Source organism: Spermophilus citellus (genome assembly GCF_964194105.1).
Source record: "Spermophilus citellus genome assembly, chromosome: 4".
Classification (NCBI taxonomy): domain Eukaryota; kingdom Metazoa; phylum Chordata; class Mammalia; order Rodentia; family Sciuridae; genus Spermophilus; species Spermophilus citellus.
The window spans coordinates 1824516-1888866 of record NC_138185.1 but is presented as its reverse complement, the minus strand read 5'-3'; the positions used below and the strand labels follow the sequence as shown (position 1 = coordinate 1888866).

The following is a 64351-nucleotide window of genomic DNA, read 5'->3' as shown; positions in this document are numbered from 1 at the left end:
CTATGTACTGTGCCCTGCACGGCCACCTACTCAGCCCAAGACTGGAAAGCAGTTCACACCACCAGAGGCTGAGCAGGAACGTCCACCCATGGAGACGGGAAGCCTGGAACGAGCGTCAGTCTGAGCTCCCTTGACCAGGCTTTCCCTGTGGTCCCAACAGACGGCACACCCAGTCACCTTGGTGGTGGCCGTCCCCTGGTGGGCTCTCCCTTCTTCCCTGCCTCACACCACCCATTCTTCAGTTGACACTCCCAAAGGAATCCTGTGGCTCAGGCTCTTTTTCTGGGGAGCCCAGGCCAGAGGTCGGGTGAGGACGAGTGGTGAAGACTAACCTGCGGACTGGAGGGCAGTGGGAAGGGCTCAGACGCTCCTCCGGCATCTGGAGTTTCGGGGTCCTTCAGACAAACAGACCAGCAGGAGACGCTGACCATCCAGCGCCACTACACAAGAGGGTGCCTTCTGAGAAACGCATCCCTGGGAATTTCACCCCGAGAACATCACAAACCTGGGTGGTCCGGTCAGCTCACACCAGACCTGCTCACAGACCACTGCAATCCACTTGTGGACAGTCCCAGTAGCCTGCATCACACCAGCAGGTACGTGGCCTCCCTGACAGCCACACACATGGTGCTGTCCACTGGGTAATGGCAGCAGCTGAGCTCCCTTCATCCACTTCCAAGGGTCTCCTGGAGCCCCCAGGCTTTCTTCACCCCCTTCCCCTAGGGCTCTGGGCTCCCCCTTGGCCCCTTCTCCACGCCCTCCCTTCAGGCCCCCCAGCCTCACACAGCCTGTGTGGGGCCAGCCCCTCGTCCTTCCCAGAACCCAGTCCCGCCCTCCCGTGCTGGGGGAGCCTGTGTCTGCACCCTGCACAAGCAGCTCCTTCCCCTGAATACACACCTAACCCTGGCCGGCTGTGAAAACCCTGTGGGCCACTCCCAGGTCAGTTAAACCAGAGCCCTGAGTTGGCCTGGAAACTCCCAGGTGAGTCCAAGGTACAGCAAGGGAGAGAACCTGAGTCCCCGAGCAAGGAGGAGACCCGTGCCCAGGCTTCCCAGCCCCAGCCTGACGCTCTGGAGGCACCAGCTGGTGGCCTGGTGATGATGGGTTCACCCACCACCTCCCTGCCAGGCCACTTTGGACACTCCATCCCACAGTCCTGGGGTCTCCTGAGCCGTCAAGGAAGGTCCCGCGGAGCACCTCAGGCCCATCAGTGAACCAATGCACGGCTCCGTGACTCCAGAGGCCAGGGCATGGACCAGTTGTGTGGCCTCTCTTGGGTCTGTCCTCATGGCCCTCTTGCTGTCTGGGGAGCCCACCCTTTCTAGATGCCTGGACCCACCTCTTATTGCCATCAGCACGCCTCCTCTCCGAGACCCAGAAACAGACTGGCACTTGTATCAAAGTCAGTGGTCCCTCCTCCTGCCAACGCCCCCATTCACCCAGGGTCCCTGCACCTGCAAAGGTGGAGAAGCCTGTACCCCCTGAGCTGTTCTTGGGCCGATTTCCCACATGCTGGCTCCGCCATCCCGGCATCTCCCAGGGCCTCTGGAAAGCATGTCCTGGGCCACCTTCCTACTGGGAGAGGATACCCGCAGGCCCATCCTCCGTGGGGCCTCTTGTGGCTACCTGGCTCTGGCTCCCACCTGGACAGCTGCTAGTCTCAGGCTCTGGGCTCCCTCTCAGGGGCTTCTCCTGACTTCCCTCCCTGCTGCCTGCACATCCTCTGCCTGCCTCGGGACGAGGACCTGCCTGAGGAGCAGCCTCCCTCAGAGGTTGGAGGGCCAGGCTGCTGGCACCGCAGGCTGTGGCCCACTCTGCCAGAGCACCAGTCTGCTCTCTGTGAGAGCTCAGAGTCAGCCTCGTGCCCCCTGCTTCTGGAAACTTCACAATACTGCACCTGAGTTGGGTCTTCATCCCTGGCAGATCGTCTGCTTCGTGATGCCTCACCCTCCTTGGATGCCACACCCTCCGTGATGCCACACCCTCCGTGATGCCACACCCTCCGTGATGCCACACCCTCCGTGATGCCATACCTCCATGATGCTATACTCTCCATGATGCCACACCCTCCATGATGCCACACCCTCCGTGATGCCATACCTCCATGATGCTATACTCTCCATGATGCCACACTCTCTGTGGATGCCACACCCTCCATGATGCCACACCCTCTGTGATGCCATACCTCCATGATGCTATACTCTCCATGGATGCCACACCCTCCATGGATGCCACACTCTCCATGATGCCACACTCTCTGTGGATGCCACACCCTCCATGATGCCACACCCTCTGTGATGCCATACCTCCATGATGCTATACTCTCCATGGATGCCACACCCTCCATGGATGCCACACTCTCCATGATGCCACACTCTCTGTGGATGCCACACCCTCCATGATGCCACACCCTCTGTGATGCCATACCTCCATGATGCTATACTCTCCATGGATGCCACACCCTCCATGGATGCCACACTCTCCATGATGCCACACTCTCTGTGGATGCCACACCCTCCATGATGCCACACCCTCTGTGATGCCATACCTCCATGATGCTATACTCTCCATGGATGCCACACCCTCCATGGATGCCACACTCTCCGTGATGCCACACTCTCTGTGATGCCACACTCTCTGTGGATGCCACACCCTCCATTGATGCCACACCCTCTGTGATGCCACACCCTCAGTGATGCCACACCCTCAGTGATGCCACACCCTCCGTGATGTACACATACTCCATTCTTGCTGAAACTTGTTTTTCATTACTGAGGATTGAACCCAAGGGCACTTTGCCTCTGAGCTATGTCCCCAGCCCCATTTCTTTCTTTCTTTTTTATTTTATTGTATTTTTTGAGACAGGGTCTCGCTAAGTTGCCTGGAACTTGCGATCCTTCTGCTTCAGTGGCTGAATTCTCCCGGTGGCTGGGATTAGGCTTAGCCACCACCCAGCTCTTGGAACTCTCACTGGTCTAACTGACCAGGTCAATGGACTGTGGTCTGATGATGTTTTCTCTCCAATTTTGTATTTAATTGTTTCTACTTCAAAAGGCACTTTTTAATTTATTTCCAAGAGTGCTTTCTTATTCTCTGTTCCTTTGCACAACTTCCTGTTCTGAAGCCACGGAGGTGATGTTTCTCTCTCATCTCCCCCAGGGCATCGGCAGTAGGGCTGTTACCATGCACAGACCACGGCCTCCTCCGCCCCTTCCTGGCAGGCACAGAGCCTCCTTCACATGGGATGTTTTGCTCCTCAAGAGCCTGGTGATCCTGAGGCCCAAGCATCTTCGTGAGAGGCTCCAAGTGCTGATGGGAAGCAATGTGGGTGGGCAGCTGAGCATGGCACTGACCACTGGTGGCCCTGTAATGAGCCACTGGGTGTGAAGGCTGTGGCAGGGTTCTTGGGAGGCCAGTATCCCCCAGGCTCCCACCTGGGAAGTACACCTGGACAGCAGCCTTATGGAGATGGAGCAGGACCAATACTGAAGTCACCTTTTGCTTGTGGCCTCTTTCCAAATCTCCCTCCACAGTGGCCCACTCTGCACCAGGCTGTGCCTGGGCCGCCTGAGCCCAGAGCCTCCAGGCCCTGACGCCCAAGAGCAGACTTTGGGCCTCCAGCCTGCTGCCCGCTCAGGGTCTGGGCCTAGCAGAGCTTTTCTGGGATCCTAGGGATTTTACACCCCAGGTGCTTAGGATCCAGCTCTCCCTGGTCTGAGCAGTCAGTGCCACCTGACCATCTGCTTTCCAGCTGAGAAGGAGAAGAATTGCCCACAGGTGAAAGATGTCTGCAGTGTCCCTTTGTGGTCCTTCCAGTGGACACTGGGAGGGGCATGTGTTCCCCACACCATGTGGAAGTCACCCCCTCAATTTGGGGGTCAGTCCTAGGAGCATTTTTAGAGGGAAACCCCAGCCCTTGCCTTTGTAAGGTGCAGTAGCCCTCACAACTGGGCCTGCCATGGGCACAAGCCGTGGCCAGGAGGGGGGCTCCTGCAATACCAGGGCTTGTTACCTGCTTGTTACCTGAGAAGGAGCAACTAGGCACACCTGGGCACACCCAGGGTCTCACACGTGCTAGACTGGGGATAGGGGCCACTATCCAAGGGCAGCCCACCCACCCCCACCTTGGGGAGAATCCCAACCCAGTGTTGGAGACAGCTGCATGAGTGAGTCGTCAAAAATCCAAGCCAGGACCGGGCCGGTTTGCACGCCTGTAATCCCAGTGGCTCAGGAGGCTGAGGCAGGAGGATCACCAATTCAAAGTCACCCTCAGCAAAAGGCGAGGTGCTAAGCAACTCAGTGAGATCTTGGCTCTAAATAAAATACAAAATAGGGCTGGGGATGTGGCTCAGGGGTCCAGTTCCCCTGACTTTCACTCTCCAGAACCCCCCCCCAAAAAAAGGGAACTTCTCATAAACTTCTGACTTCCAGCTTATTTTTAAAATATTTTTAGGGCTGGGGATGTGGCTCAAGCGGTAGCGCTCTCGCCTGGCATGCGTGTGGCCCGGGTTCGATCCTCAGCACCACATACCAACAAAGATGTTGTGTCCGCCGAAAACTAAAAAATAAATATTAAAAAAAATTCTCTCTCTCTCCTCTCTCACTCTCTCTTAAAAAAAATAAATAAAAAAATTAAAAAAATATATTTTTAGTTGTAGATGGACACAATACATTTATTTATCTTTTTTAAATTTATTTTTTAGTTGTAATTGGACAGAGTACCTTTAGTTCACTTATTTGTTTTTATGTGCTGCTGAGAATCGAACCCACGGTCTCGCACGTGCGAGGTGAGCACTCTACTGATGAGCCAAAACCCCAGACCATATCTTTTTTTCTTTTTTAATGTGGTGCTGATTGAACCCAGTGCCTCACACATGCTCACCACTCAGCCACAGCCCCAGCCCACTTCCAGCTTCTCTTAAAATCCAGCTCTGCTGGGCACAGTGGCACACACCTGTAATCCCAGCAGCTCAGGAGGCTGAGGCAGGAGGATGGTGAGTTCAAAGCCAGCCTCAGCAATGGCGAGGCACTGAGCAACTCAGTGAGACCCTGTCTCTAAATAAAATATCAAATAGGGCTGGGGGTATGGCTCAGGGGTGGAATGCCCCTGAGTTCAATCCCCAGTACCAGCAAAATAACACCCAGCTTTGCCCAATTCCCACCAGGGAGTGCTGCCCAGGCCATGAACTGAGTGTTCTTGATAAGCAGCTTAATTCTCTGTCTGTGTTTTAATCTGTAAAATTAAAAATTCACTTTAATTTCCTGCTCTCCCAACCTGGCATCTCTTCTCTCTGCCGTCCTCTAGGGGTTGCTGATGCCTGGGCCTAGAGAATCAGGACTGCACGGGGCCGGCCCCAGGCCCCTCCTGCTCCCTGCACACGCAGGTGACATGCAGGGTGGCTTTCTCAGCAGGCCTGGCCCAGCGATGGAAGCTGGGAGGAGAGCAGGCTGGGTGGGGGCAGAGTATGACATGGCAGACTGGCACAGTGAGTACATAAGGAGGGTCCTGGGGAGGGCCAAGGGCAGAAGGGAGGCCAGGTCAGAGTCTCAGCTGTGACACAAGCCAAGGTGGGGCTTGGGCCAGGTGGCTGCCCACAGGTCTGTGCCATGTGACTCTGGATATATGTTGGAAGTGGGGACTACAGGATTTCTTGGCTGCAGTGTAGAGGGCAGGTGTGGAGACCTGTCAGGACCCTGTGGTCCACAGCTCCCCGTAGCCCAGCCACAGGCCAGTGGGGAGCCAGCAGCCTGCATTATGAGACCCCCTGGTCAGAGTGAGACCCCCTGGCCAGGGTGGACCAAGAGGATCTAGACATAGGGCAGTGAAGCAAGGTGACCAGGGAGGTCCACGTACTGCCGGCTCTCTCCTAGAGGATGGCTCACTGCTTACAGGCTTAACCTCCTGGAGGCCCCTGGCCACTTTGCCATAGCCATTTGGGTAGACGCCTGCTGGCCAAATGGTGACAGACCAGCAGTGGGGGACGAGAGCGCAAACACCCTCAAGGAGGGCCGCACCAAGGAGCAGAGCGGAGGGTCAGGGCCAGGAGCGGCAGTGGGGCTAGAGCAGGCAGGGTGGCAGGCATGGGGGCCGGGCGCTGGGGAGGGGGCGGGGCGCTGGGGAGAGCAGCAGTCAGCAGGCGGGAAGCAGGAGCCAAGGGGAGTGGCAGGCCTGAAGCAAGAGTTGGGCCCCTGCCAGGTGCACAGTTAGCCGAGGGAACCACGTACAGCACCCAGGCCCATCTGGCCTCTCTCTCTTTGTCTTTTTTTTGGGTGAGGGTTGCCAGGGATTGAACTTGGGCACTCGACCACTGAGCCACATCTCAGCCCTATTTGGTATTTTATTGAGAGACAGGTTCTCACTGAGTTGCTCAGCGCCTCACTTTTGCTGAGGCTGGTTTTGAACTTGCGATCCTCCTGTCTCAGCCTCCCAAGCTGCTGGGATTACAGGCGTGCACCACTGCACCTGACTGTCTTTCATTTTTGCAGTGCTGGGGATTGAAACCGGGCCTTGCCGATGCTAGGCAAATGCTGGACTGAGATTCACTCCCAGCCCCCAGGCTCAATCCTCTCCAACCTGACTGGAGCCAAACAACTCTGGAACAAGACCAAAAGACAGAGCCCTGTGACGTCACCCAGTGCAGGGGAGGGAAAGTATCGCTGCCTTCACCCAAGGGTCAAAGCTCTCAGAGCTTCCAAGAACAGGCCACCACAGGTGCCAGTCAGGGAAGGCTTCCAGGGAGCGGCAGGAGCCGGCACACATCAGCCAGGGAGAGGGAGGGACTGACTTTCCAGGTAGGTCCATGGGCCAAGGAGGGTGAGGAGTGGACAGGCCAGTGAGAGGGACGGCCCGGCTCTGCAGGGGGGAGCCGAGCTAAGGTGGACACAGAGCCTCTCCTCAGGCCTGGAACGCAAAGTCACTGCACACTCAGGAGGAAAGAGGGACATCTGGTGACTCCCCCCCCCCATGAGTTAAGGTGGCCGGATGAATGGTCCCCTCACCAAAGATGACCTGCTGCTCCCTGCAGAGCACCCCAGCTGAGTACTGGGCCCAGGTCCAGGGTTATGAGTGATCACCCCCAAACCCAACGGCATGAAAAGTCCACTCATCTAGCTCAGGTCCTGGGGCCAGAAGTCCCGGGCAGGGTGAGCCCAGCTCCTGTCCTCTGCTCCTGCTGGCTGTGGGCCTCAGCACTTCCCCAAACAGTGTCTCTGAGCAGGCGCGCTGGGCTTCCCCATGGCATGGTGCGGGTTCCCAGGGAGTGTCCCCAGGAGGGAGCCCAGCCACCCCGCTCCCTGCTCGGAAGGCCTTTTCCCCTTTCCAGGGAGCAGCGCCTCGGCCTCCTTCCACCCTCGCTGCTGGTGGCTTCTTCCCTTCAAGTGACCACGGCTCTCAAGTGGATGCTGTGTGTGCTTGGGGTAGGTACTGCTTGTCTCGGCGCCAGTGGCGCAGGCCACATGTGCTTGACTCACTGTTGGTCCCCAGCACCCAGCACAGTGCCTGGTCCACGGTGGGCAAGCAGTGGGCACACAAAGGAAGGGTGCGAGTGGACATACGGTCCATGGGTGGTGAGTGGCGGGATGGTGACTGCAGATGGAAACGGGTGCACAGAAGGAGAGGCAGGTGGACAGACAGGTGGACAGGCAGGTGGACAGGTGGGTGGACAGGCAGGTGGACAGGCAGGTGGACAGGTGGGTGGAGGACAAAGAGCGCAGGGACACATACACGTCCCCTGAGCCTTACATTCCCGGGCCCAGGTTGTCTCCCCGATTCCAGTAGAACCCATCCTCCTCTCACACCCCTTCCCTCTTTCTCTGCTCTCTGGGAGTCCTGCCTTTGACCTTGATTTTAGGACATAATCACAAACAAGCTTTTTTTTTTTTTTTTGTACCTGGAATTGAACCCAGGGCCCCTAACCACTGAGCACACCCCCAGCCCTTTTTTACATTTTATCTTGAGACAGGGTCTTGCTAAGTTACTTAAGATCTCAGACAAGTTGCTGAGGCTGGCTTTGAACTTGCACCCACTAATTACAAATAATGATACATTGTCCTTGGAATATCCATATCTAGGGGCTGGGGCTGCAGCTCAGTGGTAAAGCGCTTGCTTGCATATGTGAGGCTCTGGGTTCGATCCTCAGCACCACATAAAAATAAATAAAGATATTGTGTGTTTATCTACAACTAAATAAATATTTTTGTAAAAAGAAAAGAAAACTAAATATCCACACCTAAGCACTGGGCCTGCCAACACCTCAGGCTCACCGACGGGGTGACCAGAGCTCTGGGGCTCCCCGACCGCCTGGTCACAAGGGCAGCAGTGCGTAGGTCTTCTCCAGTGCTGGTGCACATCTGTATCCACTGTCCCCACCTGGTCTTCAGACATCGTGGCCTGACTTGAGACCCTCTCAAGCTCTCCAGCACCCTTGGCCACCTCTGCCCAGGTCACCTGTGCAGTTGCTCCCTCCCCCCACTTCTCCAGCCTTACCTCACACTGCTCCCTGCTCCTTCCTGCCACACGGGTCACTTAGTCCTCTTTTGGGTTTCCCAGGGGGACCCTCTCCCTTCTGCCGCAGGGCCTTTGCATGTCAACTCCTTGTCTACCTGGTTAATGTCCACACCTCTGTCAGCTTGAGGCTCACCTGACAACTTTTCAGGGCCACGCCCATCAGGCCAGCCCAGGCCTTCTCTCCTGCTCCCTTTGCTCTTGCTGGCCCTCTGGAGTCAGTCACCTTGGTGATTATCCGGTTCCCTTCTCCTTCCTTCGACCTGGATACTCTAGGAGGGCAGCCCTAGCCTAGCTTCCCTCATCATCTACCTCCCAGGGTGAGAGGGGGTCTGTGGAGCCCCCAGAAAAGGGGTTCCCGGGAGGGCAGAGAGAATTCCTGGCGGGACTCCGCTGCCGCTTTTCTTGGGGGAGAGTACATCAGGCTACCCCATGCAGATGCTGACCTCTGCCCGCCTGGGGCTGGGGCCACATTCTGATCCTACCTTGGCTTCCAGAGGACACAGTGCACAGGCCCAGGCCCAGACAAACCCACACTCCAGAGACTCACAGCCTCTCAGGGGCATTCTGCTGCGTCCTCAGTCGCTGAGGCCCCAGCTTGCCGGCCTGCTCCAGTGGTCCTCAGGGAGAGAGGGGACCCTGCAGGCCCTCCTGGAAGTCCCCGAACTCCCTAGGTCTTCCCTGGGTCTTCCCTGTTCCCATAGCCAACCCAGACCTTGGTCTTGTGGACATGCCAAGACCAGGATGACAGGGAGGGGCCTGGGAGTGAGAGGTGACAACCCCGGGTGGGATACGAAGGGCCAGGCAGGCAGCAGTTGGCTCCACTGGACAGCACTTCAGTCCCAGCTGCTGGTTCCCAACTGTGAAACCTGCAAGATCACTTTTCTTCTCTGAGCCCCACCTGTAAAAAGACAAGGAGTTGGGGATCAGGCACGAAGACAAAATAAAAGCTATCCACATTGTAAAGGAAGTAAAACTACCTCTCTTTGCAGATGACATAATAGTGTCCACTGAAAATCCTAAGGAAGCCACTAAGAAACTGTTAGAGCTAACAAGGTCAGCAAGTGTCACGTCACCAACACAACCAGTCAGGGTCTTCCAAGTGAATGTAAGCTAAATAAAGACAGACACAGAAGTACTTTTCTTTGGGTCCAGTGACCGCTCCTCAGCCTCGGCTACCCAGAAGAGGGCAAGCAGGCAAAAAGAGGGTGAGGAGCAGGTGCTGGACCTGTTTATTGGGGAGAAGCTATTCAAATGAGGCAAGGGAATAGGTGAGTGTAACCCCACTGCTCTGGGTGCCGCCTACTCCTAGGGCCACACCTTGTTATCCGAGCGAGGGAAGAGTCACAAGTCATGGCACTACCGCACCAGACTAAGTGGTCTTTCAGATCCCAGTGGTGCCCCGGATGTAAAGGTGCATGCATTTGGAGTGGCTCCCCACAAGCAAGGTTGCAAGATACAAGATAAATATACAAAGTTCGATTGCACATCTATACGATTCGATGAACAGATCAAAACTGAAATTAAGAAAATAATTCCACAAAATACTTAGGAACACATTTTAAAAAGTGCCAAACATGTTCCTTTTTTAAAAAAATTTTTAGTTATTGATGGATCTTTAATTCATTTATTTATTTATAGGTGGCACTGAGAATCAAACCCACTGCCTCACACATGCTAGACAAGCACTCCACCACTGAACCACAACCCCGGCCCACAAAATATCTTCTTAAAACTATGACATATTGTTGAAAGATGAAGAAAGATTTAAATAAGTGGAACGGCATCCCATGTTCATGGATTGGAAGAGTGACTATTGTTAAGGTGGCAACACTCCCCATTTATTTTCATTTGCCTTCCCCTGATGCTATTTACGTGTCAGATTCAACACAATCACCACCAAACTCTCAGATGGCTTTTTTGCAGAAATTGAGAAATCGATTCTTAAATATATATGGAATGTCAAGGAACTCAGAATAGCCAAAACAATCTTAAAGAAGAACAAATTTGGAGGATTCGGACTTCCTGGTATCCAAACCACTACAGCTGGGGCTGGCGTTGTGGCTGGGTGGTAGAGCACTTGCCTAGCACATGTGAAACGCTGGGTTCAATCCCCAGCACCACCTAAAAATCAAAACCAATAAAATAAAGGTTAAAAAAAAAACTACTACAGCTGGATGCAGTGGGGCATGCTTATAATCCTAGCAACTTGGGAGCCTAAGGCGGGAGGATCTCAGATTCTAGGCCAGCCTGGGCAACTTAGCAAGACCCTGTCTCAAAAAAAAAAAAAAAAAAAAAGAGCCAAAAAGTCAGGGTACGTGACTCAGTGGTAAAGCACTCAGGTTCAATCTTCAGTGTCACCAAAAACATACAAACAGTGTGGTCCTTGGATAAAGATAGACTTCCACATTTATGAGATCCCAGAGAGAAATCCTTTAAAGGGTTGTGGCCGACCCATTTTTGACAAGCGTGCCAACACAATCACCATCAAACATGTTTTTAATATTCAATGGAAAAAAGACAGTCTTTCAACAAAGGTGCTGAGACAATTGGATATCCATGTGCACAAGAGTGAAGCTGGACCCCATCTCTCATGACGCAGAGAACTCGCTCAGAACTGATCACACTCTAAATGTAAAAGCAGAGCCTGGGAAACTGTGAGAAGAAAAATGGCACAGGCTTTTGAGGAGATGTGAGTTTTTGACATGACACCAAAATCAGAAGCAATAAAAAATAAACTAGACAGATTGCAGATCAGCTAAACTAAAAACTTCCATGCTTTAGGAAACATCAAGAAAGTGAAAGGTCATCCAGGTTGGGGGACTTATCTGTAAATCCTGCACCTGATGAGACTGCTATGTAGGGTCTACAAGGAGCTCCAACTACTCAAAATACAACGACCCAATGTGAACAGGGGCAAAAGATGAGGAATAGATATTTCTCCAAAAATAAGTGCAAATGAACAATAAGGATATGGAAAGATGCTCCATATCATTAGCCATTAGGGAAATGCACATGGAAGCCACCCTGAGAGAGCACGTCACACCCACTGGGGTGGCATTGGTGAGGGTGTGACATCTGCAGCCCTCATACACTGCTGGCACAAGGGAGAGACAGTGCAGCCACCTTTGAAAGCAGGCAGGTAGCTCATCACCAGGTTAAACCATTGCCATATTGCCCAGCAACTTGGCTCCTAGGTACACATCTAAAAGAAATGAAAATAAGTCCACTCGATTTCTAGTACACTGAGTTCACAGCAACATTGGCCTTCATAGCCGAAAAATTAAAATAAGCCCACATGTCCATCACTTGGCAAATGAACAAATAAGATACAGCATGTGCACAGGATGGAATACTATGCAGCAATAAAAAGGAATTAATTTGGGAGGGCTGGGGATATAGCTCAGTTGGTAGAGTGCTTGCCTACCATGCACAAGGTCCTGGGCTCAATCCCCAGCACCACCAAAAATTTAAAAAAAAAAAAAATAGGGCTGGGGATATGGCTCAAGCGGTAGCGCGCTCGCCTGGCATTCGTGCGGCCCGGGTTCGATCCTCAGCACCACATACCAACAAAGATGTTGTGTCCACCGAGAACTAAAAATAAATATTAAAAAATTCTCTCTCTCTCTCTCTCTCCTCTCTCACTCTTTCTTTAAAAAATAAATAAATAAATAAATAAATAAAAAAGGAATGAATTTTTAGCACAAGGTGGAATAAGCTGTAAAACATTAGGCTGAATCAAAGAAGCCAGGCATAGTGGTGTCCATCTGGGGTCCCAGCTTTTCAGGGGGCTGAAGCAGGAAGGTTGGAAGTTTGAGGCCAGCCAGGGCAACTTAAAACCCCGTCTCAAAATGAACCGCATGGCTGGAGATGTGGCTCAGTGACAGAGTGCTTGCCCAGCATGTGCAAGGGCCTGGGCTCCATCTCCGCAGCAAGAAAAAGAAAAATCACCACAAAACAGGAACGGCAACCGGCTGGACCACATCTTGGATGATCCCACACTGTGAAACGCCCAGAGGAAACAGACCCATGGAGAAGAATAGTAGACTGGTGGTTGCCTAGACCTGGGGAGGCAGGGAGGCGAGAGAGGCAGTGATGGGCTGGGTGTCTTAGGGAGGTAAAAATGTTCTGAAATTGCCTGGGCAACGGCCGCACAACTCTGCAGACACGAAGTCATTGAACTGTGTACTTTAAGTGGGTGAACTGTAATGCATTGGAATCAGATGCCAATTGTTTTTAAAACAGAAAAGGGTGGCACAGGTCTTTGAAGGGGTGCTGGTTACCTATGGGCAAAGATGCTGGTACCGGGTCCCTCTTCTCAGGCTCCAGAATGGGCCACGTGTGACCTGCCTACCATGTCCCTGCAGCCAGCAGATCACCTTCCAGGCTTGGGCAGACTCCCGTCAGGGCTGGGCGAGACAGGTGTGATGGGAGGGGTAAATTCCCGGTCCTGGCAGAGCTCCAGGCTGGAGGCAACCTGGGTTTGAGGTGGCGGAGGGGCTTGGAGAGGTGTGTGCCTGCCCCACGGGCAGGGCAGGGTCCTGGGGTAAGCCAGGGCTCCGACTGAGCAGGCTGCTGGGGATGTCCCTGAGCCTCTTGAGCATGTAGCATGTAGCAGAATCCAACTGGCTCTTGTAGGTAGAATGTGACAAAGGCATGGCTGGATTGGGCAGCCTGACTCTCTCTGGAGGGCTGCTTGGTGGCCGCTTGGTGGCCTCTCTCCAGCAGGCCCTCCCTCCCCAAGGCAGCCAGCCCAGCATCACCAGTCAAAGTGACTCAGGTGCTGGGAATGTGTGGCAGAAGGGTAATGGCGCTGGAGGCCCTCAGTAAGCTGCACTGACCCGAGCTGGACAGTGGCAGCTGAGGGTATCAGCAGACAGTAGGTGAGAGTCCACAGGAGTGCTGGCAGGAGGAGGGGAAAGCTCCAGATGAAGCCCACATGATAGCCAGAGTCGCTGGGCTTCAAGGGGGCTGAGGCCCACTGAGGGGTGGCTCTTGGGCTAAAGTCAGCCCCCGCCCCCGAGGAGGAGGGCAGGAGGGAGGGGGCAGATGTGTCCTGAGGAGTGTGTCCCTGGACCCCTCAGGTGACCCTGAACAGCCCATCACGCTGCCCGGCTCCCTGCTGGAGAGGGTGCAGAGCCCTCTCCCAGGAAGCACAGGAACTGTCACGCATCCTCTCCCGTAACCAGACTTGTCCCAGCGAATGACATGCCCCAGAGTGGCAAGGCTCAGTCAGCATAGTCTGCCAAACCGGGAGGGGGTGCCTATGGGATCAGATTTGGAGGGTACTCCGTCCGCTGCCTGGTGAATGGACAGGTGCAGCTGAGAGAAACAGAGTCCAGGGCTCAGACTCACAGTCATGAAGTAAGCCCCAAGTGCAGCAGAGGCCGGGGCTCAGACAGAGCGTGGAGGAAGTGGGTGGGCGGTAGGGGATGCACTCCAGGTGAGGCTTGAGGTCCTCCCTCCGGAGCCCGCCCCAGGAAGTGGGCTGGGGAGCCATGGGGGAGCTGCAGGGGGAGACCCTAAGGCAGGAGAGGTGCTGCCAGACGAAGGTGCAGCTCAATGGTAGAGCATTTGCCTACCGTGCCAAGGCCCCAGGTCCACACCCACACCACTCACTGACTGCTCCGGAGGGGACTCCGTGGACCACCCTCGCCTGGGAGAGCCTCAGGCCCTGCCTCCCTTTTTGCTGAGGCACCCCATCCACAGAGGCCCCTCTGCCAGGACCAGGCCGGTTCTGCTCAGCTGGGGGGCTCCCCAGTGGCGCTGCAGAGGCCTGGGGACAGCTCCAGCCCAACCTGCTTCCTCCACTTGTCACAGGCCTCACCCTCCCAACTAACACAGTGCCCTGAACCCCATCTTTCATCTGTCTCCTGGGGAATTCAGCTTGCAGTCTTCTCCTGAAGACTGTGTGGCGACAGGCAGGAAGGTCAGAGAGGGCTTATTTATTCACTCGTCGAATATTTGGGGAGGATGGGTAACATCATGTCTGCCTCCCAGTCATGCAGGGATGGTGGCATTGGTGCCCCAGTCCTCAGCTTCGTGTCTCTAAAACCTGCTCCAGAGTGGTGCTTTGGAGATCCTGTGTGTGAACTGCTCAGCTTCCACTTGTGAACTCCATCGCCATTTTCCCTTTGAGCACTCCAAGGTTTTTGGCCCATGAGCTTATATTTCTATTTAGAAATTAGAATACCTGGGCTGATGATACCAGGGTAGGGAGGCATCGGGAAGACTGAAGATTTGGAATGGCAAGAACTGAGGATGGTAGGATGAGTGGCTGCTGCTCCTGGGTATCCATGACTGGCTCCGGGGAAGGGCAGGCTCCTTGTGCAGTGACCGCTGGGCAGCTCTTCCCAGGAGGGGGCTGTCTGACCTAGCCTGTCACAAAAGAAGCCTCTTCCTATCTTGCAGCTGGAGTCAGGCAAAGTGGACACTTGGCTCTGAGGTGCTCTGCTGAGCAGAGACGAGACTCCATCCCCAAATGGAGGAATATCCCCACTGAGATGTAAACACCCTGTCCTCAGCCACACCGGTACTGAGAAAAGTAAAGGCTCCACCCCACACAGAGCTGGCGGGAACATGAAGGGGTGCGGCGGCCTGGCACAGCACACAGTGCTAAACAGAATCACCGCAGACCAGCAGCTATTCTCTCAGTTAGGTATCCAGGATCAAGGTAAATATATGTCCACACAAAAGCATGCACTGATGTTCACAGCAGCAATGCTCACAATAGCTAAGAAGTGGAAACAACCCAAGTGTCCCTCAGCTGGTGAACAGGTCAGCCACACCCTAGAATGGTATATCATCCAACTATAAAAAGGAATGAAGCTCTGATACATGCTATAAGACAAGGACCTACCAACAAAGATGTTGTGTCCGCCGAGAACTAAAAAATAAATATTAAAAAAAAAAAAAAAAAAAAAGACAAGGACCCTTGAAAACACTCCGGCAGGTGCTGGGTGCAGGAAGTCAGTTCCCAAAGGCCATCTATGGTAGGAGTCCACTTACATGAAATGTTCATATAGGCAAATCCATGGAGACAGCCACAATTCGCTCAGTAGAAGAGGAGCGAGGGAGGGACAGGGAGAGACTGCTAATGGCTCTGAGGTTTGCAGAGGTAATAAAAAGTTTCAGAACTAGTGGTGGTGATGGAGTCACAATTCTGGTATTATGTGAAACATCGCTGGGTTGTATACTTTATTTTATCTATTTTTTTTTTAGAGAGAGAATTTTTTTTTAAATATTTATTTCTTTTTTAGTTCTCGGCAAACCCGACATCTTTGTATGTGGTGCTAAGGATCGAACCCAGGCCGCACGCATGCCAGGCGAGCGCGCTACCGCTTGAGCTACATCCTCAGCCCCATGGGTTGTATACTTTAAATGAGTGAATATTATAGACTGTCACTCCTCAATAAATGTGTTAAATGAATAGGGAATGAGGTCAGCTTCAGCCCAGCATGGAGAGTCTAGACACCATGCTGGCCACAGCTCCCTGTTGCTGGTGAGTGCCACTTGAAAGAGTGCTGTGACCCAGCAGAATTCCCAAGGCAAGGGGGCTTGTGTTTTGGTGTGTGGGAAAGACCAACATGTCAGCGACTGCCTGCTTAGCCAAACAAGCCCCAAGGAATGTGGCGGAGGAGCCGCCTCCCCATCTGGCCCCAGGCACAGCTGAGACAGTGTGGAGAAGCCCCGGGCTTGGGAACTTCCTCTAGGGCCAGCTGCTTCTCCCCCTGCCCAACTGCACGCTGCATCACAGCCAGTGTTTGTCCCCATGTGCACCTTCAGCTCCTGGTGCAAAACAGTCCTTGCCACCCAGAGCCTAATCCAGACTCCTTCTCAGGTTGGTCAAAGTAGAAACAAGATTATGGTATTAACAAGTCAGACCTGCACATAAGTAAAAATAGTGCTTCCAGGTGAGCGCAGGCTTTGGGAGGTCTGACCCATCTCCCTGTTGGCAGGACCTTGTTCTTGGGGCAGTGGCTTTGCCCAGCAGACACTCACGTACCTTTAGGCAGGCACAAAGAGAAGTGCCCAGCCTGGCTGGGATGCTCCTAGGTAGTCTTCTGGGTTGCCATGGCAACTTCCTAGGATACATCCTTCATCCCTCCCATCCAGTCATGAGAGGATGAAATGCCAGAGAAGACACCTTTAGGTTAGTAACTGCTTCCTTCCCCCACTGCCCTGTTCCCGCCTCAGGGCACCCACAGAGCATGAGCATCTGCAGTGCAGAAATCACCTCTGGTCTCTGTGCCTTAGGGCTGATCGCAGAGGACCATAAGGCAGGATACATGGAGGCAGAGAATCAGGGGTCAGCTGTTGGAACTCTGAGGTCATAGTCCTGTCACAACTGGCTGTGTGACCCTGGCTAGTTACCTGGCCCAGACTGGGCGCCTGGCTTCCTCATCTCTAAAGGTGCAATGTCAAACTACCCAGGGCTTGGGGAGGAGGTGGTAGGGCGTTGTAAACATCGGCCTTCTTGTGGGGGCACTTAGGAAGTGTGTGATGAATTGGCTCAGAATGAGTCTTTTATTGTATCTTTTTTTTTTAAACTGGAGATTTAATCCAGAGGCACTCTACCACTGAGCCACATCCCCAGCCCTTTTAATTTTTTACTTTGGGACAGGGTCTTGCTAAGCTGTTTAGGGCCTCACTAAGTTGCTGAGACTGGCCTTGAACTCGCCACTCTCCTGCCTCAGCCTCCTAGTCACTGGAATTATAGGCATGCACCTCCATGCCCTGCTTATTGTTTACCTTCTATCCAAGTAGAACAGAGACCCTTGGCAACCTGCCCCACCCCAAGTTGTTCCTGAGCTTGGTTCTGTTTCCAAACATCTGCCTCTGTATTGTTGAGGTGGCAGCTCCAGGGCTAGACCTCTTAGAACCTGACATCTAGGAATGCAATGTTCCCTCAGCTCTGGTGGTGGGCCCAGAGCTGCACCTGGAGAGGCAGAAGGGCTTTAATTGGGTGCAGAGTTCAAAGAACTTCTTTTCAACTTCTCACCCTTCTTGCACCAGACGGCTTGTAGTCAGCTGGGGCTGAGGGTGAAGAAATCAATAAAGAGAAGGGAAAAAAGAGGAAAGGAGGTAGGAGAGGAGGCAGGGAAGAGGAGGAGCAGGCAGCAGGAAGAGGGAAAGAAGGCAAGAGAAAAAGGAGGGGAGGGGGCTCACATTGGGAAAGCAGCCTGTCAATCCCTGTGCAGGAGAAAATGGGTTTCAGCTGGACACTCAGAATAGGTGAGGCCCAAGGAAGAATTTAAAGTTGCAAGGCCCACTCTGCCTTCCCATCCAGCCACATTCAGGTCATGATGCCTTGAACACTGACTGTCACCCTGGGCCTTCCAGCCTCTTTCCCTGCCCACTACAAAGCCAGCAAGGAGTCTCAGGCCCAGCCTACCTGTGCTTCCTTCTGCTCCCTGTGGCTATGGTGGGAAGGCTGGTCCAGGTGGGGTGAACATCTGAAGATGCTCCCTCAGCTCCACTCCGTGCCAATTCCTGAAAGACACGAGGGTACAGGCAAGGTCCCCCTCCCTGGCACGTTCCTACACTTTAGACCACTGACTCAATTTCTGTTTTACCTGTGGACTATCTGTCTATTCTCATTTTTCTCTGAATCAGCTGGTGTCCGTCCCACTGGTAACAACACTCGTGAGATGAATGGTGTGCTGGTTGCTCTTTTTCAAATGCAGGTTTGAGTCACAGAATGGCTTTTTGTAGCAGTGTGCCCTTATCTGTTGCAAGACACTGGCCTGTGTCATCCCAGCAAGACTGGCAACACAATGGGGGGAAGGGACCTGTCTCTATGTCTTCTACTTGTTAACATTACACAACTTCCCCGGACCCAAGAATTGATTCTGGAATTAGGGACTTCTTCACTCTCCTCTATACACATGGTAGGTGCTGAGGAAGTGGTGGATTGTGGTTGCAGTAGAGATCTCTGAGACTGCCCCTGTGGTCCTCTGCACAGCCTGTCCCCCACATGTTGACCCCTGTCCCTCAAAGCCTTTCACAGTCATTTTCAGGTTGACTAGAGTACAACTGTGAGATGCACAGGGCACCTATAATCTCCTTTTGCCAAATGGAGAAACCAAGGCTGGAAATCTGCCTGACCAGGGGTTGTAGAACCCTAGCTCCTGTCTGTACATCCCTCAGCTCATAGGTCTGAGGCTTGGTGATGACCAAGTAGGTGGGCTCTCCAGACCTGCACACATGTGAAGAGCTGGCCTCATGAGGTGCTGATGGAAATAAACCATACCAATGGTCCAGCACAACCGTTCCCCTTCATTGGCCTTTCCCAAGCACCCTCCAATCCTGGTGTTGGGCAGGACACATTCCTGGACCATTGCACAGTATGTATTTTTAGCTTCTGCTCTGAGGGCATGTCACTGTGGCCAGTGTCCTCAGGGAACCACCCAGCTGCATATCTAGTAGTCTGGTGGGCACTCAGAGATCTCAGGGAACAGCACCTCCACACCCCCACCTTGTGTCCTGGGACTTAGGATTCAGCTTTTTCTAAGACAGAACTAGCTCCTGTTAGTGAAGAATGCACCCCACCCTCAACACAGAGGTTTGTGGCTCAGAAACTGGGAGGCATGGAGTCATGGCAGGGGTCCCTCAGCCCCACAGCAGGATAACCAGCCAGGTGGCCGAGGTGCTCACAGACCTACTCCAGCAAGTGCAGCCTTCTGTGACCAAGTGGGTGTGCCACGCTGAGGGAGGCCAAGTCCAGACTTCCCAGGACTCTTCACCAGGCAGGGCCAAGTCTTAACTGGCTGTCTCAGTTCTCTTGAATACAACTTCCCCGGACCTAAGTTGATTTTGGAATACACAGCTAAATCATAGCATTTGAGACTGGAAGACCTTTCTACCTTGTGCTTTCTCTGTTCTCCTTTCACCAGTCTTGACGCAGTGGGTTTCACAAAAGGCAGAAAATGGTGTGGGGTTTCAGATGGGTGATACCAGACCAAAAGCCCACCAAGCACTCTCAGGCCTACTTGCAACTTACTTACACATTGGGCCTGTCTCCTCCTCACTTAACTAGGTAGTCACCACTCCTATCTGGCATGCTGTAAATTGTTCTCAACTTAGCAAAAGAGACATTTTATGTCTGACCAAGCCCACAGGCAATGAGAATGCAATGCTTTGCAAAATAGCACTTATTTTCATTATGCAGTACGCTCTATTTTTTCTCTCATTCTATTTCATTTTTATTAAACGCTGATCACTACCCACTAAATTTTTCCCCAGACCCAATATTGGACCCTAATCTCATGATATTCACAGTAAAGACAAAAGACCAAGTACGAATGCGGTGCACACACGTGTACAATCACTAATCAGGCTAAGGGCGATGCGAGGAGAGGACAGAGGATGGGGAGGCTGTCTACTTCATAGTTGGGGGGCTCAGCACGGGCTCTGGGCAGACGGCCCAGACCGCGGGGCCTCGGAGGCGGGGTGTGTGTGGGGGGCGCGAGTCAGGGTTTATTTTAAGGGCCAGACCGCGCCGCAGGTTGGGCAGGAGGGGCGGCTTCCCGTGGCGCGCACCGCGAGTTCGAATTAAGGGCGAACGGACCCAAGGGCCGCCAGGCCCGACTGCGCCTTCCTCCCCTCTCGCCGTCGTCGGAAAGAGGGTCGGGGCTCACGCAGCCCAGCGCAAGGGCGCCTGCGAGCCTAGATTCTGCAGGAAGAGAAGCCGAGGGCGGGGAACTAAGCCCCGCCGCCCGCCCAGCCCGTGCCCCGGGGCGGGCCCTGGAGAAGCCAAGCTCCGCCCGCCGCGCGGGCGGGACCGTCCTCCGTCCGCAGCAAACAGCTGCCGGCCGTCCTCGCCGCGCACGCGCATACTACCCAGCCCGCTGTGTACTGTGGCCCCAGTTGCGCGCGGGGTCCGCGGGAGCCGGCTGCCGGGGGCGTGGGCTGCAGGAGAGGCCCGCCCCCGGCCGGCGGCACCCTGCTGCGCAGGCGCCGCGCGCGAGCCCGCCCCCACCGTGGCCGGCGGCGCGGCCATATTTAAAGGGCGGCGGGCGCGGCGAACCAATGGGCGGCCAGCGTGCGCGGGCGGCGCGTGGCGGCGCGGGGCCCCGGATGTGGCTGCGGCGTCGCTCCTCCCCCGCTTGCCTCAGAGCCTGGAGGCGCGCCCCGCTCCGCTAGCTCGCTAGCTCGCGGCCCGCAAGCCCCTTGGGCGCAGCGGAAAGCGCCCCGGCGGCGCGGAGCAGCGCAGGAGCGGGCGGCGCGGCGACCGCGCGGGGCGGAGCGGGCGGGGCCCAGCGCTCGTCCCCCGCGCCCGGCGGCCGCCGCCATGAGCGGCTCCTCGGGCACCCCGTATCTGGGCAGCAAGATCAGCCTCATTTCCAAGGCGCAGATCCGCTACGAGGGCATTCTCTACACCATCGACACCGACAACTCCACCGTGGCGCTCGCCAAAGGTAGCGGCCCGCCCCGCGCGCCCAACCGCCGCCAACAGCCCCGGGCCGGTCCCGCGCCCAGACCCCGGCCCCCACCGCGGGACGCTCCCCTTGCCGGGACCCCGGGCTCCCCGGCTCCCCGCCCCCACTCTGGAACGCCGCCCCCACCCGGTCTCCACCCCGGGACGCTCCCCGCGCCCCGCCCCCACTATGGGACACCCCCCCAGCCCGGGTTCCACGCCGTGTCGCTCCTCGGGCCTGGACCCCCAGCTCCACCCGGGACGCTCCCCGGGCCCCGCCCCCACCCTGGGGCGTCCCCCATTCCCCGGCCCGGAGCCCGGTCTCCACTCTGGGATGGCCCCCGCGCTCACCGGGGACGCCCCTTCCTCCCGGGACGCTCCCGAGCCCCTCCCCCACCCTGAACGCCCCGCGCCCGGAACCCCGTCTCCGCCCTGGGACGCCCCTCCAGGCCTCGCCAGGTTCCCGCCCCCGCACAATGGTTTTCGTGGCGCCGCCCTCTCCCTGCAGCCCGTCCTGCAGGTGTTGCGGGATGGGCGGCTCCGATAGCTGTGGTTCTTCTTCACCTGTGTGTGGGGACTGTTCCAGCAGGGACCAGGTGCCGTGTCTCCCAGGCCTCCCCAGAAGGCAGGGTGGGGGCGGGGGTGAAAAGATGCGAACCCGCGCGCGTTCTCCTGGAACGCTTTATCCAGCTGGGCCCACCGGGTCCTGTGGAGCATCCGTTGGCAAAGGGTGCCTGAACCGACTGATTTTACTGTGGGCCCAACTGAGCTGTCCTTTTGTGACAGCTGTCTGTAGGTGCTGGCTGACTTGAGGGTGCTTGTTGTGACTAGAGAGGTCCAGAACCCACATGCCAGTGCTGGCAATGCGGGCCCAGAGCCTCTTTGTCTTCATCCTCTAGAGGACGGGAGCGGGTTCCCCTGCCTCCTGGAGGAAAGCCAGCACGGCCAGCTCTGCAGCAGCCCGCGGTGTGCTGTGCCTGGTGTTAGGCCCTCGGGTCCTGGTGCCAAGTGCTGAGACCTGTCTGAAGCTGGCCTGGGTCAGAGGGAGCCCCATGACTCAGGGTGCAATTGTCCCAAATCCTAGACATGTTTCTTTTTGAACCCTGATGTGCAAACTTGGGCACACAGGGTAACACTGCAGGAAACAGCAGGGTGTTCCAAGTCTTTTTGTTCGTTTGAGCTCTTGGTATGGTACTTATTTTGACACAAGATCCCAGTTATAGAAACTGAGGTAAGAGTAGGCCCTCCAGTAGGAGTTGCCCTCCCTATTAGATAGAGCCTGCTGCCAAGCCCAGTCTGGCCCTGGAGCCGTACAGAGTTAGAAGTGTGATAGGGTTCTTAGACCCTGTTGGGGGTTCATGAAGCTATTGTTAGGGATCCCAGTTTTAGGTCTTTTTTCTCCTCCTTTTTATGATGTTCCCTTAGACTGGATGTATGCAGACGGGTGAGGGTGACACTCTCCTGGGTCCTCACCTAAGAAAACTGCCTTTGCAGCTGCAGAGTGTGGTGAGACCTTGAGCACAAAACAGCTGATGGTTTCATCTGCAAAGGCAGATGTGAACCAGGGAGGTTTTGCAAAGCAGAGAGTTCTGTGTATCGATGTGTTTACACTGGAGCATATGAATCTTTGTGAGACTTTGTTTTGAAATTCTTTTTGTCAGTTACGAACGACTGTCTTTTTGGACTTTCATTGATGGGACCCTCTTAAAGGGATTAAGTAGCTGTTGAATTATAAATTTGGGTATTGTGTTGGGGTGGTGCTCAGGGCAGAGGCCCTTGTCTTCTGGCAGGCCCAGGAACTATATAGAGCTGTAGTGACAGAGGATTGATGAAATGGACTTGGCAAAGGGTGACAACCCTTCCTTTTTTTCATCCTTAAGTGAGATCCTTTGGTACTGAAGATCGTCCTACAGATAGGCCTGCTCCCCCAAGAGAGGAAATTTACGAGTACATCATTTTCCGGGGAAGTGACATCAAAGATATCACTGTGTGTGAACCTCCGAAAGCTCAGCACACTCTCCCTCAGGATCCTGCCATCGTTCAGGTATGTGTGTCACTGTATTTCCACATGATACCATTTCTAAGGGAGCTGGCTTCTCCTGGAATTTAGTATATGTTTGACTAGAGTGCTCAAATTGAGAAATGACTCTTTAGTAAAAAGTAGTCTCATTTTCATCTAGTGCTTGATGTTCCTATGAAAAGCATTAATTCACGCACCATATAGTAGGTAGTGTGTTCTGTGTGGCATGACCCCTTGGGGAGGAGGCCTGTGACTCACTGTGTGTGTGTGTGTGTGTGTGTGTGTGTGATGTGAAGGGGTGCTACTTTTGGGGTTTTGCCTGGACATAGTGTAATCAAGCCCTGAGTGGCATGGGATGCTTGTCGGGAAAACAGTGGAACCCCAAATTTGTAAGTCTTAAGCCACATTCCAGCCTTTTAGGTTGTGGCTCAGGATTACCAGGGGGCCCAGATAAATATTTACTTGTAAGTTTAAACATTTGTTGGCTCCTTTGGGATTCAGGATGCACTGGGTTCTGAGTCAAGGGTGCACCTGGAAGGTAGGAGAAGGCAGGGTGGGCTTTGGAGGAGCTCTTCAGGCCAGGCTTCTGAAGTTTGGACGGAGGGTCCTCACGGACTTGGAAAGAAGAATGTATGTTTGAGCCAGGCCCAAGGGGCAAAGAGGAAATAGCCAGGTGAAGGGCATGGGAAAAGGTCAGTTCTCAGACTAGCAGCAGTCCTCTCTGAGGCTTGGGGTTCAGAGCAAAGACAGATGTTGGGAAATGGAAGCACCTCTGCAGGGATATGTCTGGAATTGAGTGTGGTACTTTCTCTTGTTAGAGAGGCTAGATTCCACCAGTGACAGAGGGGAGTTGTCAGGGTTTTAATTAAGTTAGGAGAAATTCATGATAGTGTTACGTGGACAGGTGCAACTGGTTGGAAAAAGGCAGCTTTGACCATACTGAAAACTCCCCCAGGACCACTCAGCATGTCAGCAGTACAGGTGACAGAACTGGCGCTTCCCTTCTGAGCAGGTGCTCTGAGCAGACTTGCAGGGTATCAGGATGGCCTTGTACCTCTCTTACCGGTGTGTCTCGTTGTTCAGTCTTCTCTGGGCTCTGCCTCCGCCTCGCCCTTCCAGCCGCATGTGCCTTACAGCCCCTTCAGAGGGATGCCGCCCTACGGCCAGCTGGCAGCCAGCTCCCTGCTCAGCCAGCAGTATGCTGCGTCCTTAGGTCTAGGTGAGTAACAGTTTCTGCCTCCTGAACTACCCTGCTTATGATCACCAGGAAGTACAGTGACAGGTCTAAGGGTGGGGCATGTCCTCTTGTCATGTTCAGTTCCTAGACTACTTATTGTAGCACATGCTGGATGAGTCTCCCCTGTGCAGCTTCCGCTCTCCATTATCTGGTAGCTGTCCAGCTGAGTGAGAGTGGGCATTGTGAGTCTTGGACTCAATGGACCAGGTCAGAATTGATCTGGAACATCAGCCTGGGTCTGCGTGGAAGTCCTGGTACACCTGCCTGGAAGGAGGAGTGCTGACACGTGTACTCATGTAGGACTTCTAGATGTTTGCACATCTGTGAGCCTGTAAATATAATATCCTATTTTCCTGTTAAATCTTTTTGTTATTCTACCATAAGGGTCCTGCTCAAAATGGTTTTAACCAAGGTTGACTAGTCCCAGAGTAGTCTGTTTTCCATGTTGAGAGTGAGCGTGGTCTTGTCCTTGGCCTTGGCCTGGCTCTAGTTCTGCAGCTGTGTTCAGAACATGGCACTGGCAGTCTTTGCTTGGACCCCAGTGTGAGGCAGGGAGCATTAATTAGACCCAGATCAATTCTGTGGGTTACTTGTTTGTCTTGATTGCTGTTCCTCGTGTGACAGGTGATTTCTCAGCCCAGCTTACTGTTTCTAAAATGTGTGTGTATGAGCAAAGTGTCCTATGAGAGTCTGCTTGGCTCTTCCCAAGTTTGCTAGACACGAGATAAGTATGTCCTGACTTATTTGTGTGCTTTCTCTTTGCTCTTTTCTCCTTTCTCTTCCTTTAGAGAAGTTGGTAAGCCCTCCAGCCTCAGCCGCTGCTTCCAGCCCTAGTTCTTCTCCATCTCCACAGCCTGTTTCAGAGCTTGACATGTCCTCAGAGCCACCTCAGCTCACTTCCAAGGGTAACAGCAGTTTGGAGAACTAACTGCATGCTGTCTTGCAGACCATTCTGAGTGCAAGGGGGTAAAATGAGAGCCAGAATGACAGGAGCCGTAGATCGTTCGCTAGGCCTAGGGAGCAGTGATACTGCTTCTGTTTTGTTCAGCCCAAAATGTGGTTCATAACTACCAGTTTTATAGCTTTTTTTTTTTTCTTTTGGTGATGGGAATTGAACCAGAGGCACACCACTGAGCCACCTCCCCAGCCCTTTTTATTTTTTATTTTTAGATAAGGAGCCCTTGGTTCACACTGCCTGGGTCTAGAGTTTGTTTTGACCTGCCCCAAACATCATGCTTGGGAAACTTCCTTTGAATACAAAGCTGTTTCCCTGTGGGTTTGCTGGGACCTAATCATGTTCTAGACCGCTGCAGCGGAGTTCCCTAGCCACTTCACAAACACAAGTCATCCTTCAGCGTGTTCAGGATAGGAGCTCAGTGATGATCAGCTCTATGGCCAGCTGCTGGGTATTGTCCTGAAGGCCACCTTGTCAATCTAGTGTCCACCTGTCTGCTAAGACAGCAATGCTATGGTATTTTTAGAGTTTCCTGATGTTCTCACTTACCTCAAGTTCTGAACTTCACTTTCACTGTTTTCTTACACATCTGTTTTACCTATGCTTCATGTGCATTGTCACAGGCTCAAGCCTTTACCATCATCCATACTTGGTCCAAGAAACTGTCTATGCTCTTGTTTGGCCACACAAGCAATGTCAGTCTGTTAGATATGTTGCTTTTAAGTTCTGCATATGTCTGAGAGCAGTCATATTTTTTCCACTTAAACACTTTGTACTCTGATTTTTCTCAGGAATATTTACATAAAACTACCCAAAGGGCAGATAGATTGTTTTAACTGGTTCGATTTTCTAAAAGGCAAATATGCCCAAAGTTCTTGCCCTATCCATTCCTGTGTGATAAGCCAGTGAAAGTGGTCCAGATTAGTTCTTGTCAGAGAGGACCTTTCCGATGCCTGCCCTGTGCGGGCTACTCTTGATTTGGTTACAAGAACTTTTCTACACTGATTTCCATAACATCAGTCCAGTATACAAAGTTAGGGTATATCCCTTCTTCATCTGTGTTGGGCTGCCCCCCTGACAGTGGTTACCCTGTGGTTAGGACTTATTTTTCTGTCTCATCTTTGACCACTTCCACTCAGTCCCCAGGTGCTTTCTTTAACACTTCCCACAGATCCTGGAACCTGGGAGAGGAGTAGGAAGAGGCAGTCTGGGCAGGTGGCCTTTTGCACACCCTCTACCAGGTTCAGATGACATCCCCTGCATCAGGACCACCACTGAGGCTTGGTTTTGAGATGCATCTCAGGCAGTACTCTAAGAATAACCCTTACTGAGGCCACCAGGGAGCCCTTCTTGTTTTATGAGGAGCCTATACTCTCGTGAAGCTGCAGGCTGACAACTGTGGTCAGCTCTTCCCTCTTCATCCTATTTTTTTATTATCTTGTAAGCAAAAATGATAGTATTCTAGAATTTAACTTTGAAGTTTGACCACTGCACTTGCTAGAAGACCCCAGCTGGTTCTACTCGGGTGTGGACTGGAATGAAACAGATTGTTGAATCCTGAAATTCATCATCTCAGGGCTATTTGAGCCCCTTTGGGGTTAGAGTTTGTGTGGTTCTAGAAAGCTGTTCCTTAGGGAGTGGCCCAGTCTGGGGAAGCTTGGCCTGGGCTTGGACCCTCTCTGGGCAGTTGCCCTCTCCTGCCTGATTGTCAGCCAGAAAAGAAGTGACTGGAGGTGTAAGGCTTTTCTTCTCTGTTTGTAAACCCTCTTCCTCTCCTCAATTCAGGAGCTGGCTTTCCTTCTGCCCCTGTTGGCAAGAGCCCCATGGTGGAACAGGCTGTCCAGACTGGCTCTGTCGATAACCTGAATGCCAAGAAGCTGTTACCTGGCAAGGGCACCACAGGGACGCAACTCAACAGTCGCCAGGCCCAGCCAAGCAGCAAGACCACTGGCGGTACTTGAGTTCTTCCTCCCCTGCAGTTTGCTGTGTTCACAGTGGCACACTATTTTCTGGGTTATTTTTTAAAGCATTAAACTCCTCTCCTATCCTAAGCCCCACATGCTTTTGGACAGGCCCATATGGCAGACTTCCTTCCATGGGGCCCCAGGCAGTGGTGGTGCCCTGCTTTGGTGGCTGGGTTCTGGCTTCTGCTGGAGCTTTGCCTTATTCTTCCCTTTGCGCCTCAGATGTAGTCCCACCGGCAGCTGTGCACACTCAAGGGCAGGTGAATGACGAGAACCGAAGACCTCAAAGGAGGCGGTCAGGTAACACCTGTGGCCACCCAAGTTTGGGAGCCATGAGCAACAGGCCATGTTTTGCTTGTCCTCGTGGATGCTGCTCCTCTTGTCTGCTTGTGCTTGGAAGCTGCGTTTGAAGTCCTGCTGGAAACATTGGGTGGTGGTTTACTTCAGCCATTGCTGTCCTTCTTCCTTGTAGGCAACCGGCGAACAAGAAATCGCTCTAGGGGGCAAAACCGTCCAACTAATGTCAAAGAGAACACGATCAAGTTTGAAGGTGACTTCGATTTCGAGAGTGCAAATGCTCAGTTCAACCGAGAGGAGCTTGATAAAGAATTCAAGAAGAAGCTGAATTTTAAAGGTCTGATTTGCATAAAAGTTACTACTCCCTGGACGTATCCCTAGAGTGTGCTATGAAAAGATTGAGGTGATCTGGGAAGCCAGCTGGGGTGCTGACCAGTCTGGAAACTGGAATTAACAAAGAATTAATGAGATAAGGAAGTGTTTGGGGGTGGGAGAGGGAGACAGTTGTTCTGACTGTTGGTATAAAGAGGTCTCTGCTTAGTATGACAGACACATGGTGTGGGCTGCTGAATGGACCCCTGGAGAGAGACCTCCTTGGAGGGGGGTTGGGGTGTTTGCTTCTGCACCTTTGTGTGCTCTACTTCTCTTTGTAGAGGACAAAGCTGAGAAGGGGGAAGAGAAGGACCCAGCTGTGGTGACTCAGAGTGATGAAACTCCTGCTGAAGAAGACCTCCTGGGGCCCAACTGCTACTACGATAAATCCAAGTCATTCTTTGACAATATCTCCTCTGAACTCAAGACCAGGTGAGGCCTCCGTGGACTGGTAGAGAAGGTCATCACTGCATGCATGTCTCAGAAGCACAGACTCGGCAGTCTCCACCTGAAGACCTAACCTACAGCCTTGAATTCGGGGCACATGCCCTAGGAGCTTGCATTTCTGTGTAATAGATGCTAGAGTCCCCAGTAGTCTCTCTCAGCCATCCAGGATGTGGTGCAAGAAATTCTGGCAATCATCCAGCCACAGGGGAACTCACTGAGGTCAGGCCCCTGGTCACTAGGTTTCCTGTCCACATTCAGTGTTCTTGCTGGGCTGCTTGCTGGTCTCAGTGGCCTGGCTAGTGTTCTGACCGTGATGTTCTTTCCCTTGGTGTTGGCCACCAGTGACCATGTTTCACATGTGTGATCGTCTTTAGTACCTTGGGTGAATGTTCTGGACTATGCGGGCAATCTGTAGAGTAAGCATGGTGTGGAAACCCAGATCCATGTGTCCTGCAGGTTGAGCACCAGGAATGCTCCCAGGCATTCAAGAGTGGCAGCAGGCAAAATTGAGTGACCCTGGCACATGCTCACACTCCACTGGGGGAGCATGCAAGTGGAGATGCACAAAACATGAACAGAGGACACGTAGGAGCCCAGCAGTGGAGGGTGGGCAGGGCTGGGTCGGAGGGTAGCCACAGGGGTGAGTGAAGGTCTATGTGTGTCTGTGGGGCTGGGTTGGAGGGTGTTGTAGGAGTTCAGGTAGGGTGTTGTAGGTCACAGTAATGATGTTGGCTTTGTTATGATCCTGTGGGCAACCTTCCAGTAGTGACATGCGACAATATAGCATGTTGATGAGAGTGGCCCAGAGTGGGCCACCATGAGGCTGGGTGGACAAGGTGGCTGGCTCAGCAGGAGTGCAGGTTCTTGGAATACTGGGCTGTATGTGGTGGGAAGGCTGGACACAGTGTGTTTTGAGGATGGCACTTACAGGGCGTGGGGAGTCCAGAATGACTCCCACATGTCTTGGCTTGGGTACGTGAAGAACAGTGTCATTTTCAACCAAGAAACCTGTGGATGCAGCAGGCTTCTAGATTGAAGGGCAGGAACTGGCTAGCTGTCTGCCAACATTTTGGCTGCACTGGGCACATGGTTGTACATGGGAGTTATGCTCCCAAATGTTTGGGCAGCATGATGTGTGAGAGCTGTGATGCCATCTGCTATCATCCCCAGAAGCACATGCACCATTCTTGCTCCATCCAGCCCTGCCCCTCTCCACCCATATCCTTCTAGTAGAAACCTGAGTCTGGAGGAGTCTGTATCCTGTTCTGGTCTGAGGTCTGCATGGGGCCTGGGCGCCCAAGCTTCTCTCCCTGCCCAGCAATCGGTGGAGAGAAGGCTTCCTTTGTCACCCACTGGTGGCAACCTGCTTAGCCTTGTTGATGAAAGGTAGGTCTTGAGCAGTCTAGTGCTCAGGAAGATGGCTGCAGTGGTCTTCATCTCCAGGCCTAACCTGTTCCCTCCACCTCTGTAATGGCTCCAGCAACAGCTTGTGGTTCTTCCCTGGGCTGTTACGAGGATGGAGCTTGAGTCATCAGGATTCCACACACTTTATCTCTGGTCCAGTTCCAGGCGTACAACATGGGCTGAAGAGAGGAAGCTCAACACGGAGACCTTTGGCGTGTCAGGGAGGTTCCTCCGCGGTCGTAGTTCCCGTGGTGGGTTCCGTGGAGGAAGGGGCAATGGGACAACCCGGCGCAACCCGACTTCCCACAGAGCTGGGACTGGCAGGGTGTGAAGATGCAGCCTGAGTGAGTGTGGGAACCTTCTGGATCCTTGGGTGGGAGGCACTGGGACGGGTGTACCTAGCCAGAGCAGAGGTGCTGGAGAGTAGGTGGGCTTTCTGTCTTCCCACAAGAAGAGCATCCTGAAGGTGTCAGGCCCAACTGACGGCCTCAGCCCTCAGAGTCACCCAGGGTCTCCTAGAAACAGCGAGAGTCAGGTCTGACCCAGGTCTGCCAAACCTGGGCCTCGGGTAGGACCCAAGTTGCTGCCCACTTCATCCAGCTGAGATCATGGGTGTGGGAGGGCAAGGACCATGGTGGAGTCTAGTGAGGGCTCTGTGCTTGCCGCTGGGCTCCGGCATGATGCCCTAGTCCAGCCTAGCCCTGCACCGAGTCAGAACCTGTTAGCGAGGCCCCAGGGATGGTGTGCACTCCTGGGTCTGGGCAGTGTCCCTGTATGGTGACTGGTACTGACCCACCCCAACCAGGTGGCATTTGGAGGAACCAGGGCTTCCTGCCACTCACTGTCTCCCAGTCTTCAGTGTGCTACTTGGAGGGGGCCCTGATAGGACAGTGGGCGGTCCCAGGGAGGGAATAGGGGTTGAGTGGCCCCTGTTACTGGTCAGGCAGCAGTCCCTGCTGATACTGAGTAGCTGTGTAATAAATAGTTGGTGTGGATATGCTCATTTTCTGTCCTCTTTTGCAGGCTCCTGCTGAAGAGCACAGAAGTGACGTCAAGGACACCACAGAAATGCTCTGCACTGAACAGGGAAGGAGTGGGTCCCATTTACTGAGTTGGAAAATTCCCATACTGCTACTTACGTTTTGGACTTAACTGAACTTAGACGTGGTCTGAGTTAAAACCACTTGTTTTTTGGGAAGTATTCATGGGTAACCTCTTTGAGGTATCTTGACCTACGTTTCCTTTTTGGTTGCGCACAGCCTAATTCTAAGGTTTTGGCATTTTCTATAGCGAAGGTTTGATCTTCACTTTGTGATTTTTCTTTTTTTATGACAGCTTTGACTTTTAAAGTGGAACCAAATCTCATTTGGCACATGCGGCCAAGTGCATTTCTGTAACCCATCTGGCCCCTGGTGCTGCTGGCCTGGCACCCCCCCCCCACCACCACCGTCATTGGTAGGGCCTCAGGAGCCTGGCAGGGCCAGCACAGGGTGGGCCGGACATGTGCGTGGGTGGGGCAAAGGCAGGGAAAGGGATATCCCATGGATCATGTTGTGTAACAAACCGGAGTGATGTTGTTAGGGTTGGGGGCTGGCAGAGGGTGGTGGACTTGGTGGTACTGGGAAGGGACCCTGAACGTTACCTATGCAGAGCCTGGCTTCCACAGGCACTGAGGCCAAGGGTTGAAGCCCTGAGCCACTCCATACAATGTTCCCCTGGCTCTCTTGTCCTGTCCTTACCAGCCTCTGACCCAGGTCAGTGTTGGACTCTTGTCCTCATCCACTTGGAAATGAGCCAGTCTTTTTTTGCAAGGTCAGTTGACCTTTTTTCCTCTGGATTGTAAATAGTTCTTGTGTGTTTGTTTTAAAGGTGGGTGGAGGGAGGGTGGGGAATATAAATTTGTTGCATGAGTAAGATGTGTCAGACCTCCAGTGTAAGCATGCATCCTTCTGATTGACAGGGCATTTTGTTGAAAATAAGCACCTTGGTAACTAAACCCCTTTAAATAGCTATGAAGGCTTTAGTTCTGTATTAAGTCATTATAAATGCTTGGGTTTATTTTTGTAGGACTTCATGGCTAAGAAGTAGAACATAGCATTGGCACTGCTTTGTTTGGGAAATGTAAATTGTAATTATAAATAAATATGCAAACCCTTAAAACTTTTTTCTGTGCTGCCTAACAACCTCTGCAGCATATCCAGGGCCCACCCAGAGGCAGGTGCTATTCAGCCCTAGAGTACACTTGGGGTGGTAGGATTTGGGGGAATTGGTTCCATATAGTACCCGAGGAAGGAGAGACCCTGCTGAAGTGCAGTGAGATAGGCCTGGATCCTCTTGTTGGCGGCCTTTCTGGGATGAGTGGCCCTGCTGTCTAGAATCTGCATACACACTAGTTTAGGCTAAAAGCAGTCTATTTACTTCAGTAAATAGTTTCCAGGTGACTTTAAAAGCAGTGCTCAGAGGACCAGAAGGGACAGCTGGATTTGGCTTTCCCTTATGGTACCTGCCTATGCTCTACTTAGGCTCTAGAGCAGGAACTGGCAGCAGGCAGCCTTCTGTTTTGCTGGTGGCAGTGGAGGGAAGTAACCCAGTGCCCAATGACCAGTTCTTTTCAGTGTGTATGGTAGGTACCAGGGGCCACAGCCCTCATTCTGACCTGTGCAGCTCAGCAGCTGGACTGTGCTGCTGGTGGATGTAAAGGCTGCTTACCACCTGAAGTAGCCTTGCTGTTAATTCAGTTGACAGTCATTTTGACAATTAACACATTTTTATGCTGAGCTTAAAAGTGATCTCCTGAGTCTGTGTTTTAGAGGATAGCATATACTGCAAGCCAGAGAGGGCAGCTGGGGGCTGAGGGAGGCAGCAGCATGTGCCTGGAACAGCCCAGGACCCAAAGGCCAAGAGGGGTTCTTTCTGGCTAAAATGTGAGAGAGGGGAACAGCTAGGTAGAAAACAGGAGACAGACAAATCCATTAAAAGCCGAAAGAAAAAACTAATTTTGAATATAGCAACTCATTGCCTGGAAGGAAATGGAAAACTGTATTGAACCCCCAGAGGCGAACCCTGGCTTGTTAGGAGCCCGGCAACAAGGGACAGAAAAGAAAGTGCGTAAAAAGCAAGTACACAGATTCCCAAAACAAGGGGGGAAAGACCCCATCTTCTTAAAGAGCTAGTATGATCACACCTAAAAAGACCCATGCTCTCTTCACAAGCAAAGGCTAAAAAATACGGAAGTTTATTGGGTACTCTTGACATCCCAGACAGGTGGATGAATGGAAACGCCCACAGAGACTCATCAGTGACCAAGTTTAAAAGCTGTTCTAAGCAAGAGAGATTTCTTCATCACGATGCTTTCTTTTGTTTCTTCTTTTCATTTTCTTCTTTTTCTTTTTCAATTTCAGCAACGTATTTCTCAATTTCTTCAGGATTGAGAATCTACAACATAGGATTTTTTAAAACTTCAGAAACATGTTTAACCCCCAGGTTGCACAAGGTACAAAAAACACTAGCTCCTTTGGGCAGTGCAGCCTGGTTTGTGCTGCAGCCATTCCACAGCCCCTTTGGAGAAGGGCTTCAAGGAACTAGGGTGACATTTGCCTGAGGTGTTAAAAACAAAGTTGCACTTGGCAGCCTCAATACAACAAGAGAACACATGAACACCATTGGGAACCATGGAAGCAAGTGGAAAAGTGTTCAGACTGCGTGGAGCCTTGGACATTGGAGCAGCTGAAGCCACAACATGATGGCCTCAGGAGGAAGTGACCCTCCAGAAGGAAACACCATGGGGTCTTTCTATGATTTTACACAGGAGAGGGTCTGAACTGAATCTGCTCTCCAGATTCCAGCTCAGACCACATGATCAAATCAAGATGACGACTTGAGGATTACCTTAAGGGGCTGATCTCTCCTCATGACAGCAAGTTCAATGTTTTTGCCACCTGATTGGACCACCTTGAAGGGAAAGACAGGAATGTTAAGACACTTCTGCCCTCAAGAACATAGTGGCAATCCTGGCAGCCCTCCTTGGACAGGCAGCAGTGGCCACTGGGAAGCGCAATGCCTGTTTGTACTTCAAAGTCTTGCTAGAGCCTGTGAGTTCTTGATAGATCCCTAGCCCCTACTCTGGATCTCTTAATTTCCCAACTTAGCAACCCAAGCCTCTGGGAGGCCAAGTGACATCTGTAGTATAGAGTCCACAGCCCGATGACTGGGCTTCTGTCTTCCTGCTTCTCATGCTCTTTGTTCCTGGGTGAGCCATGACTACCCCTGCTCTATGAAGAAGCAGATGATGGCACTTTCTTTCCCAGGGCTCCTGTGGTGCATGGCAGCTGGACAACTCCCAACCATCCAGCACTGCCATGGGCTGTTGTCACACATGCTCCTTCTCCATCTTGCCCAGACACACTTACTTCTAGGAGGGCCTTGATCACCAGCTTGATGGTCAGATCATCCGTCTCGATGGCCTCATCGGTATAGTTCTTCTCCAGGAACTCACGCACTGACTTGGCACCCCGGCCTATGGCATTGGCCTGAAACAGACAAGTGTGGGCTCACAAGGCACAACCAGAGCCACCCCTGTCTTCTGCTCCAGCTGTGCTATTTGCTCTGTAGCAGTGCATGAGGTGACAGCCCTAGATTTGGGGCCTCCCTAATAGCTGTGTGTGCACATGCACACACACACAGGATTTAGAATTGGTGCTAATTTTTAAAAAAATATTTGTTTTAAGTTATAGTTCGACACAATACCTTTGTTTTATTTTTATGTGGGACTGAGGATTGAACCCAGCCCCCGACACGTGATAGGTGAGCGCTCTATTGCTGAGCCACAACCCTGGATTGGTGCTAATTCTTATTACAATAAGGGATTATACTTTTAATTATTAAGAGACACTGGTAATGTTATGAATGGAATTATATTCCATTTTATTATTGAGACACTGGGAAGTTTAAATTTATGCCACACATCCTTGAATCTTGGTGTCCTTTGCTATTGAGTGAACTTTTTACTTTCATTCACATCAGTAACATTTCATGAAACAGATTGTTCACTTAGGACTAAGGTAACTTACACTGCTGCTTGTTCACTGGCAAGAGGCCCAGTACCTCCCCAAGGACTTTAGTCCCTCCCTTTACTTTGTCCTGGACTCACCTTCCAGGCATGGTATGTGCCTGATGGGTCAGTCTGATAGAGTCTGGGGGTGCCATCAAAGTCGAAACCCACAATGAGGGCGGAGATGCCGAACGGCCTGCGCCCATTGCTCTGTGTATAACGCTGGCAGGGAAAGAAGGCAGTGCCGTCAACCATGAGAAAATTCATGTGACATCCAAAACAACTGTGCTTAGTGTAAGGATTAAATGTTCATCTTAAGCCCACCTCCAGGTTATCTGCCATTCAACTAATAAACGAAATTAGCTAATAGCTTTCAACATCTCTCCTTTCTGCAATTTCATTCTTAGACTCACCCAGGACTGGAACTACATTATGGAATAAAACTGAGGCTGCTGGAAATTATCTCGAGGGGCAGACTTGCACTCTTGCCACATGCTAGTTTTCAGATGAATGGCATCTGAGAACCAGAGTTGGTGAGCTTCCAGCCCCCTTCCAACTGCTTGGTAACTGGTGGTTCAAAAGGGCAAGATGAAAACAATTATTTCTCTCCAGAAACATGAATCCAGACTGCCTCCAGCAGAAAGGGACAACAGAACAGTGCCGCCCAATGAGAGAGGCCTTAAGTCACACACACACACACACACACACACACACACACACAGAGGAGGCCAGGAACCGAAGGAGATGTCCGCGTGAGGTAACACCACACAGGACGCTCCAGGACAGTGCCTGCTGCATCACAAGGAGGGCAGCACTCACCTGCTTCAGGCTGGCGATGTAGCGGGTGATGTACTCCACGGTGACAGGGTCCTCCACAGTCAGCCGGTGGCTCTGGCACTCCACCCGGGCCCTGTTGATGACTATCCGTGCATCGGCAGTGAGGCCTGCAATGGAGGCAGAGGAGCTTCTACTGCAGTGGCCACTCACTGTTCCACCCAGGTAAGTTCCAAAACCTGCCCTCTGAAACCCAGCACAGCATTTCTGAGTGATGGACAGCGGAACTAATCAGCCCTCAGAAACTTCTGAGAAAGTGGAACACATGAGAAGTTGTGTGGGCTGGCCACGGTGGCGCACACCTACGATCCCAGCAGCTTGGGAAGCTGAGGCAGGAAGATCTCAAGTTCAAAGTCAGCTCAGCAACTTAGAGAAATCTTATCTCAAAAAATATAAAACGGGCTGAGAATGTTACCAGTGGTTAAGCACTCCTGGATTTGATCCCCTGGTATACCCTTCCACCAGAAAAAAAAAAAAAAAAAAAATAGTGTGCATCAGATCCTATTTAAACATACTAGCGCTGGGGATGTAGCTCGGTGAGAGCACTTGTCTAGCATGCTCAAAGCCCAGGGCTCACGCCTCAGTACTGAAAAACAAAAAACAGATCTTCCTAGATTGGATCTTCTAAGGGAGGGCAGGATCAAGGCCATGGCAATGTACTGCTGGTGTTCCACAAATGCCACCCATTGGTTGCTGGTGATGGCAAAGCACTGTCCTCTGTGCCACAGGTACAGGGTGATAACACCCTGATCACTGACCAAGGAAGGTAACTGGAGGTGAAGCAGCACAGCAGCCCTACCTGGGCAGTGTCTGCATTCATTTGGCCATTTGTGCCCACCCCAGCAAAGAGTCCCAAGAAACCTGGTTTACATGTCTCCCAACTGCCCCTCTCCCCAACTAGTCCCCAAAGCTCTGCTGCACACCGTGACTCCAAAGAAGGCCCTGGCAGGGCTCATACCTGCAAAGGCCATGCAGACATTGTCGTCCAAAGCACAGATCTTGCGCACTGTTCTTTCATCTTGTAGTTTGGCCACTGATTTCTTTTCCACACCAAGAACAACAATGTCCCTTCCTCGAACACCAACCTTTAATAAAAATCCACAAGCCACATGAGAATCCTACTGGGCACAGAACATGAGAGCTCATATTAATGTGGGCCCTGGAAAGACTGGGGGCAACAGCCCCACAGGAAGGTGTGTGTCCACACCTCTTTCTCTGTCACAGGGCACCTGGCCCTGAAAACTAGGGGTTAATGACCCACTCCTGGTGGAGCTAGTGCAGGTTCCAGGATCCAGGTGTGCAACCTGGGCCTTTTAGATACTGATGTGGTGTTCTAGGCATAGTGTAGCTAGCCAGTAATATGTGAATACTTCATTTCAGTCCAAGGATTAGTCCTTCCAAACCTCAAAGCCAGGGACTGACTTTTACTTAAGCCAGGGGCAAACTCCTGGTTTGCAACAACTACCCACTGAAAAGTCAACATCACCCTGTGTTTGGCAGGCACAGCAGAGAGGAGGATGTGGATTACAAAGGGGAAATCACCTGAAGTTGACCCTTGAATCTAGACAAGTGTAGGAACATTGGGACCAACAAAGCCTGCCTGCTATAGAGGGCCCTGCAGCAGGTGGGATTGTACAGTGCTGTGGCCAGTGGAGTAGCATCCCTGACCTCGGCTTCCAGATGCTAGGGGCACCTCAGCAAGGTCTTGGCCAGTCCATCAGGCCCCCAGCCTGGAGTGTGTTTCAGTTTGCCCTGTGATTCCTCAAATGTCCTTTAGCGTCAAGCAGCGAACAAGAGAAGCTTGCAAGCTGCAGCTGGCCACGCAGAGCAGGCACTGGGAGTCCCTGGTGGGCATTAGCCTGTTCCTCTGCCACAGCCCTTTGGACTGTTAGGTCACCAGACATACCTGAAGCTTTAATTTCAAAATGGTTAAAGACTGGGGAGATGGAAACACTTAAAATTCAGAACCGTGTGTCCGCTCAACCTCTGAAAGACCAGGGAACACAAGAAAAATCGTCCTACGGTTTGCCAGTAACATTGGCAGGTGTCCCAAAGAGTCACGATTTGACGTTTCCTATAGTGACGAACAGTTGAGTCCCTGAACAAGAACACGGGCGAGGCGAGAGCGCCACGCTGGGACCAGAACTCGGCGTGACAGAGTGCGCCTTCCGCGGCGCAGCTGGACCCGGAAGCGGCCTGGACCCAGCGCAGGCCGCCGAGCCTCCTTTTGTTCTGGACGCCCACCTGGGTCTCGCCGGGGCGGTCCCCGCCACTGCTGGCTGCGAGAACGCCGCCAGCCCTCCTGCCGCCTGCGCACCTGGGGCCTCAGCTCCCGGCGCCCCAAGATGGCCCCAGCCCGGCGCGCGGCCCGGAAGCCCGCGTTGCGGCGCCCGGCGGAGGCCACCGCAGAGGCTACAGAACGGCCCAAAGCGCGGCCGCCGCCCAAGCGTCGCCAGCTCTCCACGGCATGGGCGCGTGCCCGCGGCTCTGCTCCACTCCTGGTCGCCAGCCTCGCCGCCCGTGCCCTGTCTGCAGGCCCGCCGCCCCAGACGCGCTGCTGCCCGCCTCCAAGCAGGCGCTCGGCCCGCCGCGCCCCGGCCCCGTACTCACCGCAGTCGAGCCCTTCTTGACGGCCTCCTGCGCGTATTCCACTTGGAAGAGGTGGCCGTCGGGCGAGAAGACGGTGATGGCGCGGTCGTAGCTCATGCCGGCGGGGCGCGGAGCTCTCGCCGCCGCTCAAAAGCGCACACTCACGGACGCCCGCCGCAGCCCCGCCCGCCACGCTGCCGGCGTCGCCGCGTCGCCGCGCCAGGCGGACGTGCGAGGCGGGCGGGGCGCGGCGGGCGGAACCACCGGCGCGGGGCGCGGGGGGCGGCGCGGCGGCAGCGAGCGGGCGCGGGGCGCTGGGCGGGCTCCGGGGGGCCTTGCGCGGAGCGCGGCCTGCGGCGGCGGCGGCGCTCGGAGCGGTAGCGCGGCGGGCTCCGGCGATCGGCGGCAGCGGCGGGGCGGGCGAGCCCACGGCGCGGCGCCCCCCGCCCCGCCCGCGCTGCGGAGAATGGGCACCTCGGGCTGCCGGGCGCCACAGGAGGATAGACCCCGGTGATCACCGGCTCTGCCCGCGCCACCACCATGTCCGTGGCCTTCGCGTCCGCGCGGCCGAGAGGCAAAGGAGAGGTCACGCAGCAAACCATTCAAAAGGTGGGCGGCGCAGGTCTGCGGGGTGTGGGCGGCGGGCGCGGGGCTGGGCGCGGGGCGCGAACAAAGCCGGGGCGCAGCCGGGTGGCCGCGAGACCCGACGGCGGCCCGGCGCCCCGCGGTCCGCAGTGTCGCGCCTGGGAGCTGAGGGCCGACGGGGGCGCTCCCCGGAGAGCCCGCGCTGACTTTGCGGGGGCGCGCGTTCCCTTGGCTGGGGCGCGGGGCGGCAGGGCCGGGTGGCCGCCGGGGTGCTGGCCCCGAGCGCGCTGCCGAGTCCGCAGAGCGCGTCTCCGGAGCTGTCTCGACCGACTGGGGCTCCACGCGCTCTGCTCGTAGCCCGGCGGCCGCTCCGCCCATAGCGCGCAACTTGGCGAGTGGAGAAGGGGCGCGCGGCGACGGCGAGGCAGCCGCTTTAGTAAGGTGCAGAGCGCCAGGCACAAAGGGACGGATCGGAGGTGTGAGTGCAGGTCCCGCGGCCCGCAGCCCTGAGCAGAGCGCGCGGCAGACCTGCGGGCCGGCGCGTCCCCGCCCTCTTTCCTGGTCAGTCCGCTTTCAGCGTCCTCGCCCAACCGAAACGGCAGATTTGCCCTACCGCCTTCTCGCCCGTTGGGGCCAAAGCTTTCTAGAGAAAGCCTTCTTACGAGCGGGGGCCACTTCCCTAAAAGCCGTTAGAAGATGTGGAGAAGAAAATGAGTATTCAGGCATTCCTGTCGGAGCTTGTCCGCGTCTTCTGTAGCTGCGTCGGTTCCTCTTTTGGACTCTGGTTCCATCTACAGCAGGATTCCTGGGTTCCTGTAAGCCTCTTCGGCCCGGTGCGCTCGCCTTGCTGCCCTGCTCTCTTGGCGGAAGTGCCCTTGCTGTTGCTGTCTTTAGAAATGTAGTGGTTAAGTAACAAGTGGGGAGCCTGGCCCGCTCCAAGCAGAGGAGAAAACGTTTGCCAAGAGCCGAAATGCACGGTTGCAAGCGTGGCTTTTTTATTAGCAAACACTGCTGTAGCGCCATTGCATTCTAGGCACTGTTGGAAGATCTTTACATATCTTAACTAATTTAATTCTTCATGGAAGTCATTATCGTCCCCATTTTATAGTGGAGCAAATTGAGACATACCAAGATTCAGGGGCTTCAGGGGGCTGCTGTTGCTGTGGCATCTGGCCAGGACTTTTGCCTGCCGGGAGGGTGGACCCCAGACTTGGAGGCACACATCAGCATCCCACAGGTCTCCTGGAGCCATGGCCTTCTGGAACTTAACAGTCTGTTCCTGGCTTCAATATTTATTCAGAAATTTGTACTTCACACTCCAGTCCCCATTTAGGCATCTCAGATTCTTCAGGCAACAGATTTTCCCAGCCAGGAAGTGGTGGAAACCAGAACAGCCCTGCCCCAGTGTATCTGTGCCCAGGTGTGGGATATAAGGGACATAGGTGAGAGGTGACAATCTGGGTAGGGATGTGTGCCTAGGTTTGGATGATGATGGGAGAGGGCTTGGGAGCTGGGTCAGCAGTTGGTCTTCTGTGCTGTCCTCCGACTTGGAACTGCTATCACAGAGAACACAGGTGATCCAGTTGAAAAGGTGTGTCTTCCTCTGTGAAGAGAGCTGCCCCCACAACTATGAGTGGCCTGGGCACTTGAGCCTGCCATTAACATGGTGAGGTGTGCTGGGCACAGTGGTGCACACCTATAATCCCAGCAGCTCAGGAGGCTGAAGCAGGAGGTTTGCCAGTTCAAAGCCAGTCTCAGCAACTCAGCAAGCCCCTAAGCAACTCAGCAAGACCCTGTCTCTAAATAATTTAAAAAAAATTTAAATAGGGACTCTGGGTATGTAGCTCAGTGGCTAAGTGCCCCTGGGTTCAAGCCCTGGTTTCAAAAGAAAAGGAAAAAAAAATGGCAAAGTAGTGACTTCTAGGAGTGACAGCACTTCTTTCACTGTGATTAGACACCTCTCCTCTCCTCCACCCACCACTGAAGGGGAGCCCAGGAGCCTGTCTTTCCATCTCCAGGATGGGGTGCTCTGTCTGGGGTCCACCGTGGGGAGGGATCCAGGAGCCACTGGGGAACTGGCCTTTTGGCCTCTTTGTGTCTCCTCTTGGCACAGCCTTTGAACCTGAGTAGTGCACCGTGCACGTGGGGTGAAGCAGGGAAGGGTGTTGTTCTCTGGGTGGGGACAGTCACAGCCAGGCCTCATCCCCTTGACCCAGTGCAGTGGGGCTGTGAGCCCTCTGGCTGGGTACTCCAAGGTGTCTGCTGGCCCACTGCCAGGGCCTCGGGAGCTCCTCCGCCCAGTGAGAGGGTGCATTTGGAGACAGACAGCACCGCCCACCTCCCTGTGCTTATTTCCTTTCTAAGGCTGGTGGGTGTCCTGGTTGTGGGGAGCTGGGGCAGAAGGAGAGGGCAGCTTCTGGTCATGGCTGGTGAGGCTCACTCCCTGGTGGTCCCCTAGGAGCCCTCCTCAGGACTCTGGCCCTCTGCCCTGAGCCTGTTTCTAGGCCAGTGGGTCAGTGGCAGGCCGCTTGGCGTCACAGGGAAGCTTCATTGGAACCTCTAATCAGCAGGCTGCAGAAATGCCTACTGCCCCTGGCAGTGCAGGAATAAAGGGTATCTACCCTTTAGTGACTTAGAGGCATGAATGTCCTATAAACCCTGTGCAGCTGGAAAGAGACAGAGCCCGGCTTTGGTGCCTGATCTGTGACGTGAAGGGAAGAGAAGGCAGAGGGTTGGAAAGGCCTGTTGTCCCACAGGTGGAAGGAAGGCTTCTGCCAAGCAGGCCCGGATGTGGACACAGGTGGAAATGAGGAGGGCGGCGGGCCAGCGTCCTGGGTTCACTTTCCTGTTGCACTGAGACCGTCCACACATGGGCTTTCTAGGCCTGGGTTTTCTCGTTTTGAAAACGAATCCAAAGTGACCTAGTGAGCTGTGTTTGTGGCTAAAGTGTCATCGTTACTGCCTTCACCCTTTTCACGGAGCTCTGGATGCGTAGAGGAGGGGCCAGAATGCAGCAGTGGCACTTGGCGAGAGAGCTGAGGACTCCGTTCCTCGTGATAGGCCCCAGGCAGGAGGCACTGCCTGTGGACCCTGCGTGTGTAAGTGTGAGCTGTTTGGAACTCTCACGCCTAACTCCCGTCTCTGCGGTGGGTAAATGTGGACGGTGTCGGGTTCCTTCAGTGGTCTGCGGTGCTCTTACAGGAGTCCCCCGGGCTAGGTCTCGTCCTCAGGGTTCCATGATCCTGCCTTGAAAATTCTTGTCCATTAGGTCATGCTCCTCCATCACCCCTCTGGAGTCCCTCAGCTAGATCGGTGACTCTGTGGAACCCTCCGTCAGGGCCAGGTCATCAGCCCTCCAAAAGGCACCTCGGGCTGGGTCATCACGCCCACAGGGTTCTCCTCTGGGGGTTCACTGCCCTCCTGGGGTCTCCTCTGCAATGCCATCGCCCTGCCAGAAGTCTCCCCCTCAGGTCTCCACCCCTCTGCAGTCTCCAGTTGGGTCGTCCCTCTCAGGAGCCCCACCGTCCCTGTCATCGCATTGCTTTTCCATCAGTCTGCTTTCTTTCCTAGGGGTCCTTTCATTCTGAAGACACGTCCTTCAACTCATAAGACACCTGGACTTTTTGTTTGTCTGTTTTAGTCGTAGTCGGACACAATACCTTGATTTATTTCTATGTGCTGCTGAGGATCGGACCCAGGGCCTCACACATGCGAGGCAGACGCTCTACCACTGAGCTCCAGCCCAGCCCCTTGAATGGTTTTTTATTCCCAGGAGTTCTTTGGCCCTTGGTGCTGTTTTAAACAGGTTTCCATTCCCTCTCCTGGTGATGACTGCTCTTTATCCATCATTTGCCGGACGTCGTGGTTCTGGTCTGCCAAGCATTAGCCATGGCTTCTAACTCCTGCAGGCTGCTGCCTCTCAGCCTCCAAATAGGCCTCATTCCTTCTGGGGGAGCAGGTGTGGTGGGGCTCAACTGTACTCCAGCCAGGCGTGTGCTGGGGGCTCTGCTGGGAGGTGCTCTCTGCTTTCAGGAGTCCAGCATCTTTCCTCCCAGGCTGGACATCTTATCTCCTGCCAAGAGGGCCTCAGTGCTCTGGGGTCAGGGGTGAGTAGGTCCTGAGCCTCCTTGGCCTTTGCCCACGTGGCTCTGTGCAGCAGGTCAGATCCTGCTTGGATCAGCACCCTGGCTCTGCGGTTCTCCCTCCAGCTGCTCTCTGTGCCCTGTTCTGGGCCTCCTGCGTTTCTTCTTCTCTTGTCCCTTACTCTGTGGGCAGATCTTCGAGAGTCTGGCGCTCAGCCTGCGTCCCGCCCCTTTCCTACAAGGATTTCTTTCTTTCTTTTTTTTTTTTTTTTAAAGAGAGAGTGAGAGAGGAGAGAGAGAGAGAGAGAGAATTTTTAATATTTATTTTTTAGTTCTCGGCGGACACAACATCTTTGTTGGTATGTGGTGCTGAGGATCGAACCCGGGACGCTACTGCTTGAGCCACATCCCCAGCCCAGTATCTCCTTGTGTGAGAGCGAGCTGTGAAGCATCTCCGTGGCTGGGCAGTGTCCCATCCTGTGGTTGTACCATAATCCTCACAGCGACCACCTAGCATTTCTCCACTTGAGCTACTGTGGGTGGCCCAGGTGGCTTCGCAGCATCCATTAGTGTCCTTGGAGAGAATCCTGCCTGGGAGTGGGTAACCAGGAGTTGGATGCTGGGATCAAAACAAGAAATCCCAGGGCTTCTTTCTTTAATCAGTCTGGAGAAGGACCCGGAGTGCCCTCTTCCGTGGGTTTAGCTGCCCCCCCCTGCACACAGGCGAGCTCTGTGGCAGCTGCTGGCTGGCAGCGCCCCCTAGTGGGTCCCTGTTTCAGGACGGCTCCTCCTCTGAGCTGGGCTACGCATCTTGTCACAGTGGGGCTGAACGCTACAGGAAGTAGAGGGGCAGAGGTGGGGCAGGCCTGTGGTTCCAGGGGTGTAGGAGGCCGGGCAGGAGGGTCACAAGTTCAAGGCAGCCTGGGCAACTTAGACCCTAAGCAACTTAGCAAGAGACTGGGGATGTAGTTCAGGGGCAGAGGCCCTGGGTTCAATTCCTGATACAAAAAAAAAAAAATTTGTGGAGAGGAGGGCGTTGAAACTTACAGAACTGTAGGCTGTGCTCGCCCTCCAGGCGGCAGAGCCAGTGCTCCGGGAGCTAGACCCCAAGGATAGACTTCAGGGACCCACATTGGAGGGTGGAGGAAAAGGTAGGCAGCCCTGAGGGACAGTGGGCAGGTGGGCCCCTCTTCCCCTTGCTGTTAGGGCTCCGCCCGCTCTAGGGGCTGCAGAGTCGGCCGTTGATGACGGGGGCTGAGGTGGCCGTGTGTTTGGTGGAGACGGAAAACATCAGGCTCAGGGTTTGAGGCAGGGTCTTGCCACAGTGATGAAGTGGCCTTGAACTCACAACCCTCCCACCTCCGCCTCCTGAGTCACTAGGATCACAGATATGGGCCACTGTGCCTGTCTGTCCTTCCTTCTTCCTGAGAGTGGAGAGGGGAGAGGCCTCTGGGGTGAGGAGGCACAGGTGCCATGCGCTCTGTCCCCTGGAGGGCATGGTCCCTCCAGGTAGGGAATGGCTCATGTGGCAGTGTGCTGTGGTTCCCACAGCTCCGTTCCTCTTTGTCCCACCCGCCGTGGCCACCCCCTGGGCCTCCCTAGCCATCCTTGTGCTGCCCCCAAGTAGCCACCTGGGAATAGGGGCTCTCATGTGACCTCCATGCCCACAAACCGTGTGGTTCCCCGCTGCCCACAGACACCTTCATACCCAGGCTCCTGTCCCCACTACCTCGTCCTCTCTGCTGGATAGGCACACACCAGGACAGTGAGGCAGCCCAGTGCCGGAGGGTCCCTGGGTGAGGTCCTGGGACTTCTGGGTGTAGGAAGCCTTGGAAGGGGTCTGTGTAGCCTTGAGCCCAACCCAGTGCTCCTCAGAGGCCTCTGGGCACACCACCTGGGCAGGGTCGGGCTCGAGAACCTGCTTCTGGCCAGTCCCTGCAGTACTGATGCTGCTGTGTGGAGCGTGCCTGGGGAGCAGGCCTGGCCTTCCTGACCCTGGCACTGTGCACCCTCGCTGAGAGCCCTGCCCGGCTCTGGGGTGCCCACGCCTGCCTTTCAGTGGCCTTGGCCTCAGCCTGGGTTTCAGGTCCTGAGTCAGTGCACGTCACACACCTACACTGTGCGAGGCCGTCGGGGTTCCCTGCGGGGTGCAGGCCCGTCTGTCCCACCACAGCTCATGTGGCACTCAGGTGGTGGAGACCCGAGGGGTGAGGCTGCGGGTCAGTGGCCACAGTTGCGTGTCCTGTTCAGCTCCTTCGTCCTGCCTGCCTCCTGCCCCAGGCCGTGTGCCTGCAGTTCCTCCTGTCCCCAGGGCAGGACCCTGTGTGCTACCTCAGGCAGGGGTCAGGGCCTGGGCTGGTGGTGTGAGCCTTCCTGTCACATGGGTGGTACGCCTGTTGGGGTCTGCTGTGCTTTGAGCACCTGTCACGCCCTGCAGGTGGGGCTCCGAGGCACCCCGCGGGGTCCTGCACCCTGTGGTGAACTGGCTAGGCTTGCTGGGCGGGTGCCCTGTGGCTCCTCCGAGGAAGCCTTGGTGCCCAGGCCCCGTTCACACCCACGTCTGCTGCAGATGCTGGACGAGAACCACCACCTGATCCAGTGCATCCTGGACTACCAGAGCAAGGGCAAGACGGCGGAGTGCACCCAGTGAGTGTGGGGGGGGTCAGGGAGCCCGGGCCTACATAGCTGTGGACACACCAGGGGCTGCCCTGGCCTTCCGTGACCTGGCACCTCCCGAGTGTGCCTGTGGGTTACCAGGCTCAGTGGGGGGGCTCAAGTCCCCCAAATGTGATGAGTGTATGGGGATGGGACCCGGGTGTGACGTGGGAGAGCCTGGGATCCCTGTCACTTCTGTGTCCTCTGGGGTGCTCGGGCAGCTGGCTGTGGAGTTAGCCCAACGCTGGGCTACTGCCTGCTCTGTCCCCTGTGGCCTCTGCCTCCTTGAGCCAGTCCCCCACCTGCACTCTCTGAAGAGACCCAGCACCGCTTCCTCCTGGGGCGGGAGCCTGCTCAGCGCTGGGCTGGGTCCACTTCCTGCCTGCCCCTGCTGGACCCCCAGCGCTGCCACCTGTCTGTTTTTGACCAGGCCGTGGGGCCCGTGCCTGGTGTCCTCTGGGGCCAGGGTCCTGACAGGGTTTAGCTAGAGGTCCCAGCTCCTGGTTAAACCTGCTTCTGCCTCACTCGCGTGTCCCCACCCACAGGTATCAGCAGATCCTGCACCGGAACCTGGTCTACCTGGCCACCATAGCTGACTCCAACCAGAACATGCAGTCGCTGCTGCCCGCCGTGAGTGCCAGGCACGGGGGCCAGGGCTCCCCACTTACCGCCAGGAGCCACACACTGCCTAGGTCCAGGTTCCCAGCGTGTCACCTCCAGTAGGAAGGTGACCCTGAGGGACCACATCTTGGGGAGGCAGGCGTTGGGGCCTGGGGCTGTGGTGTGAACCTTTCTGTCGCACTGGTGGTGAACCTCCCGGCGGCGGTCAGGTCCCTGCCGTTGGGGAGAGTGACTCCACCCCCAGCAGGCAACCTGGGAGGGTGGGCAGCCAGTGTCTGAGCACTGGAGTGGGGTCCCTCTGGGCCTGCTGGGCCCTTCCTTGTCTTTTGGGGCCAGGGCTCTGACTCGGCCTTGCCCAGTGTGACTCCTCTGTCCAGCGTCAGCCATCAGGAGCCGTGCACGTGCCACGCTGTGACTGGAAGCAGAGCTTAACCAGGAAAACCCCCAGTGCCACAAATACTCTAGATGTCAGTCTCAGTGTTTGGCTTTTTTGAGGGGGTGGTGTTTGTCCACGGGATAGAACACAGGGGTCCTCTACACTGAGCCACATTTTTATTTTTTATTTTGAGATGGGGCCTTGCTGGATTCCTGAGGCTGGCCTCAAACTTGTGATCCTCCTGCCTCAGCCTCCTGAGTTGCTAGGATTACAGGCGTGGGCCACTGTGCCTGGACTGATTTGGTTTTAAAAATGTTTTCCCTAAATTGAATTTTCACTGTGAGGTGCGATCGCTTTGGCCCCTTCCGTGCTGGGAAAGTGCAGCCAGGGAAGTAGCAGCCTCGCGTTGACGGGTGCCATGGCCCCAGAACGGCTTACTTCCCAGTGCTCTGGTTCCCCTGGAAAGTGGTGACATTAGCCTTGGTCAGCCTGTCGGGGTTCCTCTCCCAGTAGGTGCCAGCAGAGCCTGCTGGAGGCTTCCGTTTGGGGCCAGGTGTAGACAGTGTCTGTGCAAACATTTGGGGCTGCAGGTTGATCTAGATGTGGGAGTGACGGTCCAGGGGGTCTCCTGTCTCCTGTACATCCCTCCTCCCTGCTGCATACTGTGATCAGAGGTGGGCTTGGGGGAATAAAGAATGAGAGAGGAGGGGGCACATGTAGAAGGAGTGCAGGGAACAGCAGTGAGCCAGCTGGTGCGAAGGCCCTGGGGCACAAAATGGTGGGGGCCGTGGACACTGAGGTGCTTGTCAGACGATCCTGAGAAGGATATGGGGGGCCAGCAAAGGGGTTCCCTGTCGTCCCAGCAAGGGGACCAGTTTTTGAACACCCAAGTGTGTGTGGACAGGCTGGGCTCTTGTTTACACTGTGTTGTCTCCACTAGGCCTGAGATGTCGGGGCCTAGTCACCACCACGGTGCTGCAGAGCATGACAGTGGCTGTAGGTCTCGGACATTGAACAGACAGCCATGGATGCAGTGAAAGTTCTGTGGGCCACCAGATCCCAGGTGGCTGTTGGTGGCTCTTAGTTAGCCATCCTCCCAACCTTCTGTCACTGCAGCCGCCGACCCAGAACATGAACCTGGGCCCCGGAGCACTGAGCCAGAGCGGTTCCAGCCAGGGCCTGCACCCCCAAGGCAGCCTCAGCGACGCCATCAGCACAGGCCTGCCCCCGGCCTCCCTCATGCAGGGCCAGATCGGCAATGGTGAGCAGGTTTGCAGGGGACATTCCCAGTTCCACGGTCCCTGAGACAGCCACAGGGGCAGCTGCCACGGTGGGGCCCCCACAGCCTGCAGGGCTGGGCTCGGTGTCCCTGGCTCCCGCGTCCTGGAGTCACCGGGCCCGGGGAGCAGAGCTCCAGACCCCACCATGCGCACATGGTCACACGATGCCCACTTCGAATGCAGAGTGCGGTTCCAGTGGGCACCCAGTGGGAGTGGAGCCCGGCTGCCTGGAGAGGGACCCGCTCGTCACGTGCGCACTTGCTTGACCTGGGGCTGACCTGGGTTAGTCGCCTCCCTCCCCAGAGCTGCCCAGAGGAGACAGAGGTGCTCACTGGCCCCGCCCCTGATGCCCACCCTCCACAGGTCCCAGTCATGTGTCCATGCAGCAGACGGTGCAGAGCACCCTGCCCACCACTTCCATGAGCATGTCTGGCAGTGGCCACGGCTCGGGACCTGGTTACAGCCACTCGGGACCTGCCTCTCAGAGCGTCCCGATGCAGGGCCAGGGCGCCATCAGCAACTACGTGTCTCGGACCAACATCAACATGCAGTCCAACCCAGGTACTCACCGCGGGCCGGCTCCTCGCACTGGGAGTGTGTGCAGGCCATGCCTGTGGGTCCCGGGGTCACCCATGTACTGGGCACAGGGAAGGAGAGGATCAGCAGGGCTGGCTGCCTCCCTCAGGCCTCCACAGGGCCAAGCCAGTGGCATGCAGTGATGCTGACTCTGGGCTGCTTCTCGGGGGGGCCCCGGGTGGGGGCGTGGGCAGCATGGCCTGGGTCTGGGAGCCCCATGGGCTCGGTGGAGTGGCTCCCAGTGCAGGATGTTCCCTGGATTACAAATGCTAGTCTTTAGAGCTTATTACAGAGCAGGACGTGAAATGCCTCCCAAGTTTGTTAATCACATGCTAAAATTCAACTCGGAAGTGTTGACTCCAACAAAACGTATCAGGACAGACCCCCCCTTCCTTCTCCTACGAGGTTGCTAGGAACCTCAGAGCGGTGGCTCCTGCCTGTCTCTTGGAGCTGCCCGCACCTGTGAGCAGGACGAGTGTCACAGGCCAACAGGCGGGTCAGTCGGGGTGCTCAGGGGACACCGTGACTCAGGACCTGCCCAGGGACAGGGAAGGTCAGGACTGCTTGGGCTAGGGTTTGCAGAGAGCTGCGGGGCCATGGTGTGTTGCCATGGCAGCCCCGTCCTCCTGCCCAGAGGCACGTGTAGACCGGCACCCAGCCCTGGGCCCTGACCCTGTGCTGGGAGGCAGGCCTTGGGGTCCAGGTGACATGGGGTGGGAGGTCAGGGGCTGGCCTGGACTTCCCGGTGACTCGGGGTCTCTGTCACACAGTCTCCATGATGCACCAGCAGGCGGCCACATCCCACTACAGCTCTGCGCAGGGCGGGAGCCAGCACTACCAGGGCCAGTCGTCCATGGCCATGATGGGCCAGGGCGGCCAGGGCAGCAGCATGATGGGGCAGCGGCCCATGGCGCCCTACCGGCCCTCCCAGCAAGGTGAGGCCCTCAGGGGAGGATGCGCCCAGGACCCCTGCTCCCGCGTTTCCCCACCTGTGCGTGAGCGAGGACACTGGGCCTGCTGAGGGTCCGCGTGTTCTGGAGGTGACCTGGTGTGGGGCTGTGGTCCTCTGGGCAACCGGGGGAGGGGCAGCTGGTGGCGGTTACAGATGCAAGACCCAGAGCCTTGCTGGGGCGGGAGGAGGGCAGGCCTGGTGGCTTCAGTCCTGGCCCCGGGTGAGTTCTTGGTGGTGGGCCCTGCTGCCCATCTGGGTCCTGGCTGCAAGGAAAGCTGCCCCACGCGGGGTGGGTCCTGAGCGTGTGTTGCCTGCAGGCTCTGCGCAGCAGTACCTGGGCCAGGAGGAGTACTACAGCGAGCCCTACGGCCACAGCCAGGCCGCCTCGGAGCCCCTGAGCCAGCAGTACTACCCCGAGGGTGAGGCCCAGCACCGGGGGCAGGACGCAGGCTCAGCCGTGGAGTCTGAGCCGGGAGGGCCTGTCTGCCACAGACGGACCCTGAGACGGCCTCGGGGGGCTGGCAGGCCTGCACAGCCCCCTCCACTTGTCACCTCTGATTGTCCATTTAGATCATCCCAGGATTTGAGAAGGTAGCATTTAAACTGGTCTTAAAAAATGCCTAGGTTTGGGAAGACAAAGACAGGGCTCCCTAGAGGACAGCCGGGTGGGCTGCCCAGTGAGCCTGGGCGTGAGGCAGGTGCCCTCCTGCTGGGAAATGGGTGGTGGGTGCTCACCGAGGCCAGCCATGGGCAGGCTGTGTCCCTGTAGTCATGGTGCCACACAGCACCCTGCCCAGAAGCCCCAAGAGCCAAGCAGAGCCAGAGGAGAGCAGCTGGTGCTCCCAGAGCCAGCTGTGACAGACTGGACCTGGCCTCTCAGTAGCCCGGGGTGTGGGAAGTGACGCCTGCGTTTTGTTGGTTTGTTTTTGATTCTGGAGCTACGTCCCAGCACGTCTCCCTCTTATCCTGATGGCTGAGGCTGCCCTGAACTTGTCATCCCCCAAGTTGCTGGGGTCAGGGTGTGGCCACCTGGGGAATCAGGCCCTTGACCCGCTCTGCCCTGTCCCTGGCCTGGCCCGACTGTCCTTTCCTGGGCTCGCACGTCTCCCCCAGGACCGAGAGGCAGCGTGCGGCCTGCCCACAGCCGATGCCCGTCTCTTGCAGGCCACAGTGACTATGCCTACCAGCAGTCGTCCTACTCGGAGCAGAGCTACGAGCGCTCCTTCGAGGAGTCCACGCAGCACTACTATGAGGGGGGTAAGCAGCCCTGAGCGGGGACGCTACACCCCTGAGAGCAAGTCGTGCTGCCCAGGGCCGCCCTGGACCCAGACACACAGGGGCACAGAGCTGCGAGAACCTTCTCTTAGAAGATGCGGGTGTTCTGCCAGGTGCCGGGTCCTGCCTGCCTGGTGTGTTGGGATATGGGAGAGCTTCGGCTGGACACTGGGGGTGCTGGGGACAAACCTGCCGTGCAGTCCAGCTGTCCAGTGTGTGGCCTGGGAGCTGCTCTCAGCCTCCTCAATCAGAGCCACCCAGCAGGGACCGAGGCACCTAAAGCCCTCATGAGCCAGGCCGGGAGTGTGTGGGGTGGGGTGGCATGGTCAGGTCTGGCCCAGCATTTCTCCAGAGCCCTGCTGACTGGGTCAGACATGTCTTGGGCCAGGCGCTTGCAGCCCTGCACAGAGCGCCGTGGCCATGCCACCTGTCAGGTGAAGGTGAGGTGGCGGATGATGGGAGCTTGCTCTCAGGCAGACAGCTCTGGCCTTCCCACTTCATGGTGTGAATGTGCCCGCCCTGGCCACCAGTGGCCCATCGCTGAAGGTGCCTTGGGGAGAGAGCTGCACGGTCAGATCCCCTGCGGGTGAGCGCAGCGCCGGAGTGCCCTCAGCTCACAGGCCTGCGGGGCCTTTGCTGCCGAGTTCCAGGCTTCCTGGTCCAGACGTTGGTGGTGGGAACGGCAGGGCGATGACGGGCCGGGTGAGGGAGAGCAAGAAACAGGTGGCTTGCCTAGGCCACGCTCCGGGTGCGTTCCTTACATGCATTTGTGGTAAATATGCCACAAACGACACTTACCATGCAGCCCTGTTCAGACAGCCTGCCCAGTGGCCTGCGCACATTCATAGTGGCATGCAGCACCATGCTGCCCACACAGGACTTCCCACACCTGACACCAAGACTGTCCCCACTGAACGCTAGCCCTGCCCCCCCAGCCCCCTGACCCACCTTTCTGCCTGGGCCTCCTTGGTGTGCACTGCCTGGGGCCTCCCGTGACCAGCTCGCCACACCCCACTGGTGTCCTCACTTCCTTGTTGTAGCGGGGCCAGGTGGCCCTTTCTGAAGTCCCGCGGTGTGCTTCCTCTGCCCTCCTCTGTTCCCGACACTTGGCCTGTGCTTTGGCTGTCATTGATGGTGCTGTGGTGAAGGTGGCAGGCTGCACCTGTGTCCCTGCTCTCCACCCTCGAGAGGGCCTGGAGGTGGGACTGTGGCTCACGTGGCAGTTGTGCCTGGCTTCTCCAGGAACCTGCACACTGCTTTCCACAAAGCCATTCTGGTTTTTAGTTACATGTGGCAAAATATTTTAGAAGATTTGAAAACAGGGAAAGTCCTCCAGAAGGCTGGTGGCAGGCCACCTGCCAGGACCCAGTGAGCGTCCTGGGCTGCTCCACCTTCTTGCACCGCCGAGCCCACCCTGCTTGTCCTGAGGGGTGGGTCTGGCCCCCAGGCTTTCCGCCTGCAGACACTGGCCTGCTGGCCCCACCTGGTGCTGAGGCAGGTTCCCAGGACGCGCCGTCCAGGCTGCGGGGTTAGGAAGCTGCGAGGAACACAGACCCAGAGGGTGGCGCCTCGGGGTCTGCAGGGACAGTTGCACATGGGCACCTCGATGGTCCTTGCAGCTGCACAAGCAGTTCACGCCAGAATAGACACCAGCAGACATGCCCCACCTCCTGGGAGCTGCTCAGGACTCATCCTGCAGAGGGCCCTGGGCAGAGGGCCGGCTTTGAGCTGCTGGGCAGTTTTCTGTGGGCTGGTGTCTGTGGCCAGCGTGAACGGGTCTGAGGGCCTTAGGAGCTGATGGAGTAAAGGCAGGACCATCAGACGTGGGAGGACCTGGCTCTGTCGGGCAGCACAGAGTGAGTCTGCATGAGGGACATCCCTCGCAGAGGAGCCCCATCTAGAAAGGATGGTGGGCCAGCGCTGGTCTGGGAGAGGCTGCACGTGGGTGCCGCAGCCAGGGACCTTCTTCACGGCCCCATCTTTCCATAGAAACAGCTGTCTGGAAGCAGGCAGGCCCACGGGGCTACGTGCACTTGTTGGGGCTATTTTTCTGAGAATTGGATCTATAGATGTTCTGCTGTTGAGCTAATGAGCTAATAGGTCCCAACCTGCTGCGAAGAAACCACCCACATGTATACCCACGTCATACCTCCTGTTGTGCACCATAAAGATACATACTTGGGTTTGTTTTTTTAGCAGTACTGGGGATTGAACCTAGGGGTGCTCTACCATTGAGCCACTCCCCAGTCTTATTTTTTATTTTGAGGCAGTCTTGCTAAGTTTCCCAGGCTGGCCTTGAACTTGAGGTACTCTTGCCTCAGCCTCCCAGGCCATTGGGATCACAGGTGTGCACCACTGTGCCACTGTGGTTTTATTTTTTTAATTATTGTATTATTATTATTTTATATTTCCAGTTTTCCTCCCAGCTTTATTAAGGTGTAATTGACAAAAGTGGATATAATGCCAGCATGGTGGCAGATGGCTTGGCTCTCTCCTGGATTGAGAAGAGCTGTGTTCCGTTCTCATTAGACTGCAGCATGAGGAAATTGTGCAAAGGGACTGTGGTCTGTCTCGCCCCACAGCGGTGCATTGTGAGGTCCTGGGTGGGGTGAGAAGTGGAGTGCTGTTTTGAGGACTGGGGTATAGGTCTTGCCTCCTTCGGGTGCAGAGCAGCCAACAGAGGCCAACATAAAGAATTTCCACAGGAACCTTGTGGGTCATAGACACTGACCATCAAGGACCAGAGGCAGGAGGGCTGGGGTGGGCTGAGTGAGCTGGGTAGGAGTGTGACACCATAGAGTGCTGACCGGAGGGGTTCGGGTACAGTGGGCTTGGCACTGTGGTGAGCTTGCGGCAGCACAGCCCACACAGAGCGAGTCCCTCCTGAGTGCCCCTAGGCACGACCCAGGAAGAGGTGCTCCCTATGAACTGCAGAGGCCAGGCACAGAGCAGACAAGAGGGAGGACAGGACTGTGCTTAGCCACGCTGCCTCAGCACACCCCAGGCAGCCGGGAAGGGATCCGAGACACCAGTAAGAACAGTTAGGGGGAGGGCAGTGCGGCAGGAGTGGAGTGCCCTCTGTCCCTCTCCGAGGTGGGCCCCTGTTTGGTTTTACGTTTCTGAATCATGAGAGTGAATTTGCTTATTTAGAGGTTAGAGTTGGAAGTGTCAAATGTTGGCTGTCAACCAGGACAGGAGGACCCTAGCTGTACGGTCATCCACACCATCTGCGCTTCCTGGAGTCCCAAGAGCCCCTGGTGTGTCCTCTTGGGTGTTGCTCAGGACCCTGCCAAGTGTGACTGACATGTCCCCTAGGAGTGGGGGTTCAGACTGGCAGCATCCCAGCAGCAGCAGGGCATACCCCATGCTGCATTTCTGCTTCCAGAACTCATTAATATGTCCCTTGTCCCTTGTTTGTGCCGCCACGCCCTGACCGTGTGTTAGTAAGCTGAGCGTGTATACTGGCCAGGGCTGGCCTCTCCTTCCACTGTACGTAGTGCTGCCCTTTATCCCTCATGACCACATCACAGGAGGCTGCGGATTCCTAGACAGAGAGCTGGGAGCGGGAGAGGTGGAGCGTGTGTGTGCCTGGTGGTGCGGAGGCCGGGCCAGGGCTGTCCAGCTCTGCTGAGGCCCATCCACGCGCCTGCTGTCAGACACCTGACATTTGTGCTTGCTCCTCCCAGATCCCTGGAGGTTTTCCAGGTGCACGAGAGCAGGCACCCAGGAATAGCTCCTTTACCTGTCATTTCATGAAGAGTAAAAATGGGGCCAGGGAATACAAGAATAGTGCAGCTGGCCAAACCCGAGGAGCCTGCTGAGGCTCTGGTGCGTCCTGAAGTGCTGGACTGAACCGAGTCCTCTGGCTCCCTGGAGTTGCCTCGCCTGTCCTCGGCTTGCTGGAGCCAGCTTGGTGTTGAGGAGGAGCCTGGGTTAAGAGCTCAAGCTGGGCGGGCGGACCGTGGGACGGACGCAGATGGCTTTCTAGAAGTCTGTTACTAGGACTCAGTTTCAAAGGACTTAACTTTTGCAGGTCCTAGAAAAGTCGTCACCCATAGCCAGACCAGTGGCAGGAGCACAGGCTCCTCGGATCTCACCCTCGGCCCCTGGGTGCCGCCCTGTATTTCCAGGGCACGTTTTCATAAGAACAGCCATTCCTTTTGGGCATGTTCTGGGTCCCAGAAGTGCACCTGTCTCCCAGTCCCTGCCCCAGCCTCTGTCCCCTCCTGGACCTGGAATTGGGCCACGCAGATGTGGTCCCACACAAATGAAAGCAGGAGGCAGGACGTGGTCTAGACACCTCCTGGGGGAGGCGTCCCTGCCTGGAGCCCACTCTGACCTGCTGGCCCTGCAGTAGGCGCCTCAGACCTCCAGGAAGTCGTGGGGAGACTGCAGCTCATCAGTGCCCTCTGAGCTTGGCGAGGCTGTCTGCACACGTGTGCCACTTCACTGCTTGATGTCTCTGAAATGAAAAGGCCTTGGCGTGGGCACAGCCAGGAATCAGATTTTGGAAACAAGCACAAGTGTTTTCTGTGAAGGAAGAGGAAGTGAGAGCCGGCGCCCTCTTGCCTTCTGCCCACCTGCTGGCGACGGCAGCCTGTGGGAAGCTTCTGCCCGCGTGCACTGGGTGGAAGTAGGAACTTGGTCCCCAGGATCAGCTGTGGCCTCAGTCTGATGTCCCCAAAGCACTGGAGCCCGTTGGGCCCAGTAGGGGTGTGAACTTCAGCTGACGGCATCTTTTTTTTTTTTTTTTTTTTTTTTTTTTTTTTAAGAGAGAATGAGAGAGGAGAGAGAGAGAGAGAATTTTTTAATATTTATTTTTTAGTTCTCGGCGGACACAACATCTTTGTTGGTATGTGGTGCTGAGGATCGAACCCGGGCTGCACGCATGCCAGGCGAGCGCACAACCGCTTGAGCCACATCTCCAGCCCCAGCTGACTGCATCTTGACCTGAGGGACGTGTCCAGGCGACCTTCTGCCATGAGCCTCCTGGGCATCACATTGCATGTCCCTAGGAGAAGGCAGTGGCCTGGAGATAGGATACAGGTGTCCCCGCCCCTCCCAGAGGCCCTCCTATGGCTAGTGGCTCAGGACGAGAGGGCCTGTGGGTCTGAATGCCCGTCTTCCAAGTGAGGCTACCGCGTCCATTTCGCCACCTGCAGAGTGGGGACGACGGCAGTGCTCACTGCACAGGGTGGTCCAGGAGACTGCTGGAGCTCTCTTGTGACCCGCTTGACCATCCCTGGCTTGGTAGCCATTTCTCAGTGCCCGCAGGCGGCTATGCTGGGCTCTGCTGGCCTCCCTGCACCATTTCCTGGGCCTTCCAGACGTGGTTCTCTGCCCGCTCGCCTTGCCAGGGGCCTTCACAGCCAAGGTGCCTTTGGTCAGTGCTGTGGTGTCCTTCTCGCTTCCAGCTGCTGCTGGTGCTGTGCTCGTGGGCCGTCCAGTCTCCCGGGCATTCGGTGGCAAGGGACTGTCATCCAGCCACCTAAAGCAACAGGAACCCATTGCTCTGGAGGCTTGAAGGCGGAGGCCGGGGGTCAGCAGGGCACGTCCCATGAGAAGCCACTGGCTGCCCCCTCCGTCTTGGCGTGGAGAAGCATGGCTCCAGCACATGGCTTCATCCACACGGCTGTGTCCAGGGCGCCTTCCAGTTAGGTCTGCAAGGCCCTGGTTCCTCTCAGGACTCAGCCTGTCTTGTGGGGCCCAGCGCATCCCAGGACGTTGACGTTGGCCAGTGGCCGCGCCGGCCATGTAGCTCTTTGTCAAGAGAAGATGTAGACTTCGAACATGTGGACGGCCCGCCTGAGCCTGCTGCTGGCCACCGGCGGTGAGCGCCTGCCCTTCTCTCTGCAGGGAACTCCCAGTACAGCCAGCAGCAGGCTGGGTACCAGCAGGGCACCGCCCAGCCGCAGACCTACTCCCAGCAGCAGTACCCCAACCAGCAGAGCTACCCCGGGCAGCAGCAGGCCTACGGTAAGAGGGCGCTCCCCCGAGGGCCCGCCCTGCACCCCAGGTGGGCACGCGCCTGCTTAGGGCCTCATTCTGGAGCAGTTCCAGGTCTCCAGGACAGTGGCCGGGATGGTGCAGGGTGACCTGCGCCCGGCCAGGGCCTGCAGTGACCTGACGTGGCTGCCATGACTGGGAAACCAGCGCTTGCTCCCGGGGCCAGACTCCTGGTCCCTGGTGTCCTTCCCCGGGGACCAGACCCACCCTGCGTCCAGACTCCTGGTCTCTGGTGTCCTTCCCCGGAGGCCAGACCCGCCCTGCGTCCAGACTCCTGGTCCCTGGTGTCCTTCCCCGGAGGCCAGACCCGCCCTGCGTCCAGACTCCTGGTCCCTGGTGTCCTTCCCCGGGGGCCAGACCCGCCCTGCGTCCAGACTCCTGGTCCCTGGTGTCCTTCCCCGGGGGCCAGACCCGCCCTGCGTCCAGACTCCTGGTCCCTGGTGTCCTTCCCCGGGGACCAGACCCGCCCTGCGTCCAGACTCCTGGTCCCTGGTGTCCTTCCCCGGGGACCAGACCCGCCCTGCGTCCAGACTCCTGGTCCCTGGTGTCCTTCCCCGAGGGCCAGACCCACCCTGGGGACCAGACTCCTGGTCCCTGGTGTCCTTCCCCCAGGACCAGACCCGCCCTGCGTCCAGACTCCTGGTCCCTGGTGTCCTTCCCCGGGGACCAGACCCGCCCTGCGTCCAGACTCCTGGTCCCTGGTGTCCTTCCCCGGGGGCCAGACCCGCCCTGCGTCCAGACTCCTGGTCCCTGGTGTCCTTCCCCGGAGGCCAGACCCGCCCTGCGTCCAGACTCCTGATCCCTGGTGTCCTTCCCCCAGGACCAGACCCGCCCTGCGTCCAGACTCCTGGTCCCTGGTGTCCTTCCCCCAGGACCAGACCCGCCCTGCGTCCAGACTCCTGGTCCCTGGTGTCCTTCCCCGAGGGCCAGACCCACCCTGGGGACCAGACTCCTGGTCCCTGGTGTCCTTCCCCGGGGCCAGACCCCCCCTGCGTCCAGACTCCTGGTCCCTGGTGTCCATCCTCTGTCCATGGGCTCCTCTGCTCTGGGTGTCACAGGTGAACTCACCCCTTGACCGTCTTGGGCACACTGGCCAGGCGTGTGAACATGCCTCACGGGGGCATGCCGGTTTCCCCAGGTGAGACTAGGTCATGGGTTTGGAGGGAGGATCAGTGGGTCCCATCTCGTACAGCCAGTCCTCACACAGCTCGCCTGTGGCGATGTGGCCAGCTTGCCTGGCCCTGGTGGTAGTAGCCAGGTGTCTCCCTTGTTCATTCCTCCCTCCTTCCCTTCCTTCTGGGGAGTAGGTCAGTAAGCTCTGGTCAAAGGGATCATCTTCACATGTTCTTTGGAATTCTGCAGGGAAATGTCCCTTGTCTGTCCACTCACCCCTCCAGGTGTGTTTTTAGGTCAGCATGCAGGTGGACGTTAACCTCCACATCGGGTCATGGTCTGGTACCATTGTACTTAGTGGTCGAATAGCCCTGGCTGTGGCCCCTATGCCCCCTTTTTTTTGAGGGGGGAGGGGTACTGGGGATAGAACTCAGGGGCACTCAACCACTGAGCCACACCCCAGCCCTATGTTTTATTTTATTTAGAGACAGGGTCTCACTGACTTGCTTAGCACCCACTGTTGCTGAGGCTGGCTTTGAACTCACGATCCTCCTGCCTCAGCCTCCCGAGCAGCTGGAATTACAGCTGTGTGCCACCGCGCCTGGCCACTGTGTCCCTGTAGCATGTTTACTTTTGGGGGGTTTTAAGCACCTCTGTGTTTTCTGTGTAGCCCTGCGATCAGCCACTTCTCCAGGGAGACCTGGTCCCTTTCGTTGGAGCATAGTGGTTGACACTGGGCCCTGCATGGGAGGGTGCTTTCTGCATCCACCTTGCTGGGCTTTCCCCGAGCCTGCCTGCAAGGGGGCTAGTTTAGTGGCAGGGCCAGAAGCACTTTTCACTCATGAGCTTCTGCTCCCCACGAGAGGATCGCTAACTTGAGACCTAGCCAGGAAGTTCGCCGAGGCTGATCAAGGCCCTTGAACAACCTGACTCTGCTTTCAGGATCCATGGGGTGCACAGGAGTCAGAGGCCAGGGTATTTCTCCCTTCAGCAGGAACAAGCTCAGTCCACCCAGGCCAGGTCTCAGCAGGGCCCTGGCCCCAGTCTGCCCGTGTCAGGACCCTGTCCTGCCTGGCCCCTGGCCTACAGGTTGCACTTGGCCAGAGACCCAAACTGCAGGAAGCTCCCCTTGGGACTCCCCTGACCTGGGGGGCGCCTGCCCTCTTCACCCTGCAGTCACTGGGTGACATCCCTGCAAGCTATCGGCATTTAAGGTACACAGAAAGGCTGCCCGTCCCCAGGTCAGAGCTGGCAGGCAGTGACCTCTGCTGGGGTTGTGGTGGCCATGCCTGTCATCCCAGTGACTCAGGAGGCTAGGCAGGAGGGTCACAAGTTCCAGGCCTCCTCAGCAACTTGCTGAAACCCTGTCTCAAAAACAAAAAGGGGGAGCTGGGGATGTGGCTCAAGCGGTAGCGCGCTCGCCTGGCATGCGTGCGGCCCGGGTTCAATCCTCGGCACCACATACCAACAAAGATGTTGTGTCCGCCGAAAACTAAAAAATAAATTTAAAAAAAAGGGGGGGGGGAGGCTGGGGATGGAGCTCAGTGGTAAAGTGGCCCTGGATTCAATCCCTAGTCTCAGGACAGAAAAAAAACACTAGTCCTCACAGGCCCCCACCCACCCAAAGAAGGAACCTCTCCACTTATTTATCCTTGAATCTGGGGTGGAATGGTCTCCCCCTGCTGAGCTCACTCCCCTGAGCCTAAGCCCTTGGTAACTGAAACAGAAACAGCCTCGGGGCCTGTGGTCAGGCAGGATTTTCTTCCCCTGGTGTAGCAGGCAGCCAGCTCTTGAGTCTTGGAGGAAGCTATTCTGGCCAGTGGGTCTCAGCCTGAGTCATCTGAGTGCCTTTTGAAAAGGAGCTGGGGCCACTCAGACCCATTCTCAGGGTGGGCCCCATGGGCAAGGTCCCCATGAAGCCCATAGGGTTCTGGGGGAGGAGGGAGCCAGATAGGACCCTTTGTCTTTATGACACGGCCAATTAAATAGCATCTAGGACAAGCCTGGGGAGCTGGGCTCAGCGCAGTGGTGGAGTGCTGGCCTGGCACACGCAAGGCCCTTGGTCAGTAAAAACATGGCCGGCCTTTATGGATTATTTCCAAAGCCTTCAACTTAGTTTTCACAGAAATGCTGGCCATTTCTCCTCTGCTGCAAGCTTCCCCTGTTTCCTGTGATCTTTAAAGTACGAGTCGACAGTGTCCATCATGTGTGACCTCAGCTGGTCTGGAACAGTGCGTGGGAAGAGGCCTTGTGGCCCATCTCAGGCAGGGTACAGGACTGGGTCTGGCCAGTAGTCCCATGGCCCTGTCTCCCCGTATTCGTGTTGAGGAAGAACAGGTCCCTGGTGTTTTGGAGATTCCAAAAGAGGGGTGAGCCAGTGCTGGTCCTCACAGAGCCTGTGTCTCCTCAGGGCCTGCCCAGAGTGCCCCCTCGCAGTACTCCAGCTACCAGCAAGGACAAGGCCAGCAGTACGGGGGCTACCGAGCATCGCAGACGGGACCCTCTGCCCAGCAGCAGCGGCCTTATGGCTATGAGCAGGCAAGTTACCTGGGCACTTCGAGGCCCGCCGGGGCTGTGGAGATGACAGTCATGAAGAATACTGAGGTAGCCTTGATTGGTTCCAGGTTCCTTTAATGATCACCTCTGCCTCGGCTCTGAGGCACACACCCATAGCTACTTTGAAGGCTGCAGCAGGAGGATCGCAGGTTCAGACCTGCCTGGCAACATAGTGAGACCCTGTCTCAAAATAAACAGGGCTGGGCTGGGGTTGAGGCTCAGCAGTAGAGCGCTTCCCTCGCATGCGTGAGGGCCTGGGTTTGATCTTCAACACCACATAAAAATAAATTTAAAAAAATAAAGATATTGTGTCCATCTACAACTAAAAATATTTTTAAAAATGAAATAAAAAGGGCTGGGGATATAGCTCACTGCTAAAGCACTCCTGCATTCCGTCCCCAGTACCAAGAAAAGGTCTCTGCTGGTGTGTTCACCTCGACAGACGGCTGGCCTGTTGCACCCTAGACTGACCATTAGGTTCTCCTTCGCTCCATCAGTTCTGCAGGTTTTCACTGTGCATCTAGCAGGTTGGGGCCTCTGCCAGGTGGGTGAGGCGGGCAGTGACAGGACCCTATGCTGTGGGCAAAGACAGCTCACTCAGGAGGCAGCACACAGTTGGTGGCACCCACTACTGTCCTGGGAGCAGGTCGAGAAGGGCAGCAGGTGGGTGGACAGGAACCCTGTCTGCCAAGGGGACAGTTGGTCAGGAGCCAAGGAAGACCATTCTTGGTGGGCAAGAATGAGGACTTCTGCAGCAATAAGGCCTGTGTGGCCAGAACCCGGGCACAGCAAGAGCCTGGGAAGAGGTGGTGGTGAGACTGGGGTCGTGGCTCGGGGTAGGGCGCTCGCCTGGCGTGCGGGAGGCTTGGGGCTCGATCCTCAGCACCACATAGAAGTAAACCAACCAGCAAATAACTAAGTAAAGAGATGATGGGGACAGGCTGCAGGGCGTAGGGCTTCACAGGCCTCACAAGGAGTCGCCCTTTGCAACTGCCAGGACAGGGTCTGTGTGCCTGAAGCACTGAAGGGGCAAGGACCCTCATGGATGAGAAGAGCCAGGCTCAGGGAGAGGATGTGCAAAAGTCCTGGGGAATGGCGGATTTGTTGTGTTGTAGACAGCAGGAAAAAGACCGGGTAGCTGCAGTGTGGAACAGTAGAGGGAGATGTGTCTCAGACATTTATTTGGAGCTTCCTTTGAAGACAATCCTTAGCAAAAGGTGACTCTGCACAGTGACGTGTAGGTAGCAGGCGTCAGTGACCTCACACAGCTAGTGAAATTCCAAAGCACCATGTTATGATTGTTTTCCTTGGATAACTGAGTGGCTAAGAGGGTGTTTTCTTTCTTTCTTTCTTTCTTTCTTTTTTAATATTTACTTTTTAGTCATAGTTGGACACAATACCTTCATTTTATTTATTTTTATGTGGTGCTGAGGATCGAACTCAGGGCCTCGCACATGCTAGGTGAACGCTCTACCACTGAGCTCCAGCCCCAGCCCCAGCCCCAGCCCAAAATTTCTTAAGTGCTTCTCATCCTGCTTCTGAAAGGGTGAACCAACCTGAAGTTTGACTGTGAGCACGGGGTAGAGCCAGCCGTGTGAGCATCAGGGCAGAGTGCCTAAAGGAGCAGACCACTGGACATGGGGGACCGTGGTCCAGAGTGCTGGCCCTGTATTCAGACAGGCTCTGGGGTTGGCCTCTGGGTGTGGAATCCAGGAGGCGGCAACCTGCCCCTGATGCAAAACTGGAATTACTAGGAAATAACAAGTGAACGTTCTCATCTCGTGATGGACCGACTGGAAGACTTGGAATTCTATGCCTGCCTCAGAGAAGAGAGCAATGACATTTTGGGGAAAGTGTCATCTAGCTCCCAGGATCCTGATTTGTGTATCTGGGAGATGCACGGCCAGCTGCAGGCTGTGGGGTCCTGCCGTGGGCTGTGGTGGGCTGTGGGCTGGAGGGATCTGTGGGGCCATGATGCACTCTGCAGGCCTCTGGCTGGATGCCAGTGCACCCAGAGGCTGCCAGGTGTTGCTGGGGAGAGGATCAGCTCTACTTGAGAAGCCCTGGGCTAGACCTAGACTGTGCGAGGCATTCAGGCTGCCCAGCTCTTTGAGTGGCCTGAACGCTGCTGTTCTCTCAGCTGACCAGGCCAGATGGGCTTTCCTGTGTGCCTGAATGTTGGCTGGGGTGGGCCTGGCCTTGCTTTTGAGTGCCGACCCTCCTACCCAGGACCATGTCTTGGGCCTGGGGACAGAGCTCAGCTGGTAGAGTGCTTGCCTGGCATGCACAGAGCCCTGAGTTCAATCCCTAGCACCAAAAAAAACAAAACAAAACAAAAAAAAACCTCTAAGTCTCGATTTCTTTTAGGGCCAGTACGGAAACTACCAGCAATGAAGGACCCATGTTCTTGTTGGAGCCTGGTGGGAGTGTGTCTGGGCGCTGGACAGCTGTGGTGGTTCTGATGAACTGTGCCGTGTTGCTGGCCCCTCACCCAGCGCCGTGCCTGCATGTGAACGTGCCCACCTTATGCTGGGTACGAAGCCACCTGCACCTCTGGCGCAAGACAGCACTGTGCCGGGACCTGGGGTGCCGTGTGTGGTGTTGTATGTCAGTGCGATGGAGCAGTTGTCCCATTTCTGTCCCCCACCCTCTTTTCCGTGTTCCTAGCTAGTTTTGGGGGTCATCTCATCCTCAGTGTTCTGTGCCTGGCGATGGGACGTAGCTGAAAGGTGCCACGGCCCTCGTGTTCACGTGAGCAAGCTGGGTCTGCTCCCTCCCGTTGGGTGTGCTAGGGATGGAGCAGCTCCTGCTCTGGCCACTGCCTGCTGCCCTCGGCCCCCGTCGCCTCCGGAGCCCAGCAGTGCTGGGCCCTGTGTGTGGGTCCGTTTCTGTTTGGTGTGACAAGGATGCACAGCTTCACCTGCAGGAGCCAGACCCTCCACTGCCTCGTCCCTCGCCGGCTGTTTCCCAGAAGGATATTGTCCTGTGTTAAAGGTGAAGAGGACAGCGACTGTATTCCAAATAAATGAGCCCGAGGGCAGCGTGTGGTCAGCCTGCCCAGGGAGAGTCGTGTCACCCAAGGGCAGGGGCAGTTCTGTACCAGCAGGGCAGTCGGAAAGGGCCTAGCTTTGGCCTTTGTTCATCTTATGTCTTTTCTAGGATTCGAATATTTAATATGCCCGGTCCTAAACTCGAGGAATTTAAAGTATTTATACCAAATCTCCCAGCGCTTGGCAAGCTGTTCATTTTGTGTCATTTCTTCCAGGACCGACCTGTTCTGATCTCCAAGCAGGCGTTTCTTTCCTTTTAGGGATATCTAAGATCTGCATCCTGTTTTTGAAAAGAACCCCAGTAACTTCCCTGTGTCCTTCTGAATGAAAAGTAAAGGTTTTATATGATGAAAAGTGAGTGACTCTTACATCACTAGGACATTCAACCCCATTTATCTTCTGTGCAAATATCAAGACAGCACACTTGGAAAATCATGGCCAAAGGAAAAAGCCTGCACTTCCACCTGTAGGAGCACGGACCCTTGATCAGCCTTTACCTGGGTAATAACGACCACTGTATTTACCGTGAATCCTTTTTTAAAAAAGAAATCTTTGTATAAATGCTGATGTATTTCCAAAAATGACTCAGAAAATACAAAGATTTTCCAGTGCTTGAGATGTTAGGCCTACTAAAGACAATGTTTTCTTTCATCAATTTTATGTTTTAAAAGTTTATCTACTTTTTTCTTTCTTTTTCTTTTTTCTTCTTCTCCCTCCCCCACCCCCCGCCCGTACTGGGGATTTAACCCAGGGCCCCTGTACCACTGAGTACTCCCCAACCCTTATTTTATTTATTTATTTATTTTTTTTTTTTTTTGAGACAGGATCTCACTAAATTGTTGAGGCTGGCTTCAAACTTGCCATCCTCCTGCCTCAGCTTCCTGAGTAGCTGGGATTACAGCAAAAGTAATTCTTTGGTCCAGAGTTGAGTACAGAATTTACAGGACATATTTGTTTATTTATTGATTTTTCACTTTCACTATTTTTGCTGCAGTTAATCCTGGCAGTCCTGCTGGGAACTAGGAAGGTACTGTTGCCATTAATAGAGAAGAACCAAGGCTCAGATGGAAGGACTTTTCTCTGTTGACTGTCATTCCTGTTCTAGGACATTTTCCACTCTCCTATGAGAACATG

At 55.4% G+C, this 64351-nt stretch overlaps 3 protein-coding genes across 4 annotated transcripts; 2 read left to right on the top strand and 1 right to left on the bottom strand.

Annotated features, from left to right (window-relative positions):
• The first annotated feature begins 20571 nt into the window (after positions 1-20571).
• Positions 20572-33013, top strand: LSM14B (LSM family member 14B). 2 transcript variants are annotated; one of them, XM_081289782.1, is made up of 10 exons: positions 20572-20922; positions 22802-22965; positions 24025-24160; positions 24967-25083; positions 26919-27086; positions 27320-27397; positions 27570-27731; positions 28048-28198; positions 29777-29961; positions 30641-33013. In XM_081289782.1, exons 1-9 carry the CDS (start codon positions 20796-20798, stop codon positions 29946-29948), a joined length of 1275 nt encoding a protein of 424 aa, XP_081145908.1. In that variant the 5' UTR covers positions 20572-20795; the 3' UTR covers positions 29949-29961; positions 30641-33013. The 2 variants fall into 2 exon arrangements, with proteins under 2 accessions (XP_081145908.1, XP_081145909.1); XM_081289783.1 differs by lacking the exon at positions 24967-25083 and having other exon boundaries at positions 20573-20922.
• Positions 32830-38292, bottom strand: PSMA7 (proteasome 20S subunit alpha 7). Its single transcript, XM_081289785.1, has 7 exons — positions 38112-38292; positions 36460-36586; positions 35487-35611; positions 34767-34889; positions 34027-34146; positions 33506-33568; positions 32830-33052 (listed from the first exon to the last, which is right to left on the bottom strand). Exons 1-7 carry the CDS (start codon positions 38205-38207, stop codon positions 32960-32962), a joined length of 747 nt encoding a protein of 248 aa, XP_081145911.1. The 5' UTR covers positions 38208-38292; the 3' UTR covers positions 32830-32959.
• A 102-nt stretch (positions 38293-38394) lies between these two features.
• On the top strand, positions 38395-60245 carry SS18L1 (SS18L1 subunit of BAF chromatin remodeling complex; the record flags this gene model as incomplete). Its single annotated transcript, XM_081291440.1, has 10 exons — positions 38395-38699; positions 45327-45403; positions 45958-46042; positions 47526-47670; positions 48053-48250; positions 49036-49200; positions 49535-49636; positions 50382-50474; positions 56349-56468; positions 60022-60245. The coding sequence occupies exons 1-10, from the start codon at positions 38631-38633 to the stop codon at positions 60243-60245; spliced, it is 1278 nt and encodes a 425-aa protein (XP_081147566.1). The 5' UTR covers positions 38395-38630.
• Between the last annotated feature and the right edge of the window lie 4106 nt (positions 60246-64351).

What these genes read in the sequence shown, in the direction of transcription:
- LSM14B (XM_081289782.1), top strand. Translation starts at nt 20,796, where the DNA reads ATGAGCGGCTCCTCGGGCACCCCGTATCTGGGCAGCAAGATCAGCCTC. An exon ending in AAGCAGCAAGACCACTGGCG is followed by an intron (nt 27,087 to 27,319) that starts GTACTTGAGTTC and finishes TTTGCGCCTCAG; the next exon opens with ATGTAGTCCCACCGGCAGCT. An exon ending in ACCTCAAAGGAGGCGGTCAG is followed by an intron (nt 27,398 to 27,569) that starts GTAACACCTGTG and finishes TCTTCCTTGTAG; the next exon opens with GCAACCGGCGAACAAGAAAT.
- PSMA7 (XM_081289785.1), bottom strand. Translation starts at nt 38,207, where the DNA reads ATGAGCTACGACCGCGCCATCACCGTCTTCTCGCCCGACGGCCACCTC. An exon ending in TCAAGAAGGGCTCGACTGCG is followed by an intron (nt 36,587 to 38,111) that starts GTGAGTACGGGG and finishes TTTTTATTAAAG; the next exon opens with GTTGGTGTTCGAGGAAGGGA. An exon ending in ACATCGCCAGCCTGAAGCAG is followed by an intron (nt 34,890 to 35,486) that starts GTGAGTGCTGCC and finishes TTTCCCTGCCAG; the next exon opens with CGTTATACACAGAGCAATGG.